The following is a 72,089-nucleotide window of genomic DNA, read 5'->3' on the forward strand; positions in this document are numbered from 1 at the left end:
CGATTTTATTTGGGACCACATCATATGCCAGTTCAGAATATCGGCCGAGATAGTGTACGGCAATGGGAAATAATTCATCGACAGTAAAGTGACCAAGTTTATCGAAGACCATAAGATTAAAAGGATTCTATCAACACCCTATCACCCTAGTGGGAACAGACAAGCAGAATCGACCAACAAAACCATACTCCAAAACCTCAAAAAGAGGTTAACCGACGCCTAAGGAAAATGGAAGGAAATCCTATCAGAAGTCCTATGTGCGTACCACACAACCTCAAAATCCAGAATCAGGGCGACCCCGTTCTCATTGGTTTACGATGCCGAAGCTCTAATATCGATCTAAGTCGGAGAATCAAGCCTCAAGTTCTGATATGAAACCAAAGAATAGAATGACGAGGCCATGAGTACAAGCCTGAAAATATTATATGGAAGTCGCGATGCTGCCCTAATCCAGTTGGCCACCCAAAAATAGCGAATTGAGTGATATTACAATCGGAGGACCAACCTTCAACACTTCAATGTTGGGGACTTGATGTTAAGAAGGGTCACACTAAGCACCAGGATTATGAATGAGGGGATGTTGGGGCCCAAACTGGAAGGGCCGTATCAAATTATCGAGATCACCGGAAAAGGATCGTACAAACTCGGGATAGTAAACGCTAAACGACTACCGAATAACTAGAATATAACTTACTTGAAGCAATACTACTAATAAGGTATGACACCATTGATTCCCTTTTACTTAATTTTGAACTAACATTTTTATGTAACGAACAACGAACGGGACTATTTTTAGGCCTAAAAGCACGCATTGCACTCTTTTTCCCTTGAACCAATTTTGTCACAAATGCATTTTTTGGTAAGGTTTTGAACGAGGCGACAGTGGATCGTGCTAACTTATAATCGAAGGCTGATCATAAATCCATGTCAAAGATCACATCAACAATATCTGAGGATTCTCTATGGTCAACATCGGGCACTATGGAGGGGTGGGGGGCATTACTCTCAAATAACAACTTTAGAAAGGACAGGTACTTTGTGATTGAACGATCTCAGCTCAATTGATAGGATTTATTGTAAGGTTCAAATGGTTAAATGAACCGTGCCCGCATATACTGCTCAAGCCCTGGCATAAAGCTTGTAAACATGTGTAACTATCGCGCACAAGATTAAAAAGATGTCTCTACCTTGCGGATAACTTTCTTGTCCCTTATTTTTTTTTTCTTTTTTAAATTCCTAAGGAATTTCCTACATCTGATCCCCTAAAGGTATCGAGCCCAAGGTCCATCTTAATCCAAGTTCAAACAATCACTCCTACCTGGGGACTACCGTCCAAAGATAAACACGGACGGCCCAAAGCCCGAGGGCACAAGACCTATTAGGCAATGCCCGAACTTTAATGGCTACGACTATACCCACTCGGGGACTGTTATCTTAGGCATGTACGGATAACTTGGGATAACGAGCCCACTGGGGAACACCCGAACTAAAAAGTCTATGGCCATATTAAAACGGCTTGGAGATGTCCGAGACTCGCAACAAAAACAATAAGGCCTTAAAATTTCTTAACCGGTTCTAAAGACTACCCTCGACAAACTATAATCTAAAAAATGTATAAGTACTTTAGGTAAAAAGTTTTGGTCACACATGAACCCAACGACGCCTTAAAACAAAATAATGTTGAAGGCAAGGCTTGTTCGAACCTCCGAACGTAATCTAACTATTTCATGCTAAGGCATTTCAATCTTTGCAAATATAAATAATAAAGCAAAGGAAAAATTCAGAAGTTTTGAAGGGATAAAGCCTTATATACATATCAAAAGATGTTTGACAAGGGCCAAACAGCCACGATGTAAATTTTTACAAAAGCCAAACGGCCTCAACAAAAATGTAATACAAAAGGCAAAAAAACAAAAACATCTGCAAAACGCCTAAGTGGTATAGTCTTCACCGGGGAACGCCTCATCACCTTCTAGATCTCATACACCCTTGGATCCGCTCAAACATTCGGAGTCTTCGTCATTCTCAGGATAAGCCAACTTATTGGCCTCAGCTTCGAGCTCCTTGGCACTCTCAATTTCAGTCGATAAGTCAAAGCCCCGAGCATGAATTTCCTCAAGGGCCTCCCTTCGGGATTACCGCTTCGCATGCTCGACAATATCCTTTTCTTGAATTTGGTCTGCCTCGGCATCGGCCTTATATTGGGCCACCATCTCATCGGCATCGACTTTAACTACCTTGGCCACCGACTTGGACATTTCAAACTCCTTGGTCAGATTTTCTCGTTCAAAGACAGCCAAACACAGCTGAGCCTAGAGCTCCTTAATCCGTTTGGCTGCACCCCGACCTTTTCCTTTGTCTCCTGAAGCTGGACCTCAGACGAAGCCAATTGCACCCGGGCAGTTTCCTTTTTCGATGCCAATCGGTCCATTTTACTTTTCCATTCATCGGCCTTGGCCTTTACCATGTCCATCTCTGCCCAAAATTGGTCGATCTGATCAAGATTGTGTTGGACATGTGGGTTCAAAGCATTAGTCACCGAGTCTAGCTCATCGTCACTAATCTCAAAGACTTTTACCTTTTCCACCAAGTCGACATGCTCTTTCTGAGCTGCCTCTAGCTTAGCTCGGTGAGCCCTCGAATCTCGGCCTTATAATAGTTTAGCTCTTTCCTATATCGGAGAAAAGTCTCGTGATGAAGTACCGAGACCTACAAATACAATGAAATTTTTTATAATCATCTATAAATTAATATAAGTGCAAATTATAGGTCATCAAGAGGTATCTTAAATTACCTAGTTTAATGCTTATTGTGCTTTTTTGAATAGGCACGGTGCTTCCACCTCGTTCATCTTGGCTTGGTCTTCCTCATTCACCAAGAACAGAAGGTAACTGGCCACCTCTATGGGGGTAGAGAGGACCAGGCATCCTCCGAAATAGAGATGATGGTTGATCGCTTCCGATCAGGATCCACGCTCAAAGCTGGGAACCAGATGATTAGCTTCGAACCTGAGGAAGGTCTGCTTATTCCCGACGATGGACTCTTCCTCGGAACCTCTAGGTCACCCAATCTAGTGACATCCTCCACGGTGGCAGAATCCACGCCATCAAAAAAGCCGTGGAGGGGGTCTTCTGCTACTTGGGCCCCCTTGTTGGGATGATCTTTCACCATTTAAGCATCATTTTACATGGACTCAGTAAATGAAGGTGACTCGGGGAAGTCTATCAAACTGAGTGCATCCTTCTTGGCATTGCCCATTGCAATGGAAGCCCCAGCCACGGCTTCCTCGTCGGCCTCCCTAACATGAGGCAAAATGGCCTTGCCTCTCCCTGGTTCACAAGCCTTGTCCACGGCCTTCTCATTGGCCTTCCTGGATTGAGGTAGATCGGCCTCACCTCTCTCTGGTTCGGAGGCCCCTTGTCCCTTGAACTGCGACCGCAAACGAGCTACCAGTTCAGTGCTTCTTCTTCTTCTTCTTCTTCGGATTCGTCACTCAGCTGGTGGAGAGAGCCCGATGATGGCGCTGGGGAACTGGTGCTTTCTTTAGATTTATGCACGAGCCTTCTCCTTGGTTTCTTCTCTTTCGACTTTGGAGAATTTGGAGCCCTTTTTATTTTCTTCTCATCACCCTGTCTTAGAGAGGGGACTCGGCTCTGATACCATTTTGAGGGGACTCAGCTTATTTTTCACTGTTTTGCGGGTTTGTACTATTGCTCTGATACCATTTTGCATTTTGGGGGGGGGGGTTGTTTGAGTTCATCTTATTTTTCATAGGATCTTTTTTATGTAGTTGTGGAATTAAATGCTTTTTCATGATTATCTGTAGCTAGCGAAATTAACCTTGAAATTTCTTTTATATTTTCAAGTGTGTATTCTAAGTATTTAATATCTTTAGTTTTTTGATATTCTTCTATATTTTTTTCTAATATTATTTTTGACATATTTATATGTTTTAGAATTTCTAACCAGTACTTAAAATATTTGTAACTATCAATTTTTGATTTGTTCATATTAATACTGAGATGTATACCTGTTGATACATATATCCATGGTTTCTATATTTCTCAGTGTTATTTCTTTTCTGTGTTGATAACTTTCAAGTTTATTTTCATAAAATTCAATTTCATTTTCTATAGTTAGTAAAGCTTTATTACGTAATTTATTATATCTAATAATATCTTTGCAGGTTTTAATATTGTATTTAACACAATCTATTTTTCTATTTATGTTACTGAGGTTTTTAAGAAGTTTCCATTTCTGGGTATTATAGAATCTTATATAATGAAAAGTGTTATGTTTCATTTATAAAAAGATTTTATTAACTTGATATGTGATCATTAGTCTGAATATAAATCTAGTTCATATAGATCTAATATATCTATTTCATGTGATACAATTAGTTCCGTAAATGCTTGTTCCATTACATATATTATTTCAAAAGTAACTAAAATATCGTAAATTTTTCTTTTAACATCGTTATTAAGTCTCTTAAAGATATATAACATAAGTATTTTGTAGTCAATATTTTCTTCTAATAAATACGTGTGGTTGTTCATTTAGATTTATTATTTATCCTTATCATGTGTTTACTAAACATATTCCCTCTAACCTCTTTGTTTATCATAGAGTTTATCATATTTTAATAAGTTATACTGAACAATCTTTTCTGGTCACTACCATGTTTTTCATGCTTCAATCATTTACCCTAACAGCGCCTCAACTCTGTGTACTCCCCTAAACGGCTTCCTTGCCTACTGGTTTCCACTTTAGGATGGCATAGTCTGGGCTTAACTACTCTCAGCATTATTAGACAGGCAAACTTTCTCAAGATGTTCTTTATAACAGTACTATAACATGATAAACAATTATGATATTTAAGAGATTATAAGGAATATAAGAGTTTAGTTAAACATGATTATAAATAAACTTACCTGGTTTTGTAACTCGTTTGAATGCTCCATAGCTGTTTTAGATACTTGTAAATAACTCAGATATTTCTTACAGAAGATAAGAGAGAGAAGGTGAGGATGAGGATGTCTGAGGATGTCCTCCTTCCTCAGATTTACATTCTATATAAAGAAAATTAAAACGACTCTTACTGTTTACAAATGACTCCTACTATTCATGAACGACCTTTACTGTTCATGATTATGACATATACTATTTACTTTATGACTCTTACTATTCATGAACGACCTTTACTGTTCATGATTATGACATATACTATTTACTTTATGACTCTTACTATTCATGAACGACCTTTACTGTTCATGAATGCGACTAGTACTATTTACTTTACATTATATGTTTCCAGTAGCTGTCTTCTTCTTTTGTCTTCTTGTTGATACCTTCATTCTAGTTGGACTTCTGGTACATAGTTATCATCTCCGTTGCACTTTGAACATATGTGGTCTGGATATTTGTGTCCTACTAGTTTGCAGTATCTTGTTAATAACTCGTTTGAAATAAATTCTTTTTTCAATGCTCTGGTAGTTGGTTGCATTTCTGGTTTTAATAATGATAAAATCCATTTCTGGACTTCATCCATATCTCCTTGGCGTAGTTCCTTCGAGTTGGCATATATCATCAATTGGTCTCTGGAATAGTAGCTCCAGATAGCATTTCCTTGTAGATAATTGTTAGCTAGTTCTTGAATAATAGTTGCTATACCAATTATTCTTTTATTAGCATAGAAACTTGGTATCTCCATTTTCTGTATCTCCGGTTGTTTCTCTATCTCTTCCGGTATTATCATATCTCGTGTTAGTCCTATTTTTATCACCTGTATTATGGGTTTTATTTCATCATATAGTATTTCCGCTGGTGCTGTATAGAATTTGATGAAGAATAGGTTGCCTTTTGTAATTCTCTTGAAGGTGACAAATGCTTTGTATAGCTCTGGTATTCCAATTATTTCTTCTCCGTCATGGGTATATACTGTGCTGAGTAGTCCGTAGTTGTAACATGTTTTTACTAGGTTTGCTTTTGTTTTTGGCTGGGCTATAAGCCTATTATATCCCTGTAGTTTTTGGGTTACATAATCTTGTGTTGGATCTGTAGTAGTTGTTGATCTAGGGTTTAGGTTCAGAAATGTCTGGATTTTATATATATTCTCAATATATGTTTGAGTAATATGGTTATATACCTTTTTGTTGTGGTGTAGGCTATTAGCATAGGTTGAAGTTTGTGGGGCTATAACTATTGCTTCTCTTGGCTTTTTTGATGTAAATGGCTTATCAAATACGGTATTTAGGTTTACATTGATATGTGGCTTTTTGCTAACTTGTTTGCTTGTACCTGCAGCTGTATATAAAGCAACTGTGTTATGGGTTTTTTGGAGTTTCCCAACGTCTCCTTCTACCTCTGGAAGTTTAGAGTCTTCCGATTGACTTAGCTCCGCATTTTTATAGTCATGCTGCTGACTTTCTAGCTGTTGTAATCTTTTTCCCATACTCTCCATCTGTAAGGATAGAGTAGTAAGGATTGTAAATATGTCTTTTGATTCTTGGCTTTCATCTGTTTGGGTACCTTTGTCTTGATAGGTAGTCTGCAATAACATTCTTGTCAGTCCGTATTACTTCAATTGTAAATGTAAAATTTTGTATATTTAATACAAGTCTCCTTATTTCCTTTGTAGTTACTGAATCCTGTACTTTCCGAGTTATCCACCATTTTACTTGTGTATTATCTGTTCTTACTATAAATTTGTTATAAACAATATATGGCTCAAATGCTAACAAACATTTATATAATCCAAATAGTTCTTTCCTATTTATTTCCCATTTTAATTGTGGTTCCGTGTATGATCCGGAATAATATCTACAATGGTGTTCAATTTTTTCATTATCATATTTATATTTTAGAACTCCTCCGTAGCTGTGATCACTAGAATCAGTTTCTACAATATATGTAAATTGTTTCTTTTCATCTGGAAAATATAGTTTTGGTAATTTTTTACACATATTTTTTATCTTCTGTATATGTATTTTATCTTTTTCGTCAAAATGATATTCTATGTCCTTTTTTAATTTTTTCTGTAATGGTTTTAAGTTTTCTGCTAATTTAGGAATATATTCTCTTACTTGGTTAACCAATCCTAAAAATGATTGTAACTTCTTTTTTGTATCAAGTGTTTCATTCAAGTTAATTATTTTTTGTACTACATGGGTTTGCATTTTTATTCCGTTTTTATCTATTTGTATACCTAAAAATTCTATTTGATTTTTCATTACTTCTGCTTTCTTTTTACTTAAACTTATTCCTGATATTTCTACAATGTGTATGAATTTTTCTAGTAGTTTTATATGTTCGTTCTCTGTTCTAGAATATAGCAATATATCATCTATATATATTATACAATTTTCTAATTGGTTGAAGTAATTATCCATAAAATGTTGATACCTACCTGGTGCATTTTTATATCCAAAAGGTAATACGTTCCATTCGTAAAATCCTTGTGGTACTGTGAATGCTGTTAACTTTTTAGATTCATCTTCTAGTTTTAAATGGTAAAATCCTGATTTACAGTCAAATTTACTAAAATAGTTATATCCTTGTATTTGTCTAATTTTTAGTATTTTATTTGGTATCGGATAATTATATGTTTTTGTTTTTGCATTTAAGTTTCTATAATCTATAACCATACGGCTTTTTCCTCTTTTTTGTTCACTATGCTTATTTACTATAAATGCTGGGCTAGTATGTTTACTATTACTTTCTTGTATGTAGTTATTATCTAATAATTCTTTTATATGCATTTTAAATTCTGTTAAATCATTAAAATTGTATTTTAAAGGTTTTTGTGTTATTATGCTATTTTCATCTATTAGTTCAATCTTTATTTTTGTTTGATGTTTTTCCCATCCTTGGAGTGGATTATCATTATATAGTAATTCTAGTTTATCTTGTAGTGGTTTTATCTTATTTATTGAGAAAATGATTATCTCTATATTATGGTTACTTTGTATTATATTTTCTAATTTTTGGGTAATCTTTTCACTTCCTTTAATCCAGGGTGTTGTTTTTCTTACTTTATTATTTACTCTTTTTGCTCCTAATTTTTGTTTACACGGGGTAGTAAACCACCAATGTGTTTTTGTTATAATATGTGGGTATAATTTATCTAAAAATGGCATTCCTAATAATATATCTTTATTTGTGAATTCGTAACTATATATTTCTTCTATGGTTAATATTTTATCCCATATTTGTATTTTTATATTTCTTGCTTTATATGTTATCATACTACCTTCATTATTAAATCCTGTTACTACTATGGGGTTTTTTAGCTTTTCCCATTTACTTTCTGGTAAACAATTATGTCTACACATATTAGCTTCTGCTCCTGTATCCACCATAGGTGTATAATATCTATTATAATATCCTTCTACTATTATTTTGGAAAGTATGTATATCTTTGGCATTATATCAAAGTTCTTTTTATTATTATTTTCTTATTTTCATAACTTATTGTTAATTGCCTATCTTCTAATTTATATGGTTTGACTTTTTCTAACCATTTTATCCCTAGTGTAATATTTTTATCTCCTTGATATATTTTAAAATTTATTAATATTGGTATTCCTCCAATAATTAATTCTTTTTCAGTTGTTTCTTCGTTTTTTCTTAACGCTTTTGGTAGTTCTGAATTTTGTTGTTCTATTGTTACTATCTCTTGTTCTGGTATTAGTTCTCTTATAACATAATTCTCTTCCTGCCCTGTATTTATTAGTATTAAATATTTTCTTTGGTCCATTATTCCTGTTATATAATAATGATGTGGGTTTATTTCTTCTATTTTTTGTTCTATTAATTTTTGTGGAGTGGTATAATTTATTCTTTTTGATGTACTTCTTGATGTACTTCTTGATGATGTTTCTGGCATTTCATTATTTATTCGTTTTGATGTGCTTAATCTTTCTTTTACTATTTCTAAATCTTCATCCATGTCTATTTCTGTATAACTGTAATCATTGTTGTCTATAACTGATACTATTCTTTCGAATGGATTTTCTATTTTTATTTTATTTATTTTATTTTTAGCTGTTATCTTATGTTTCGTTGTTAAGACATATAGATTTTTACATCTTGCTGTGAATATTTTACTTCCTGGTGCTAATTCTATTCCAGACATTTTCCAGTATAATACTAATGATTTATCTATATTTTTATCATCTACTGCTACTGAATAGTTAGCACTTACTATAAATTTAAATTTTTGGTATATTAAGTTACCTCTTACAGCACTTATTATACTCTTTTCTATAGGTTGTACAATCCTATCATCTGCCAAGTATATTTCTATAGGGGTATCTATTCCTTCCCTAAAACATGCTTTTATTAGGATCTCCGTTCCTCCTAAGTGTACATATTTTATTGGATTTTTTGCTTTTATATCTTGTATTTCTTTATTTAGTAGTCTTTTATTTAAAATTGGTATTTGTGCTTTACCTTTGATGTATTTACAATCTATTATATGTTCTCTTTGGCTTACTACATAGTATTCTTCTTTTTGTCTTTTAAACCAATTCTTTATTGTTGGTACTTCTAATATTTTGTCTATACTTAGATCCAATTCTTTTCCTTTTATTTGTTCAAATATATTAGCGTCAAATATTATTTTTTGTTCTGAAGATTGTTCATCTTGGTGTTCTTCTTGTTGTATAATTTGTATATCTTTTTCAGTCATAATTTTCTTCATCTGACTCTTCTATATCCTTGTTTATTTCATTTTCAGAGAACTCGTTTTCTGATATCTCATATATGCTGTCTTCACTGCTTAATTCATAATCTACATATTCTACTTGTGTATATTTATCATTATCTATCAATATTTCGGTAATTTGTTTCTTCTTTGGGTTTTTTGGTAATTTACAATCTTTGGCTAAGTGTCCTAGCTTTCCACAATTATAGCAAGTACATTCTGTTAGTTTTTTCTTTTTCCTATATGGTTTTTTATGTTTATAATTTTTTACATAATATCTTCTTCTTGGTTTCCTATATTTATACTTTGAATATTTTGATTTAAATTTCTTTTTCTTTCCTTCTTTTTTGTAATATTTATCTGTGCAGCCAAATTGGGGTGCTATTCTACTTTTGCAACATGCCAAATTTTTTACTAATATTTTTTCCATTTTCATGTTTTCTTTATATTTTTCACATAATTCTATAAACCAGTTTTGTAGAAATTTTATCCTTACTCCTAATGTATCTGCTAGTCCTGCTTCGTTCCAACTTTTTATTATTTTTGAGCTAAAGGGTTCTGGTAATTTTGTAAAATATAATTTTCTTATCTCTTTACTTTCATCTGGACTATATGTTCCTTTATAATAATAGTCTCTAAATGCACAAGTATATTCATCTATATAACACATATTACATATTGCTAATTTTGTCATTAAATTTCTATTTGTAATTTTTTCTTTATTTTGTTCTTCTACTTCTGTTGTCATACTACTAAATTCATTTCTTATTGCTATTTCATATTTATTTAATATATCTGTAACTGTTGTTGTAGTTGTACCGTCAAGTTTTTTATTACTCCTTAATGTGTCTAAGCTTTCACTTGATAAATTTTGTAACCATAATTTTACAGTTCCTATTAATGTTCTTTCTATATATCCTGGTGTTTCCGTTATTGTTATTTTATTATCTATTAGTTGTTTTGAGATATATCCTATCCATAATTGTATTGTTTTATTTATATCTGCTACACAATCTAGATCTAAAAAATTATATTGTTCAGTTATCTGTCTTGGTGCCCATTTCTTATTTAACCTTTTATCCCATAATGTTTTGTTTCTGTCATATGCATCATAACTTACTCTGTAATAGGTTGGGTTTAATTGTTTTGGATTTTTTATTCCTGATATGCTTGGTTTATCTTCGTTCATATCTCCTGTATTTATTTCTGGGTTTATTTTTATCTTTTCTGTTTTTTCTATAAGTTCTGTGTATGTTTCACTTGTTTCTGAATAGTTTTCTCCTAGTTCTGTGTCTTTATCACTTTGGTCATTTATTTCGTTTATACTTATTTTTGATGGACTCTCCTGTACTTCTTCTAACTGTAATTTGAATCTTTCTATCTCATTTGTTAGTTTTAGTTCTTCTTCTTCTTCTTTACGTTTTTCCTTTTCTTTTAGTTTATTTGCATACATCTGTTTTAGCATCTCTAATTCTTTTTCTAATTCTGTTATTTTAGTGTTTTTTACTTCCTCTATCTGTTGTATTTTTTCTTTAGCTTGCTGTTGTATTTCTTTAATCTCTCGTTTTCTATCTATTTCTTCGTTTTCTTTTGTTATTCTAACCATGGCGGTTAAACTATCCTCTAGTTTTACAGTTTCTTTTTCTAACATTAAGTTTAGGTTATTTCCTATTTTTTTATATCTTCTTCCTAAGTTAGAAAATATTATTGTTATTTTTAATCCTTCTGGATTCTCATATGTTTTCTCTTCTAATGCGAATTCTTCTTTATTCATCTTTTATCCTTTAGATAACAAATATATTTATATTCTGTTTTAGATATTATATCGATTAATTTGGACAGCCTAGCTTTGTTTATTTTTGTGATACTTAAGTATTCATATTCTATATATAGTTTCTTTAGTTTCTTCCTAATTTTCTGCGATTTCTTAGTTATTTTGATTGTTTCACTGTTTTGCGGGTTTGTACTATTAATGTCAGTGTTATTTTTCATGATTTGCTTCTTAATATAAATGTTTATTTTTCATAGCTCTGATACCATTTTGGGGGGGGGTTGTTTGAGTTCATCTTATTTTTCATAGGATCTTTTTTATGTAGTTGTGGAATTAAATGCTTTTTCATGATTATCTGTAGCTAGCGAAATTAACCTTGAAATTTCTTTTATATTTTCAAGTGTGTATTCTAAGTATTTAATATCTTTAGTTTTTTGATATTCTTCTATATTTTTTTCTAATATTATTTTTGACATATTTATATGTTTTAGAATTTCTAACCAGTACTTAAAATATTTGTAACTATCAATTTTTGATTTGTTCATATTAATACTGAGATGTATACCTGTTGATACATATATCCATGGTTTCTATATTTCTCAGTGTTATTTCTTTTCTGTGTTGATAACTTTCAAGTTTATTTTCATAAAATTCAATTTCATTTTCTATAGTTAGTAAAGCTTTATTACGTAATTTATTATATCTAATAATATCTTTGCAGGTTTTAATATTGTATTTAACACAATCTATTTTTCTATTTATGTTACTGAGGTTTTTAAGAAGTTTCCATTTCTGGGTATTATAGAATCTTATATAATGAAAAGTGTTATGTTTCATTTATAAAAAGATTTTATTAACTTGATATGTGATCATTAGTCTGAATATAAATCTAGTTCATATAGATCTAATATATCTATTTAAAGAAATACAAGATATAAAAGCAAAAAATCCAATAAAATATGTACACTTAGGAGGAACGGAGATCCTAATAAAAGCATGTTTTAGGGAAGGAATAGATACCCCTATAGAAATATACTTGGCAGATGATAGGATTGTACAACCTATAGAAAAGAGTATAATAAGTGCTGTAAGAGGTAACTTAATATACCAAAAATTTAAATTTATAGTAAGTGCTAACTATTCAGTAGCAGTAGATGATAAAAATATAGATAAATCATTAGTATTATACTGGAAAATGTCTGGAATAGAATTAGCACCAGGAAGTAAAATATTCACAGCAAGATGTAAAAATCTATATGTCTTAACAACAAAACATAAGATAACAGCTAAAAATAAAATAAATAAAATAAAAATAGAAAATCCATTCGAAAGAATAGTATCAGTTATAGACAACAATGATTACAGTTATACAGAAATAGACATGGATGAAGATTTAGAAATAGTAAAAGAAAGATTAAGCACATCAAAACGAATAAATAATGAAATGCCAGAAACATCATCAAGAAGTACATCAAGAAGTACATCAAAAAGAATAAATTATACCACTCCACAAAAATTAATAGAACAAAAAATAGAAGAAATAAACCCACATCATTATTATATAACAGGAATAATGGACCAAAGAAAATATTTAATACTAATAAATACAGGGCAGGAAGAGAATTATGTTATAAGAGAACTAATACCAGAACAAGAGATAGTAACAATAGAACAACAAAATTCAGAACTACCAAAAGCGTTAAGAAAAAACGAAGAAACAACTGAAAAAGAATTAATTATTGGAGGAATACCAATATTAATAAATTTTAAAATATATCAAGGAGATAAAAATATTACACTAGGGATAAAATGGTTAGAAAAAGTCAAACCATATAAATTAGAAGATAGGCAATTAACAATAAGTTATGAAAATAAGAAAATAATAATAAAAAGAACTTTGATATAATGCCAAAGATATACATACTTTCCAAAATAATAGTAGAAGGATATTATAATAGATATTATACACCTATGGTGGATACAGGAGCAGAAGCTAATATGTGTAGACATAATTGTTTACCAGAAAGTAAATGGGAAAAGCTAAAAAACCCCATAGTAGTAACAGGATTTAATAATGAAGGTAGTATGATAACATATAAAGCAAGAAATATAAAAATACAAATATGGGATAAAATATTAACCATAGAAGAAATATATAGTTACGAATTCACAAATAAAGATATATTATTAGGAATGCCATTTTTAGATAAATTATACCCACATATTATAACAAAAACACATTGGTGGTTTACTACCCCGTGTAAACAAAAATTAGGAGCAAAAAGAGTAAATAATAAAGTAAGAAAAACAACACCCTGGATTAAAGGAAGTGAAAAGATTACCCAAAAATTAGAAAATATAATACAAAGTAACCATAATATAGAGATAATCATTTTCTCAATAAATAAGATAAAACCACTACAAGATAAACTAGAATTACTATATAATGATAATCCACTCCAAGGATGGGAAAAACATCAAACAAAAATAAAGATTGAACTAATAGATGAAAATAGCATAATAACACAAAAACCGGACTACTCAGCACAGTATATACCCATGACGGAGAAGAAATAATTGGAATACCAGAGCTATACAAAGCATTTGTCACCTTCAAGAGAATTACAAAAGGCAACCTATTCTTCATCAAATTCTATACAGCACCAGCGGAAATACTATATGATGAAATAAAACCCATAATACAGGTGATAAAAATAGGACTAACACGAGATATGATAATACCGGAAGAGATAGAGAAACAACCGGAGATACAGAAAATGGAGATACCAAGTTTCTATGCTAATAAAAGAATAATTGGTATAGCAACTATTATTCAAGAACTAGCTAACAATTATCTACAAGGAAATGCTATCTGGAGCTACTATTCCAGAGACCAATTGATGATATATGCCAACTCGAAGGAACTACGCCAAGGAGATATGGATGAAGTCCAGAAATGGATTTTATCATTATTAAAACCAGAAATGCAACCAACTACCAGAGCATTGAAAAAAGAATTTATTTCAAACGAGTTATTAACAAGATACTGCAAACTAGTAGGACACAAATATCCAGACCACATATGTTCAAAGTGCAACGGAGATGATAACTATGTACCAGAAGTCCAACTAGAATGAAGGTATCAACAAGAAGACAAAAGAAGAAGACAGCTACTGGAAACATATAATGTAAAGTAAATAGTACTAGTCGCATTCATGAACAGTAAAGGTCGTTCATGAATAGTAAGAGTCATAAAGTAAATAGTATATGTCATAATCATGAACAGTAAAGGTCGTTCATGAATAGTAAGAGTCATAAAGTAAATAGTATATGTCATAATCATGAACAGTAAAGGTCGTTCATGAATAGTAGGAGTCATTTGTAAACAGTAAGAGTCGTTTTAATTTTCTTTATATAGAATGTAAATCTGAGGAAGGAGGACATCCTCAGACATCCTCATCCTCACCTTCTCTCTCTTATCTTCTCTAAGAAATATCTGAGTTATTTACAAGTATCTAAAACAGCTATGGAGCATTCAAACGAGTTACAAAACCAGGTAAGTTTATTTATAATCATGTTTAACTAAACTCTTATATTCCTTATAATCTCTTAAATATCATAATTGTTTATCATGTTATAGTACTGTTATAAAGAACATCTTGAGAAAGTTTGCCTGTCTAATAATGCTGAGAGTAGTTAAGCCCAGACTATGCCATCCTAAAGTGGAAACCAGTAGGCAAGGAAGCCGTTTAGGGGAGTACACAGAGTTGAGGCGCTGTTAGGGTAAATGATTGAAGCATGAAAAACATGGTAGTGACCAGAAAAGATTGTTCAGTATAACTTATTAAAATATGATAAACTCTATGATAAACAAAGAGGTTAGAGGGAATATGTTTAGTAAACACATGATAAGGATAAATAATAAATCTAAATGAACAACCACACGTATTTATTAGAAGAAAATATTGACTACAAAATACTTATGTTATATATCTTTAAGAGACTTAATAACGATGTTAAAAGAAAAATTTACGATATTTTAGTTACTTTTGAAATAATATATGTAATGGAACAAGCATTTACGGAACTAATTGTATCACATGAAATAGATATATTAGATCTATATGAACTAGATTTATATTCAGACTAATGATCACATATCAAGTTAATAAAATCTTTTTATAAATGAAACATAACACTTTTCATTATATAAGATTCTATAATACCCAGAAATGGAAACTTCTTAAAAACCTCAGTAACATAAATAGAAAAATAGATTGTGTTAAATACAATATTAAAACCTGCAAAGATATTATTAGATATAATAAATTACGTAATAAAGCTTTACTAACTATAGAAAATGAAATTGAATTTTATGAAAATAAACTTAGACAGCCTAGCTTTGTTTATTTTTGTGATACTTAAGTATTCATATTCTATATATAGTTTCTTTAGTTTCTTCCTAATTTTCTGCGATTTCTTAGTTATTTTGATTGTTTCACTGTTTTGCGGGTTTGTACTATTAATGTCAGTGTTATTTTTCATGATTTGCTTCTTAATATAAATGTTTATTTTTCATAGCTCTGATACCATTTTGGGGGGGGGGGGGTTGTTTGAGTTCATCTTATTTTTCATAGGATCTTTTTTATGTAGTTGTGGAATTAAATGCTTTTTCATGATTATCTGTAGCTAGCGAAATTAACTTTGAAATTTCTTTTATATTTTCAAGTGTGTATTCTAAGTATTTAATATCTTTAGTTTTTTGATATTCTTCTATATTTTTTTCTAATATTATTTTGGGGGGGGGGGGTTGTTTGAGTTCATCTTATTTTTCATAGGATCTTTTTTATGTAGTTGTGGAATTAAATGCTTTTTCATGATTATCTGTAGCTAGCGAAATTAACCTTGAAATTTCTTTTATATTTTCAAGTGTGTATTCTAAGTATTTAATATCTTTAGTTTTTTGATATTCTTCTATATTTTTTTCTAATATTATTTTTGACATATTTATATGTTTTAGAATTTCTAACCAGTACTTAAAATATTTGTAACTATCAATTTTTGATTTGTTCATATTAATACTGAGATGTATACCTGTTGATACATATATCCATGGTTTCTATATTTCTCAGTGTTATTTCTTTTCTGTGTTGATAACTTTCAAGTTTATTTTCATAAAATTCAATTTCATTTTCTATAGTTAGTAAAGCTTTATTACTGGCTTATCAAATACGGTATTTAGGTTTACATTGATATGTGGCTTTTTGCTAACTTGTTTGCTTGTACCTGCAGCTGTATATAAAGCAACTGTGTTATGGGTTTTTTGGAGTTTCCCAACGTCTCCTTCTACCTCTGGAAGTTTAGAGTCTTCCGATTGACTTAGCTCCGCATTTTTATAGTCATGCTGCTGACTTTCTAGCTGTTGTAATCTTTTTCCCATACTCTCCATCTGTAAGGATAGAGTAGTAAGGATTGTAAATATGTCTTTTGATTCTTGGCTTTCATCTGTTTGGGTACCTTTGTCTTGATAGGTAGTCTGCAATAACATTCTTGTCAGTCCGTATTACTTCAATTGTAAATGTAAAATTTTGTATATTTAATACAAGTCTCCTTATTTCCTTTGTAGTTACTGAATCCTGTACTTTCCGAGTTATCCACCATTTTACTTGTGTATTATCTGTTCTTACTATAAATTTGTTATAAACAATATATGGCTCAAATGCTAACAAACATTTATATAATCCAAATAGTTCTTTCCTATTTATTTCCCATTTTAATTGTGGTTCCGTGTATGATCCGGAATAATATCTACAATGGTGTTCAATTTTTTCATTATCATATTTATATTTTAGAACTCCTCCGTAGCTGTGATCACTAGAATCAGTTTCTACAATATATGTAAATTGTTTCTTTTCATCTGGAAAATATAGTTTTGGTAATTTTTTACACATATTTTTTATCTTCTGTATATGTATTTTATCTTTTTCGTCAAAATGATATTCTATGTCCTTTTTTAATTTTTTCTGTAATGGTTTTAAGTTTTCTGCTAATTTAGGAATATATTCTCTTACTTGGTTAACCAATCCTAAAAATGATTGTAACTTCTTTTTTGTATCAAGTGTTTCATTCAAGTTAATTATTTTTTGTACTACATGGGTTTGCATTTTTATTCCGTTTTTATCTATTTGTATACCTAAAAATTCTATTTGATTTTTCATTACTTCTGCTTTCTTTTTACTTAAACTTATTCCTGATATTTCTACAATGTGTATGAATTTTTCTAGTAGTTTTATATGTTCGTTCTCTGTTCTAGAATATAGCAATATATCATCTATATATATTATACAATTTTCTAATTGGTTGAAGTAATTATCCATAAAATGTTGATACCTACCTGGTGCATTTTTATATCCAAAAGGTAATACGTTCCATTCGTAAAATCCTTGTGGTACTGTGAATGCTGTTAACTTTTTAGATTCATCTTCTAGTTTTAAATGGTAAAATCCTGATTTACAGTCAAATTTACTAAAATAGTTATATCCTTGTATTTGTCTAATTTTTAGTATTTTATTTGGTATCGGATAATTATATGTTTTTGTTTTTGCATTTAAGTTTCTATAATCTATAACCATACGGCTTTTTCCTCTTTTTTGTTCACTATGCTTATTTACTATAAATGCTGGGCTAGTATGTTTACTATTACTTTCTTGTATGTAGTTATTATCTAATAATTCTTTTATATGCATTTTAAATTCTGTTAAATCATTAAAATTGTATTTTAAAGGTTGTTGTGTTATTATGCATTCCTAATAATATATCTTTATTTGTGAATTCGTAACTATATATTTCTTCTATGGTTAATATTTTATCCCATATTTGTATTTTTATATTTCTTGCTTTATATGTTATCATACTACCTTCATTATTAAATCCTGTTACTACTATGGGGTTTTTTAGCTTTTCCCATTTACTTTCTGGTAAACAATTATGTCTACACATATTAGCTTCTGCTCCTGTATCCACCATAGGTGTATAATATCTATTATAATATCCTTCTACTATTATTTTGGAAAGTATGTATATCTTTGGCATTATATCAAAGTTCTTTTTATTATTATTTTCTTATTTTCATAACTTATTGTTAATTGCCTATCTTCTAATTTATATGGTTTGACTTTTTCTAACCATTTTATCCCTAGTGTAATATTTTTATCTCCTTGATATATTTTAAAATTTATTAATATTGGTATTCCTCCAATAATTAATTCTTTTTCAGTTGTTTCTTCGTTTTTTCTTAACGCTTTTGGTAGTTCTGAATTTTGTTGTTCTATTGTTACTATCTCTTGTTCTGGTATTAGTTCTCTTATAACATAATTCTCTTCCTGCCCTGTATTTATTAGTATTAAATATTTTCTTTGGTCCATTATTCCTGTTATATAATAATGATGTGGGTTTATTTCTTCTATTTTTTGTTCTATTAATTTTTGTGGAGTGGTATAATTTATTCTTTTTGATGTACTTCTTGATGTACTTCTTGATGATGTTTCTGGCATTTCATTATTTATTCGTTTTGATGTGCTTAATCTTTCTTTTACTATTTCTAAATCTTCATCCATGTCTATTTCTGTATAACTGTAATCATTGTTGTCTATAACTGATACTATTCTTTCGAATGGATTTTCTATTTTTATTTTATTTATTTTATTTTTAGCTGTTATCTTATGTTTCGTTGTTAAGACATATAGATTTTTACATCTTGCTGTGAATATTTTACTTCCTGGTGCTAATTCTATTCCAGACATTTTCCAGTATAATACTAATGATATACATTGCCACTGGGGCTTACATTTTATCGGGAATATCTGAAGTGACTTGCCTAATCCACTTAGGGGCGATACTATACTTTAATAACCGTATTTCATAGCATCATAACGTGATTCATCTTATGGGTGGGGATATTCTAATCCCATGCCATCCTTGAAACCCTTTTTATTTTTCCTTCAAATTATTACTCAATCGAAGGCCCAAAAGTCATCATTTATCTATCACAATTATACCCTTATTCTACTATCAGGGCAGCATTCCATCTCTACTAAATGTTATTAGTCTTAGACTCCTTCGAGTTCATTTAGGCTATACTGAACTTTCTACAACTTAGAGAAACCATTAGCTCTCTTGTTTCCATGGGCATAATCCCGAGGACTTATCTATTATCGTCACCTTCTAAATCGCCCTTTCTCATCCTTACTCTTGTAATAGAACTTTATCGCTTTACTATAATTTAGCTTGTGTCCTATACGTATCCATTTATATTATTCGCAACCTTCCTTCAATTTGCTTGCACCATAGATTTCCTTGTATTATTCTGGAATATTAAGCGAGACATCACATCATCTCTAACTCTTCTTTGCTCTCTTGACTAGATCTCTCGGTACTTAGAAACCATAGGCTGGAAGGTATACCACTAATTACACCGCTATTCTTCCTGGATACTGAATCCCCGCGCTTCTAGACTTCTATCTAAAGTATGGACTATTCACAATCTTCTGTATCTAAGTTCCTCATACGTTGTTCACCTTTACCTTACTTACCTTAAAATCAAGCATTATATCTTCTATCTCTTTCATGACCTCCCTTCCCCATATAGGTATAATTCACATCCACAACTTGTAGCTCTATTATAATACTTGCACCTCTGGTGCACACACATACTCCAGTGGGAGCTTCATACAGACTTCTTATGAGGATTGTACTTTTCTAACTAGATTTTTCGTAGAGCCATTATAAAATATGGTTGTTGTATATATTTCTTGTACCTATGATATTAAGAGTGATCTTGTATTGTTCTCAATCACGATTTCTATAATTTGTTGGGTCCAATAATCAGACTCCTGATTTACTTGGTTGATGTAATTCTTTAGTTTCCTCTTCCTTCTGATCAGCCTTCATTTAGGCTTAAGCTATCTTCCGATCTGTGGCTCATGGTATTAGTTATTACTTTAGACTTTCATGGGTGCAATAGAATATCCATGATACCTTCATCTAATAATTCAATCCTTTCTCTATGACTGGGACTCAATTCTTTCTTTTAATTTATACCAGAGTCTTCTACAGCTATATGATTGTTAACATATATGCTGCATGGATAATTCTAAAAAATCTTAAGTGGGTTCGTAACATAACTAACTCTGGATCATTTATCAAATAGTTCCTTTCATTCCTTCTCAGCTTTCTACCCCCTTGTTGGGTACATACTTAGCATATCTTACTTCCCATACATGCTAGAATTTTCGTACAACTCATATGATCTCGAATATTACTTTTGATTTTTTTTCTTCTTCCTGTTCATTAGCCATGATAGGTGCCACTTTCTTACGGAGTGCATACAATGTTGCTGTGAGATTGTTGTTACAAGACCATTTCCTCTTTAGGTTACTGTGCTTAGGTTGAAGCCTTCTTCCTTATTTCCTCAGCTAGTCTTTCATTGTAGTATTTAGGCAGGACCCTCTGACTCTTGTAAAGCTGCGAGCTTATTACATCGTATAGTCGACGGAATTTTTGATGTCCTTTCTCGCCTATAATTATCCGTAGTTACTTACCTCCATGCCTTTGTACTTGTAGGGTTGCTTCTGAGCTGGTATTTCGATTGTCTTCCCAGTGACCCTCCCTTTTATCTCCATAATACTCATACGATACCTTTAACTACCCTAACTCTTATCTGCGAGACTGAATTCCCCATGTTGGGGTTCATGATGTTTATCTTGCATGACCTCTTGATTTGTCTGTATCCTCTTATCTAGCCATAACTCGGCACTTCTTGAATAAACTACTTACTACTTGTTGGCTTTCTCACATAAATATTCTGTGTAATCCTTCTTGGGTTATTTCCTTTGTCTTAACTTATGTCTCATACTAGCTCCTTATCTATCAATAACATCTCGGGCATGAACCCTTACTTACTCTCCTTGACATTGTACTTGCATAATATTATGTAATCGTATCATATCCGTGTGATGACCCAAAAGGTCATCACTCTTTTCGAAAAGAAAATTCTGTTTTTCAAGGCCTTAAAAACTCCTTTTGATTTGGGCGCGCAGTCCGGGCACGTTTCCGGAAAGCTTTTATGTGAAAACTAAGTAAAATATGGAAATTGACTTTTAAAATTTAATAAAGTTGACTTTGGTAAATATTCTTGGTAAACAAACCCAGACCCATGATCTGACGGTCTCGTAGGGTTCATAGTAAAATTTGAGACTTGGGCATATGCCCGGAATCGAATTCCGAGGTCCCAACCCTGAGAAATGAATTTTTAAAGAAAATTGTTTTTTTTGGAAAATATAAAGGTTTTTAGAAGTGAATTGATGTATTTTCTTGATGGTATCGGGCCCGTATCTTGGTTCCGGATTCCGGGAGAGGTTTTAAATAATAATTAAGTTGAATCTGTAAAATTTGGTAAAGATCGGTATTGGTTTGGCATATAACGGACCTATAGTTGAGAAATAGAAAATTTTGATGTTATTGAGTGATTTCATGAATTTGAGGTTTAATTCATAGTTGTTGATGTTATTTTGATAATTTTATTGCACGAGCAAGTCCGTATGATGTTTTTGGACTTGTTTGCACGTTTAGTTTGGAGCCCCGAGGGCTCGGGTGTGTTTTGGATAGGCCACGAAGTGAATTTAGACTCGGGGAAATGGCTGTTGCAGGTTCAGCTGTGTTGCAGGCTCTGATCTCGCAATTGTGAGGTCAGGCTTTGCAATTGCGAGGCCAACATGCTTGGCAATTGCGAGGGTTTGATCGCATTTGCGAAGAAAGCCTTGCCTGCTAATGTCTGTTATTGCGAACCACCCTTCGCAAATGCGAAGTCATCAGAAAATGCCCAGAATCGCAATTGCGACTATTTGTTTGCAATTGTGAAGCTCCTGTCACAATTGTGACATGTGCGACCAGTGAATTGGGACTTAGACGCATTTTTCTTCATTTTTCAAACTCCCTCAAACCCTAAGCAATCTTGGGCAATTTTCTAAAGAAAAGTTGTTCTCCAAATCGATTGTAAGTCATTTCCAACTCATTTTCTTCAATATATAACATCTTTTCACATGATTTCAACTCAAAATCAAGGGTTTTCATGGGGGAAATTGGGCGTTTTGGGTAGAACTTAGGATTTTCGATTTTTGAGAATTTGGACCTCGATTTTAGGTCCAATTTCAAAACAAATTATATACTTGAGTTTGTGGGTGAATGGATAATCGGATTTTGGTTCGAACCTCGAGTTTTGATCATGTGGGTCCGGGATCAATTTTTGACTTTTTGGGAAAAACTTTTGAAAATCCACTTTCATGCATTAGAATTGATTCATTTAGCATTTATTGATATCGTTAAGTAAATTGTGGTTAGATACAAGTGAATTGGCGGTGGAAACAACAGGTAAAGCTGTAGTTGATGCCATGTCGCACGATGTACAATGTTGTACCATGATATGAGTGATAACGCACGAAGGATAATTTTTACTTTTGCTGATAATTGAACTATGACTTCCTTTACATTCTTCTATTGGTTTTCTATTATTACCTTATATTCCCCGCAGCACATATTCCCCCTCCGATCTTTAACTATAAATTTCTGCTTTTTTTTGTTGTATATGATTTGACTGCATATGTTTATTTGGTAGTCTTGTACTAGCCTCGTTACTACTTCGCCGAGGTTAGTCTAGGCACTTACCAGCACATGAGGTCGGTTCTGTTGATACTACACTCTGCACTGTGTGCAGATCCTAGTGTTGCAACTTTTGGTCCATAGTGAGATTGCTACCTTCAGTCCATCAGACGACTCGAGGTAGTCCTGCAAGCGTCCGCAGGACTTGACGTCTCCTTCTATCTTTCCATACTATTTCTTTTATGTATTTCAGAAACAATGTTGTATTTATCTTTCAGACCCCTATTTGTAGTATTCTTAGGCAGTCTATGAAATTGTGACACCAGTTTTGGGTAGCTTTTCTTTATGGATTTGTATTGATTTTATTTCAAATTGTTACATTTCATTCTTCCGCTTTATTATTTCCATGCTTTATATAATGTAATTCACACCTATTAAAGGATTAAAAATGAAAAAGGTAAAATATTTGGAATGATTGGCTTGCCCATCTCTCACTAGTAGGCACCATCACGACTCCCGAGGGTGGGAAATTCGGGTCATGACAAGTTTGTATCAGAACTCTACATTGCTTAGGTTTCACAATTCACGGATAAGCTTAGTATAGTCTAAGGATCAGTGTAGAGACGTCTGTATTTATCCCTAGAGGCTACAGTGTTAGGAAATACTTCACATCTATTCTTTCCTATTGTGCGACTTGATTTCTCAATTCTAATTGAACTCCCACTCTGTTCTTTTGCAGATGGTGAGAACACGTACCGCTTCATTAGATGACCAGAAGCCTAAGCCCCCAGTAGCAGCTCCTGCGAGAGGCAAAGGTCGAGGCCGTGCCAGGGCCCGAGTCAAAGGTAGGGCTCATCCCAGAGCTCGAGCAGCAGCACCAGCGGCAAAGCCTCAAGTTGAGTTTGATGATGAGGTTCTAGCCTAGACTGTTCCAGCAGGACCAACTCCGATCCCAGAGGGGTTCATCACCAATACAAGTATATATTGTGCGTAAATTTAAACATGATGTAAATTCTCATTGGACCATGAATGTTGTCTTCAAACGGTTAGGAATGGCGTCCTCAGACCATGATGTCCTGGTCCATGGGTTGTTTGATGCAGGATTTGTAGGCCATGAAATGATGTTCTCGGGCTGTGAGGATGGTGCCTCTGAACCATGATGCCTTTGAATAATGATATGCAAAATATTGAAAGAGATCCTCATGCCATGACATGGTGTTCTCGGGCTATGAAGATGGTGGCTCCGAACGATGATGTCTTTGGATGAGTTGGCGATATTTCAGCGCATGAAAGATATTGTAGTATGATGCGAACAAGACAGAGCTCAGTCTTGCGAACTGAAAGGCAGAGCTGAGCCCGTAAGAGAAGCGAGATAAATAGTGCTTGGTATAGAGCTTAGTTTCGAAGAAAATTGAAGGCAAAGCTTAGCCTCGGAAGGCAGAATGGTAGCCTTATGCAGATTGGAAGGTAAACTAGTAGCCTTATGCAATGCAGATGCAGTTGGAGACAACGTTTTAGTCTCGGAAGGCAGAATGGTAGCCTTATGTAGATTGGAAGGTATAATAGTAGCCTTATGCAATGCAGATACAAATGGAGGTACAACTTAACCTAGGAAGGCAGAATGGTAGCCTTATGCAGATTGGAAGGCATAATAGTAGCCTTATGCAATGCAGATACAAATGGAGGTAGAGCTTACCTTCGGAAGGCAGAATGGTAGCCTTATGCAGATTGAAAGGTAGAATAGTAGCCTTATGCAATGGAGATACAGGTGGAAGCAGCGTTTAGTCTCGGAATGCAGAATGGTAGCCTTATGCAGATTGGAAGGAAGAATAGTAGCCTTATGAAATGCAAATGTAGATGGAGATAGAGCTTAACCTCGGAAGGCAGAATGGTAGCCTTATGCAGATTGGAAGGCAGAATAATAGCCTATGCAATGCAGATGCAGATAGAGGTAGAGCTTAACCTCGGAAGGAAGAATGGTAGCCTTATGCAAGAAATAAGATAACAACTGACAGTAGAATTTTCTTAGCTGATAGCAAATTGCAGCGCTGTGATTACTGGGAGCATTCTGACATATGGAACATCACTGGTGCGTGCTAATAACAAATGTTGGCAAGTGCAACAGTTCTGAGAATCGTATTCTTGAACAATGTGTGTCCAATCGGCGTACAATATGTTTAATGATTTCGCAATCCTAGTGCCTGCATCCAAAGAAAAATCGTGAGTTTTGTAAGGGGAAGGTTAGTTCGCATCCCTGTTGGCTTCGCTTGACTCGTTTGACTTTGATCTGGTGATATTGTTTGTACTATTGGGGTAGCGTTTCTAAAAAGAGCAGTTTCAATAATAATCATGCATGATTTTGTAAAAGTATGACATAAATTAAAAATAGGTTTTAGATGAACCAACGATTGTGAGGTATTTCAAGACATTGCAACCTCTACTGCTACGGAATTTTGAGGGTTCTCCTCAAAATTCTGCCCCAGTTTGATGGGTTGACATTTCTGACTGTTGCTCATATGGAGATCAGTTGAAATTACTTCGGAATTTTGAGGGTCCTCCTCAAAATTCTGCCCCAGTTTACAATTGCAGGGGGGAAATAAAATTTTTATTGAATTGTGACCGAACCCATAGGGCTGCCTACGTATCCCCTCTTAAATAGGAATCAAGTCAGGCGTAGTTCAATTTACATCATATAAGTAAAGTATAAAGATTACACATAGTAACGCTTGACTGCATCTGAATTGATCGGCTTTGGCCAGACTTCTCCATCTATTTCTGCAAGTATGAGGGTTCCTCTTGTCAAAACCCGGTGAACTATGTATGGGCCCTGCCAGTTGGGAGAGAACTTCCGTTTGGCTTCATCTTGATGCAGAAAAATTTTCTTCAACACCAGCTGTCCCGGTGTGAACTGTCTTGGCTTGACTCTTCCTCTCTGTCTCATCATGCTGCCCCAGAATGTAGCCGAAAGCTCCATCTAACACTGCAAGGTAGAGTAATAAGGGTCTACCTAGCTCGGGCGGGACTAAGACTGGTGGTGTTGACAAATACTCCTTGATTTTGTCGAAGACCTTCTGGCAGTCATCGGTCCATTTCGTGGTGGCATTCTTCTTTAATATTTTAAAGATTGGCTCACAGATAACTGTAGACTTTGCTATGAATTGGCTGATGTAGTTAAGTCTTTTCAATAAACTCATCATATCCTTCTTGTTCCTTGGCGGTGGTAGTTCTTGAATGGATTTAACTTTCGATGGATCTAGTTCTATTCCTCGGCGGCTCACAATAAACCCAAGCAATTTCCCAACAGGAACGCCAAATACGCACTTTGCGGGGTTTAATTTCAGATTGTATCTCTGCAGTCTATTGAAGAACTTCCTTAGATCTTCTAAGTGGTCAGTGGCCTTCTTGGATTTGATAATAACATCATCCACATATACCTCTATCTCCTTATGTATCATATCATGGAAAATGGTAGTCATGGCCCTCATGTAGGTGGCCCCTGCATTTTTCAAGCCGAATGGCATCATCTTGTAACAGTACACTCCCCACGGCGTAATGAAAGCCATTTTCTCAGTATCTTCCTCATCCATCCAGATCTGATGATAACCAGCAAAGTAATCTACGAATGATTGTAGCACATGTTTGGCGCAATTGTCAATTAGGATGTGTATATGTTGATACCCAATTTTTCCTGTATATTATTCATATACAAAATACCTTTTCAGATAGCATATGTATGGATATATAAGTATGCCCAAGAGTTTTCTTATTTTTCATTAATTTTTTAAGATTTTTAAATCAATTTGTTGCCATATTTTATCAAGAAACCCCCAATAATTATTCCCAAAATTGTCATTTTGGCAATTCAATTATTATATTCTCATATTTATACTAAAATATAGCTAACATAATTTTTGCATATTTTTACAAATTTAATTAATATTTTTTAAGCTAAATTGCATATAATTGAAATATTAGCCTATTTTAAGATTTAATTGTGTTTATAATTATAAAATTGACTCCACTATTTTTATTTTCATAATTATATATTATTAATCATTTTAGTCCCTCTAATTTACTCCCAAAAATTATTTTACTATTTTTTATAAATTAAACAAGGGAAAAAGTGGCTATTTAAATGTTAGCCCATTTCATTTAAATTCTGGCCGGATCTGGCACCCCAATTAAACCCAATTTCAGATCTCATTACCCAGCCTAATTCCTAAAATTACCCGACCCACGACCCTTTAAAATAATCCACCCGGCCCCCCTTTTAATCCCAACTGTTCATCTAACGCTCACACTCTTTCTTTCCTTTTTAATTCCCCAATACCCCCCAAACCCTATTCATTTCTCACCGGTAGCCGCCCCTGGATTCCCCCTCTCCCAAATTTTCTCTCAGAAACCCTAACCGCCTCCCTCTATTTCCACCCTAAAACCACCGGAATCTATGGCTTCCAAGGCAACTGAAGTCTTATACCGACCTCCTATAACTCCTACACGCCGGGTTATTGAAGATTCAAGGCCTGACTGCGAAGAAGCTTGGTCCAAACTTCGATTCAAGTTCTATTGCCATCTTCGGCCTTGCTCCTGCAAGCCATGGCTGTTCGAACCTGGTCTCGACTTCTCCTGCTTAGATCAATGACTTTCCAAGCCTTTCTCACCATTTGCGTTCCTCTAAAACCCTAGCTTTTGAGGTTCTTCTTATTTCTTTAGATCCGTTCCAGATTCGTGTTTTCCCTGAGCTTTTAAACGGTTTCTTGAGATTTCTTTCAAAAACTATGCTTTCAAACCTTTATCTTTCCGACATAGGGTTTTGTCGATATGCTTCTCTGATTTTCGCTAAGTTTCTTGTGTGTTTCTTCTACTATTAGTTTCTTCTACTGTATTTCTCTACTAATTTGTTCTTACGAGTTCTGCTACTGAGTTTCCTATCTGTTTCTTCTACCATGTTCTTATGAGTTCTTCTACTGTGTTTTGCATGTTGTTCTTTTACTATGTTTCTCATGAGTTTCTATTACTGAAAGATGCATGTTAAAGGTCTCAGTTCCTTTCTGAGATTTCTAAACTTATTTCATTAGTATTTCTGCCTGATTTACTTGTTTTCATCTCTACACTTGATTAATGGTAAAACCCCTAGAATTTGGGGGTTCATCCGAGTTTTGAGATCATTGGCTATGTGATTTGCTTATTCTTAATCTCTGAACTTGTTTGATTTCAAAAACACTGACTTTCTTTGGACTTATTTCGAGTTTCCAAAGATTGTTTCATCTATTGCTCAACTGAGTCTTTAAATCTTTGTTTAAACCTTGGTTTCTTTGTATGATTCTGATTCCCTGCTAAACTTTTCTAAGGTCCTTCTACTGGACCCTTTGTATGCTATTTGATATCTCTCTTCTCCATTGCTGAGTTACCCTGTGATTATCATGCTCCTATAATCTACTACTTACTGATTGTGCAATTGTGTGAGACTTTTTCTTCGTCCTAAGTTCAGCCTCGCATTCCTAATACTTCTGTACTCTTTATATGTGCTGAACTTCCCCTCTAAATGGCTTTTAATTTTTTTGAATTATTTCAGACTTCCTTTTCGTGTAAGTCTGATTGATTTCTTTCCTTGTTTGCTAATTGTCTTATTACTTGGTTTGAGTCGAAAGCTTTCCTTAGCCTTTCTGACTTGGTTTATTCATGGACTAGTAGTTACAAATCTCTGATTCCTTGATTTACTGTGTACTAATTGATTCTTACCTTATTTATTTTAACCGTGTATTTCAAAACTCTACCCTTAATCAAACTCCTATGTATTTACCCCTAATTGCCTACTTTGCACAAGGTGCTTAATTGATTTCTTTCCTTAAATAACTTTTGCTAATTACCGTTTAAGTCTGAATTCATTAATTAAAGGAAACCTTATACTGATTGTTTTAATTGACACCCAGTTCCATAATTATTTTTCTTACCTTATTTCTACCTGTTTTTCACACTATAAATACATGACTCTTTCATTAACACAACATCCAACACTCGTAATTTTCTGAACTCATACTCACACTTAAAGGTATTCTCTCTTGTTACTTGTGGCCTATTTGCAAATCTTGCTGCCTGCTTCTCTCTCTATTTGCTTTCTTTGAACTGGTATGTTCTAATTAAGATTCAACACCACAACAATGTGTTTGTTTAACATTTTTTTCTCCTGTCTGCCTATTGCCTGTGTTTAGTTCAATACTTATTTAGCATCCTCCTTTTGCCTATTCTGCCTCTATTGTGTATTCTAAGCGTGTTTGACAATGATGGTTGTTTGAGGCATGACAACATTAAAACATTGCTGTCTATGACTCAAACTTGATCCCCTTGGATCGTAACCTCTTGCTACCATTGTATGTTGTATATTCTGTCGGCATAACAGCATTCCCCATTGCTGCGTATGCCCAGAATCAATTAATGCCTAGGCACAAGGGCCCTCTGCAATCAGTTCCCAACCCCTGAATCCCTTTTGTGTGAAGTTATTATTTCTGTAGCACCTCTTTCCCTTTTCCTTTACTCCCCTAGTTCTTCAAGTTCTGTTTCTGCACTTGAACTCTCTCTTAGCCTTTAAGTTCTGCCCCCCTCTTGTGACCCTTGCCTTGGGACCCATTGAGCTCCCTCTGAACTTGGACACTTGAGGGCTGGCCTTTCCACACTACACTGACCCCCATTTTGATAATGCAATTTAGGTGTGAGCATTGCCCGGAGTCCCATTGAGGCTCTTAGGGAACTTTGACACACTCAAATGGGAGAAAGGCTTTGGATCATGGTCTCTTTGAGTTGGTCTATCTCATAACTTAGAGAGGAAGTCAAGAATCAGGCTTTCTCTGGTTGTATTTTCCCTTATAGTTTGTGATGTATTTTTATCTATTCCGGGCTGTAATAATTTGTAATAAACATTTGGGGATGGTTAAAGGAAAATGGTGAGTAACTATGTATGCGAAGGGTAGATACCATGTCTCTATGTACCTTGAATTTTGCATACTCAAATGCATATAGAAATCATGCCTATAGGTCATTTTGAATTCTGCATATCCCAATCTCACATAGATACCATGTCTATAGGTATCTTGAATTCTGCATACTCAAATGCATATAGAAATTATGCCTACAGGTCATTTTGAATTCTGCATATCCCAATCTCACATAGATACCGTTTCTATAGGTATTTTGAATTCTGCATATTCAAATGCATAGAGAAATCATGCCTATAGGTCATTTTGAATTCTGCAAATCTAAATCACACATAGATACCATGTCTATAGGTATTTTGAATTTTGCATATTCAAATACGCGTAGAAAGCATGCCTATAGGAACTCCTAATCGAATCTGAGTCGTTTTACGTATTGATCCAAAATTGGTAATAATGGGTACTGTTAGTTGCAGAACTTGTAACCAATTCATTAAGACTTGCCTCTCTTTTAACAATTTGATTACCCTTATTTAGCGAGTTTAACTAGTATGTTTTAGACCCTACTATTTCATTGCTTTTCTGAATCCAGTAGATATTATGCCTATAGGATCTTCGTCCAACACTTAGGCAAGCCTTAAGGTAATAATCATAAACTGAATCCGCTTCTGTTAATAATTACTGCCAGCAGACAGGCCTGATTCAGACTTCTTATCTGAGTTATGTAATAAACTAAAATCTCCTCAGTAACCGTCCTTCTTCATCTATAATAATCAGACCTAAACAGTTTGTGTAAGTCATGCTGATTACGTGCTTCTTTGTTCAAGGCGGTATATCTGAGCCTCTGCTTGTTATGTGCTTTCCCCAACTTGCAATACGTGTTTTGTATGTCGCCTTAGATTTTTTACCTTTGAAACTACAAATAAGCCCAATGTCCCTCCCTTTTAGGATTAGTAGTCCTAAATGCCTCCGGGACTGATAGGATTGGGACAGGTAATAGCATGCAATAAGTAAACGAGATCAACCCGCACTTTAAATACCTTAATGGGGTGGGAAGGTTAGATATTGATATAATGACCACGCGATAACGTCACGTGTAGCCCCTCATTTAGGAGTGATTACCGGATGTTGTGTGGGGTGATCCATAATTTTAGCAAACCTAGGACCCCCTTTTCCTTTATTCTTATTTCTTTAACATTTTCATTCAAGAATCCGCTTCCTCAAATTGCTCTTTTAAACTTTGTCTATTTTCGAACCTTTATATGTGAAGTCCCCTCCTATTTGAGCTTTATTTGTCTATATGTTAATTGTACCCTAAACTCACAATGATTGTCTGGCCGGGAACCACACTAGTGGATTCTGAGGGTACCTAACACCTTCCAATTGGAATAATTTCAAGCCCTTACCCAATCTCAGGTTACTCAAATCAGACCCTCTTGGTGTCCTAATGCACCCTAATCATTAGGTGGCGACTCTTCAAATCAAACCCGATTCCCAAAAGGAATGAGTTGTCTCTCCAAATGTCATAAACCCGATTCCGCGAAGGAAAAAGGGGCGCTACAACGTGGCGACTCTGCTGGGGATTTCTTTTCATCTTTTACCATTTCAGACTATTATTGTGAATTTATGCTTATTTATGCGCAATTATCTGTTTATTTCTTTCAACCATTCAATTTTCTTTTCGATTTCAAAACGGACTTGTCTTTTGTTTCTTTCCTTTATTACTTTCCTTTACTGCTTTCCTTTACTACCGATTTAAATTATGAAAAACTGTTGTATTTGCTGCTTTCCTAATATGCAAATACATGACAACCTGCTTTAATTGTTGCATAATCATGCTCAACATCATATTCCACTCATGCCAAACAAAATACTATAGCAACGCTTATAATGAGTGGTTGCGCTCTTCTGATATTATCACACCCTAAATCCAAAAAAGGCGTATTTGCGGTAAAACCAATCGATCAACGGTGTAGTTGATGGTTCCATGCCTTTCCCCCTTGAGTTGTCCGCTCAAGGGTACCAGTCTAAAACCCCATAGAAACCTTACTTTGTTTAACTGTGCATGCATTATGGTCAAACCTAGCCGAGTCAGTTATGTTGTCCGAATGCAATACCTGGTATGACACTCCTCAAAGAGAGGCTACACATGGTATTAATGCACCGATCATCATATCCATATCTACCTTTTCCCGCCCCGTGAAGCTAATTAAAGAGAGATTTGGTCTCGACCCCTATTGCACGTTGTTACCCCTCCCTTCCTATAAGTCCCATTGCAATTTAGGACTCCTATCCTATAAGAAGGGGGTTCTAGGTAGACCCTCAAGTTTAAAGGAAAAATACTAAGGCGACATATAATAAACAAGTAGGAATTCAATTAAGGGGAGCATGGAAGACAAATGAAAGGCTCAGATACCTCCACACACAGTACACATAAATAGCATGACTCATACACAATTAAGGTCTGAATTCAGATTCTAAGCATGGTATCTAGGTGATAACGACAGAGTCATATTTATAAAATAACTCAAATAGGAAGTCCTAATCAAGCTTGACTACTGATTTAACATGCTGATAGTCAAATATTATTCACGAAGACGGTTCTGGTTTTTATTTAAGTTTATTACCTAAGGCTTGCCTAGGCGTAAAATAATATGTAGTAGTTACCAGAATTATTGAAACAGTTATTTCACTTGAAGCATGATGTTCTAAATGTTTCAAAGACATGTAGGATTGTGACCAGTTTCACTTAAATAGGATAATCAAACGTGAGGCTATTTTGTGTCCTTTTTCATGCATCAGTAGTTTAACTAGGTGTAACTGAGCGAGATCCTAAACATGGCATCTAACGTGCACATATGAAAAATGCAGAATGATTGCAAAATATGCAAAATTCCTAGAATATGGTTTCTAAATGCTCAAACAGTTACAACATGATTTCAAGATATGCAGGAGCAACAGTTTCATGTTGATGCTGTTATTTAGCCTAAAGCAGGATTTTTAAGTGATAAAGTGATGTCAAATGAGATGTTGAAACAGTAACGTAAGAACATGGCATCTAATGCATGACATGCTTTGAATATGTTGGTCTTACACATGGATTCTAATGCACATATAAGAAATGTAAACCTAAGAAATGGTTTCTACTTATTGATGTTGATAGCATATAACTACCCTCCTCTTTTCACTAGACAGCCCCAATACTTTTTTACAACAGATTATTACAGACCAATACTAAAATCAATTACATAAGAAAAATAAAGTTACACTATAGAGAGCCTGAAAACTGGCCTAGATTTCCAGGACCTGATTAAGACTTCCTCTCTGAGTTATGTAATAAATCACCTCAAGTGCCAAGATTGTTCATAGGTTTTCTCATATCAGGGTGTGTCAGAGTTCCCTAAGGACCTCAAAGGATCCTGGGCAGTGCTCACACTCATATTTTATAGCCAAGACAAAGTAAGTGCAGTGTGGAAAGGCCAACTTTCATGTATCCAAGTTAAGAGGGAGCTCAAGGGTCCCAAGGCAAGGCTCACACAAAAGGGGAAGAACTTAATGGTCTAAGAGTAAGGTGAGAGTGCTAGACATAGTGATGAAAGACTTAGTAAAGCAGTTTAGAAGTGAAAAGGTTCAGAAATAGTTTTTAAAAGTACTAGGAGTTATCAGTTTTGAAATCAATCTTTGAGAAAAGCATACCCAGAAAACAACCCAATTAACCATAGAATACCCAGATATACTTGACAAGCAGACTTACAAATAGGGGTGAAGGGATTGGGAACATATAGGTTTGAAAGCACATAAATAGGGAAATATTTGACACAACAAACATACAGAACAACTGTGAGTCTACTGAACAAATCAGTCATGGTAACAGACATTTAAAACATAGGGAAGAATGCAGCATGATCATGTTGAAGACAAGAGTTTTGTTGAACAAAATTTGGCATACCATTAGGGCCAATAGAATGCACTAGAAGACTAAGTAACTACATGGTCATACCAGTTAAGGGAGGGGGTAAGGGAACTAAGTGAACATGCTTGACAAGTATCAAAGAACTAAGTAAAGTCTGATATGATGATTACACATAAGGGCAGAATCTAGACATGCTTAATAACAACAAACCTAGAAACAAATTGAAGAACTAGTAAAGTAACAAGCATGGATGTATAGGCATGGAACACATAAAGTTGAGTTTCAAATTTAAACTAGAGACATACCAGTTAAAGCAAGTAGAGTTCCACAGTCTAGCCTTGGCTTTCAGCCTGCTAGACAAGCAGTTAGCACAAGTAGTAAAGAAGAATTTTTTTTATGTGTGCGTGCATTTTTTGAAATAATTTTTCGTGAGTTAAGATTGTAGAAGAGAGTCATATATATAGTAGTTTGAAAACTGGTTAAAAATAAGGCAAGAATCAATTCTTCAGTATTATAGAGTTCAGTATAAAAAATTGGTTCAAATCTCCCTTTAATTAAGGGAGTCAGTGTAAACGGTAAAGAGCATGTGGCAAGTAAGGAAAGAAACCATACACGGCTGGAGTATAACAAATAAGGAAATATTTCAAAATAGTACCAGTATAGAGTAGGTAATTAAGGCTAGGTTCAGAAAATTCTTAAACTAAGGAAACAATCAGTAAGAATTAAGTAGCAATGCAGATAAGGCAAGGGAAAATTAATTAAGGAAGCAACTAATAAAATTAAGTGAAAAGGTAGGAGCCGAGATTCAGTATCATAAAGTAGTTGATTAGGACCAAATTCATAAAGTCTTCATTAAGGACACAACTCAGTAGAAATATGATTATAGCAAATATGGTAAGGAAATTAGTTAGCTTAACAGACGGGGCAAAGCTTTTAGGGGTCGTTTGTTAGGGTGCATAAGAATAATGCTGAATAAGGTGTATTATTAATGCTGGTATTAGTTATGCTTGCATTAGTTATGCTGGTATTAGTTATTGTCACGACCCTAACCCCGAACTCGGTCGTGATGGCGCCTCTCGTGAAGACAAGGCCAACAAATTTACACAATTCACCCTTTTAAACAGTTAAATAATATAAAGATACTTCAAACATGATTCAATAGCAATATTTAGCGAAAATAGAGATGACAAAACGGAAACCCAACCCGACACAGCCCTAACCGGGGTGTCACAAGTCACGAGCATCTATTAGAGTATAAATACAACTACAAGGTCTGAAATATACAACAATAGGACTGATGAGCAAAAAAGGAGAGAAAACGGTGCTGCGAATGCTGGCAGCCACCTTGCTAAACTCCGATAACTCTGCCACCGATTAGCCAAAACCCACTACCGGGTATATAAATACCTACATCTGTACACAAGGTGCAGGGAGTAAAGTGAGTACTCCAACTCAGTGAGTAATAAAGGTAAATAACAAATGAGCAGTAAGAAATCACGTAAGGCAACCCAACATGCGGTATAGAAGCAGTGTAAAACCTTTGAGAAAAACAATGAAGCTGTAAAATCTTTAGAAACATCTTAGCTCAGTTTAAAACCTCTTTCGAAAATGACTTTTTTAATAGTTACGCAAATAAATGCAAAACAGTTAGTTCCGATAAGCACAGAACATCCGCCCCTCGAGCACAAATACCACAGTATAACAGGTAAATTTCCAAGTAAATATGAAAGATGAAAACATAAAGGTTTGCCCCTCGGGCTCACTCTTAGAACAATATCAGCCCCTCGGGCTCATTCTCAGATCATGATGGGTACCCACGCTCACTGTGGGTGTGCAGACTCCGGAGGGGCCCCTTACAGCCCAAGCGCTATATCGAGCCACCCCGTGGCATCATCTCTCGGCACTCGACCTCACATTACTCGACACTCAGCCTCACATCACTCAAGTCACCTCGTGGCGTATAAAAGTATCTCAGGCCCTCGGCCTCATATCACTTAGCATATACTCACATATGTCCCTCGGCCTCACTCAGTCCGAAAATCATCATAAGCCCCTCGGGCATTAGTAAAACAATAGTTCTCAGCCCAAAATATCATTTAGAAATATCATTTAAGTTTCAAATATGAGTAACAGTGGCTGAGTTTGTAAACCAGTAAATATCAACAGGATTGAGTTCAAGTAATAAGTCAAAACAGTAAGGAAATAGTGATAAAAGTCCCCGGAGGGTTCAAATAGTTAGCACGAAACCCAAATATGGCAATCAGCCCAAATCATGATGCTAACAAACAGGTTTCAGTCAAATACGCAGTAAAATCATCAATCGGGACGGACCAAGTCACAATCCCTAATAGTAAACAACCCCAAGCTCATTATCAGCGCGTGTCTTACCTCAATATAGCACTATGATGTGCAATTCGGGGTTTCAAACCCTCAGAGTATCATTTACAATTACTACTCACCTCAAACAGGCGAAATCTCTAGCTCGCGACACTTTTGCCCCTCAAATCCGCGTCGAATCTATCCAAAATCAGAACGAATACATCACAATATGCTAAGGAAGCAAAGCCCAAGCGAAAACAATCGAAAAATATCAAAAATCCCTAAACTAGCAAAACCCGAGCCCCGGGCCCACTTTTTGAAACTAAGAAATTTTCACATCAATAGATTCATTATCACCCCACGAGTTCATACATACAAAAATTTCTCAATTCCGACCTCAAATGGTCCTTCAAATCCTAATTCAAAAGTTCAAAATTCCAATCCCTAGTTCTTCCATTTTTAGCTTAGTTTCCATGAATTTCTAGGTGGATTTCACAATAGATTCGAGTTTTAGGTTCAAAAATCTTACCTCCAAATGTTTCTCCTTGAACCCCTCTTCGGTTTCCTTCAAAAAGCTCTCAAAAAGGACCAACTATGGAGGAAAAATGACCCAAAATTGCAGATGAAATAACTTAAAACATTTTGCCCAGGGGTTTTCGCATCTACAACCCCACCACCGCCCCTGCGGTCATTTTCTCCGCATCTGCGGAATCCACTTGATGAGCCAAAACAGCATCTATGTTACACTGCCGCATCTGCGGGTCCGCAGGTGCGGTTCCTATTCCGCATCTACGGTTTCTGACCTCTTTCCTCAAATCCGCATCTGCGAAAATTTCTTTGCACTTACGATGCCTCACCTGCGGTCCCCAAACCGCAGGTGCGGAAATACCAGAAGCAACAATCTTCTGAAATCTCTTAAGTCCAAAATCTTACCGTTAACCATCCGAATTCACCCGAGGCCCCCAGGACCTCAACCAAAAGCACCAACATGACCCAATACCTTATTCAAACTTGTTCCAATCATCAAAGCACCTCAAACAACATCAAATTACTCAAAACACATCGGATTCAAGCCTAATTTTTTAGAAATCTTCCGAAATACGTTTTCGATCAAAAACCCAACCAAAACATGTTTGAATGACCTGAAATTTTGCACACTCATCCCAAATGACCTAACAAAGCTACTACAACTCTCGGAATTCCATTACGACCCCCGGATCAAAATCCCGCCTATCAACCGGAAATCGCCAAAATATCAACTTCGCCAATTCAAGCCTAATTCTACTCCGGACCTCCAAAACCCATTCGAATCACACTCGTAAGTCACAAATCACCTCCCGAAGCTAACCGAACCATCGTAACTCACATCCGAGCCCTATAACACAATAGTCAACATCCAGTTGACTTTTCCAAATCAAACCTTCTTAAAAGAGACTAAATGTCTCATTCCTTACCAAATCCTCTCCGAACACATACTAATCAACTTGATCACATATAACACGGATAACGGAGCATAAAGAAGTATAAATGGGGGAAAACGGAGCGGTAACTCATGAGACGATTGGCTAGGTCGTCACATCCTCACCAACTTAAACAAACGTTCGTCCTCGAACGTGCCCAGAGTCGTTCTAAAAGCTAACCAAGCGCTGAATAACCATATCATGCATATACCCGGGGGTGATCCTATGTCACTCTACCTCATATAGGCCCCATAACACAATGAAACTGCATTTTCCACATTCCAACCTATCACATAAGCCTTATAACCACATTTCCACTTCTGAAATCATTCATAAGATCAGAATCTCACACCTATTTTTCAAAATAAGCCCGAACAAGCTGTAATCACCCGAACAAGCCCACAAAACCGAATACTGGTAGAAAACCTCTTATCAACTAAAGTGTCATTCCAACACTTTCATATACTACCAACGATAAATGAAACGCAACAAACCATAACCATTTCTCAGATCAACTATTCATAAAGCCACTTTTCCTTTGGCAAATACCATAGCAAATTTCCAAGCCAGACCTCGATATTATCCTTCCAACATGCTGAAATCGAATCTGTTCGTATTCATTAATGATCCTAACGATCTCTTCTAGTCCAACACACCACTCTGGCGACACGACACATCAATACAGGCTTAAGCCACAACTTGTGCAATTCGTGCACCACAATCCGAACTTACTCAACTCATGAAGTAACTAAAGTGGAAGAGTTGTACCTCAAGCTCACCAGTACCACCACAACACAAGGCTGAGAACCTGTCTCACATCATAGAATAGAACACACGAATCTAACCCGCAAGGTCATATCCGATACGTCATTCACCGAGTAACACCCAATTACTCTTCCCACTCGACTTCGACTATGAACCCCAATAGAATCGCACCATATGTGCCCATAACCAACAAATCATACATCTCGCAACATAGAAAGGTAATTCATAGACCTCCCCAAATTACTAATAAGCTCAATAATAGTCGAATCGACACATCCCTCAACAATGCAATTCGGAGCCAACCAAGCCGACTCAAGTTAGAACATGCATCCACATCGGCCTACCAATGAACCCTTTATCAAGGAAATCCTGAAGTTGTTCCTTCTACTACTATAACTCTTGTCGGTGCCATACGATACGGTTCCCGACCCTAAACCAATACCGTAATCAACAACCTTGACTGGCACCATACCCGACCATAAGAAACACATCCGAAAAGTCCCTCACCGCTGGAACTGAATCAACATAAGAAGCCTCAGCACTGACACTCGTCACAAGAGCCCAAATAAGAAAGACAAATCCTTCACAGTCGTCCGCTGGGTCTTCGGCATGTAAAAAAAATTCCTCCAACGGGACATAATCCGCCGAACATTGCCGCTCAATCCGTACCCTTTTCTGGCATAGTCAACAGCGCCGCCTTAGCGCAATAGTCCATAATGACATAAGACAGAGACAAGTAGTCTGAATCCAATATCACTTCCAAATCGAACACACCAAGCAACAAAAGATTCGCTCGGGTCTCCAAACCCCGATAGTCACTACATAGTACCGACACACGTGACTCACGACCGCAACATAGCCTGAACATGAGGACTCCAGTCTCCAACTCCATATAGCACACGAATCATCATACCTGATCCCAATTTAGCCATCCGAACACATACCACACCTCAAATACCAAATCACTCTACGGGAGATATTCAAATATTCCCCTGTGCCCCCAAGCAAACTCGAATGTCAACAGTCGATCTAGCTAGAAAGTGTCGCAATACTACCGAAGTGCCATAAACTTAATCACATTGCCTTTCCTGAAACATATATTCTCGTTAAATCACTTCTGATTGGCAATACCATTTCCTTAATCATCTAAGGCTACCCGCTGCCTAAGAGTTTCATGAAATTCCTTTCAGAATTGAACCATAACCTTACACACGCAAATCTCGGTCTGCACAACATACCGCATATACCATACCATCCTAGGATGACATGAGAACTTCATCTCCCTTCCGAGCCACAGACATCTACGCACTCAGCTAGTCAAGAACTTTCCATCGGTCCCATCTAGAAGAAAAAATCACTATACATCCCCTGCTCCGCATGCCCATAGAAAATATACATCTCCAAACTGCGGTAAAAACCATCAAGAACTCTCCGAGTCCCCTTTGCACAAATCAGGCATGCCAGGAGTGAATCCTTCTAACTCGACTAAGCTAAGCAAGCCATCAAAACTTAGGAGCATTGCTGCAAAATAACCGTAATGACCCATTACCTCGAACACACACACGGAATTAATCATATCCTTACCTTACCGGTCCGGTCTACTATCAAGCTACTCCATCTATCAAAATTTCCTTCTGATTCATCTTCAACTGGATATTCCCTCTTGCTATATCACCACAATGCCTCAACCCAGGCTTACCATACGAGAACCAAGCATAAAACCACACTGTCTAAGACCCATAAGCAGCTGAATAGTCTCTCAAATACTCTCAGAAACACCACATCCCATAATACTTTACTCCGAAGAGCTTCCTACGAATCTAACTCCGTTACCTTTACTTTCCTGATACTGATACATAGAATCCCATAAGTAACATAGAAATACCACAAGTCTTGACCTTTTCCAATGAAAACTCAGTTTCTAACCGCATATACAACTCTAAAATACCCGATTGCTCCCTGTAGAATCTTGAACACATTTGAACCATTCTCGAGAGTCATTCACTCTTATTCAAACTGCAATTTACTTAACCCAACAAATAGAACCACCCATGCCTCATTGGCACTCTGACACCGCAAAATGAACTCCTCATCCCAATACAACCAAGCATTTTCCTGCTCTATGCACCGAGCATTCTTTACCAACCACAACTTAAGACATCCCGTGGTTTTCTTACCGTATGAAGCATAATATAACCTTTGTCAAAAATAAATTCCTTTACTCGAGCCATCCTTGGTCTCAATTTTTGCAAGCCATTAATGATTCACCCGCACGCCTCAAATTGGAATCAACATAGCACCTAACCGTGCAATAAACCACTCACAGCAAACTCCCCCACTTGGATCGAAGTCATGGATCAAAATACACTTAATAACTCATAACACTTATACTCTATTGATGCCACAATACCATAGTGAGATTAAACTCAGATCCTTTGCAAGCTTGTGAAAACACAGATCATCTAGTACATTAAATCTTTGGCAAATCTCGCACTCATTCTCGCAATAGTTAATCCCCCATCTCTCAAGCAACCCAAAATTCAAATTTCAACACTTACATTCCACTTGCACATAAGATCTTCTAACAGTCACATATGGGTCACACAACCCCAGAATTCTTCGCAGGAGATAACCCACCTGCTTTGCCTTCAATTAACATTTCTGTATACCTTCCACTATCACAAACCGTACGCAGTTACTTAGTCATCTTGAGTCTGAACTCATACCGCAATATGAAATCTACTTCACTGTCAAATGGGAAACATTGAAAGATCCTTCATACGCCCATAACTCGGGGCTCCACCTTGAATCACGATGATAATCAAGCACCTAATAGTTCTTCTATCCTCCAGCAGTCTTTCCTCGTCACTTCCAAGTCATATAGATACATCTCGCAGTACTAACATACTCATCACATAGTTATCCAACTGTCACTTCCACTAATAGGGACGATACCGAACATATAAGTTCAAAAAACATGCTCACACAATCAACACCTCGGTGCTCAAGCCATAGACAAGGATCCGGCCTCAAGTCATCCAGACCGGCCTCACATCAAACTCACAGAGATCACATCTCGCCCCTTGATCAGGGGATCACAAGCCATCAAGGCACATCTGATACTGAGCATTCATGCGCGCATGCGAACGCGTGGAAGGAATTTCAAGAGTTACTTTTCAAGCTGGATCAAGGACGCACGATAAGAATTCAAAAATGTGAAGTTTTTCCTAAAGGTTCTGTAGCCTCTCGAGGATAAATATAGACGTCTCCGTACCGATCCGCGAGACTCTACTAAACTTGCCCATGACTCGTGAGACCTATGTAACCTAGGCTCTGATACCAACTTGTCACGACCCTAACCCCAAACTCGGTCGTGATGGCGCCTCTCGTGAAGACAAGGCCAACCAATTTACACAATTCACTCTTTTAAACCGTTAAATAACATAAAGATACTTCAAACATGATTCAATAGCAATATTTAGCTGAAATAGAGATGACAAAACGGAAACCCAACCCGACACAGCCCTAACCGGGGTGTCACAAGTCACGAGCATCTATTAGAGTATAAATACAATTGCAAGGTGTGAAATATACAAAAATAGGACTGATGAGCAAAAAAGGGAGAGAAAACAGTGTTGCGAACGCTGGCAGCCACCTTGATAAACTCCGATAACTCTGCCACCAATTAGCCAAAACCCACTATCGGGTGTATAAATACCTGCATCTGCACAAAAGGTACAGGGAATAAAGTGAGTACTCCAACTAAGTGAGTAATAAAGGTAAATAACAAATGAGCAGTAAGAAATCACGTAAGGCAACCTAACATGCTTTATAGAAGCAGTGTAAAACCTTTGAGAAAAACAATGAAGCTGTGAAATCTTTACAAACATCTTAGCTCAGTTTAAAACCTCTTTCGAAAATGACTTTTTCAACAGTTACGCAAATAAATGCAAAACGGTTAGTGTCGATAAGCACAGAACATCCGCCCCTCAGGCACACATACCACAGTATAACAGGTAAAATGCCAAGTAAATATGAAAGATGAACACATAAAGGTTTGCCCCTCGGGAAATCTCTCAGAACAGTACCAGTCCCTCGGGCTCACTCTCAGATCATGATGGGTGCTCGCGCTCACTGTTTGTGTGTAGACTTCGGAGGGGCCCCTTATGGACCAAGCGCTATATCAAGCCACCTCGTGGCATCATCTCTCGGCATTCAGCCTCACATTACTCGGCACTCAGCCTCACATCACTCAAGCCACCTCGTGGCGTATAAAAGTATCTCAGGCCCTCGGCCTCATATTACTCAGCATATACTCATATATGGTCCTTGGCCTCACTTAGTCCGAAAATCGTCACAAGCCCCTCAGGCATTAGTAAAACAGTAGTTCTCAGCCCAAAACATCATTTAGAAATATCATTTAAGTTTCAAATATGAGTAACAGTGGCTGAGTTTGTAAAACAGTAAATATCAACAGGACTGAGTTCAAGTAATAAGTCAAAACAGTGAGGAAATAGTGATAAAAATCCCCGAAGGGTTCAAATAGTTAGCACGAAGCCCAAATATGGCAATCAGCCCAAATCATGATGCTAACAAACAGGTTTCAGTCAAATACGCAGTAAAATCATCAATCGGGACAGACCTAGTCACAATCCCCAATAGTAAACAACCCCACTCTAATTATCAGTGTGTGTCTCACCATAATATAGCACTACGATGTGCAATCTAGGGTTTCAAACCCTCGGAGTATCATTTACAATTATTACTCACCTCGAACCAGCGAAATCTCTAGCTCGCGACGCCTTTGCCCCTCAAATCAGCGTCGAATATATCCTAAATCAGAACGAATACATCACAATATGCTAAAAAGCAAAGTCCAAGCGAAAACAATCGAAAAATATCGAAAATCCCAAAATTAGCAAAACCCGAGCCTCGGGCCCACTTTTCGAAACTCAAAAATGTTCACATCATTAAATACCTTATCACCCCACGAGTTCATGCATACCAAAAGTTCTCAATTCCGACCTCAAATGGTCCTTCAAATCCCAATCAAAAGTTCAAAAATCCCGAGCCTTAGTTCTTCCATTTTTAGCTTAGTTTCCATGAATTTCTAGGTGGATTTCATAATAGATTCGAGTTTTAGGTTCAAAAATCTTACCTCCAAACGTTTCTCCTTGAACCCCTCTTCGGTTTCCTTCAAAAAGCTCTCAAAAAGGACCAACTATGGAGGAAAAATGACCCAAAATTGCGGATGAAATAACTTAAAACATTTTGCCCAGGGGTTTTCGCATTTGCGAACCCACCACCGCCCCTACGGTACCACTTCTACAGTTATTTTCTCCGTATCTACGGAATCCACTTGACGAGCCAAAACCGCATCTGCAGTACACTGCAGCATCTGCGGGTCCGCAGGTGCGGTTCCTATTCCGCATCTGCGGGTCCGCAGGTGCGGTTCCTATTCCGCATCTGCGGTTTCTGACCTCTCTCCTCAAATCCGCATCTGTGGAAATTCCTTCACACATGCGATGCCGCACCTACGGTCCCTAAACTGTAGGTGCGGAAATACTAGAAGCAGCAATCTTCCGAAATCTCTTAAGTCCAAAATCTTCCCGTTAACCATCTGAATTCACCCCGAGGCCCCCGAGACCTCAACCAAAAGCACCAATATGACCCAATACCTTATTCAAACTTGTTCCAATCATCAAAGCACCACAAACAACATCAAATTACTCAAAACACATCGGATTCAAGCCTAATTTTGAGAAATCTTCCAAAATACGTTTTCGATCATAAACCTAACCAAAACATGTCCAAATGACCTAAAATTTTGCACACACATCACAAATGACATGACGAAGCTACTACAACTCTAGGAATTCCATTCCGGCACCCGGATCAAAATCTCACCTATCAACCGGAAATCGCCAAAATATCAACTTCACCAATTCAAGCCTAATTCTACTCCGGACCTCCAAAATCCATTCTGATCACACTCCTAAGTCACAAATCACCTCCCGAAGCTAACCGAACCATCAAAACTCACATCTGAGCCCTCTAACACAATAGTCAACATCCAGTTGACTTTTCCAAATCAAACCTTCTTAAAAAGAACTAAGTGTCTCTTTCCTTACCAAATCCTCTCCGAACACAGGCTAATCAACTTGATCACATAAAACACAGATAACAGAGCATAAAGAAGCAAAAATGGGGAAAACCGGAGCGGTAACTCATGACATATTTCTTATCCATTGTTTGGTTTAATGTATTAAAGCATTGTGCAATTTCTAAAAGAATTGTTTATTTACAAAAATGCCTCAAAACCAGTCCATCACTTTAACTTTCTAAATGAAACATATGTTGAGATTTTTTTTTATATGAAAATGTTTTAAAAAATTATTTAATTTATCTACCTATATTGTAAAATAGAACTAAATATTTATTTATAAAAAAAGAAGTATGCTAAGTATTTATTTATTTACTAGGGCTATAATATTATTTCTCACTATTTGGATTATTCTAAATTTCCATCAATATAATAACTAGCATATTTTAATCAAGCATAAATGTTGAAGGACAATTTTGTCTTTAACTAAGCTAATCCATGCATTAAAACCCATTACATTGCTAATACCATTGTTTTCTATGCATTAGTTATGCATAGGATAATACCAAATAGGATCTATAACTAATGCTTGCATAACTAATGCATAGGTTCAAAGTGTGTACCAAACAATGTATTATTAATACACAAAGATAATGCGTGCATTATTTTATCTAATGCGTCCCACCAAAAGACCCCTTAGGGTTTTGAAAGAAAATTTTCAATCACCATCAATTAAAGAAACCAGAATCGATCAAAAGGGAGTCATGACTCTGCACTTTCAACATATAAATAGAGGAGGTCCACAGACGTAGCAAGAAAACATATTCGAAGCATAGTCACAGAAAGAAGCAAGAGATTAACAAACAAAGTGAGCATAGTCACACAGAAGTGACATAAGTAGGCTAGGGATTCAGGAAAACATATTCGAAGCAAGGTAATCACAGGACTTCAAGCAAGTAGGCTAACACATAGAAACGAAGCAAAGAAAGCATGCTAACCCTCATAGAAGCAAAGTATGTAAAATCATGCTAACATTCATAGAAACAAAGTAAAGAAAATCTTTAAAAAAAAAATAGGGCTTTTAACAGAGTCAAGTTAAAAGCAGTAAGAGCACAAAATCGGTCAAAACAAACAAGGGAAAATGTTTAATCATAACTATATCAGTAAGAACATGCGTAAAAGAACTCCGAGAAACCCTAGTTTTAGAAAAGAATGACTAAAATCGAAATAGTTAGTTAAAATGGGAGATTTTTAAAGGAAAACACCTAGTAATACTCGAAACACCTCAGATCTATAAAGATCTAAGAAGAATCGAATAGTAGCGAACTAGGGTTTTCAGAAAATAGTAGAGATGAAGAGAATCGCTTAAAAACTCATGGATTCAAACGAAAAAACAAAAGGAAATCCTTTCTTACAAATGAAAATGGTCGGGGACAGGCCAGTAAACGAGTTTCAAACTGGAACAGGTTAGATTTCCTTGAGATCTTCTCAAGGACTCATGAAGTGGAAGAGCTATGGAGTATAGGAGACCAGAGGTGGTCGGAGATGGTACGAAAACACCATAGGACTCATGAAGATGAGAGAGTTTGAGGGCGGTTGTCTCTGAATTATGAGACTAGGGTTAGGGGTCGGGTGAAATTAAAAAGGAAAGGATGCGTTTGGACCATTGATCTGGGAGATCAACGGTCGAAATTAAAAAGGGTATGTGGGTTCTGGGTTTGGGTAAGGGTAAATAGGGTATGGGTCGGGTGATTCAGGTGTGAAATTGGGCTAGAAAGGGGTCCAATTTTTGCAATAATTGAAAGTCAAATTTGGCTATTATTTAAATAGCCAACTTTCCCCCATTTAATTTATAAAAAATAATAGGTAAGTTATGGAAAATAAATTAAGGTGACAAAATGATTTAAAATACATAATTAACAATTTATAAATACAGGGTCCAATTTAATGCATATAGAACATAGTTAAATCTTAAATGGGCTAATATTGTAATTATGTGCAATTTAACTTTAAAAATACTAAATGTAATTATAAAATATATAAAAACTAATTTTGCCATATTTTGGCATAAATATAGAAATCCAATAGATGAATTATCAAAACAATAATTTTAGAAATAATTATTGGGGATTTTATGGATAAAAAGGGAGAAAATAAATCAATTTAAAACCTTAAAATTATGGGAAAAAATAATAAAAACCTTGCACATGCTTATATATGCATATATATGCTATTTTGAAGGTATTTTTCATATTCAAAATATATAGAGAAAAATTGGGTATCAACAGACATGGCTTATAGACTCCCTAGGCCGGAACTGCTCTGATACCTCTTTTGTCACGACCCAAACTGATGGGCCGCGACGGGCACCCAGTACCTTACTCAATTGGATACCTACGTAACGTATATTTCGTATCATGCTATCATGGGTAAATGATCCAGAGAGGCTATCGTGATTTAAGTGGAATAAAACATGGAGAGATACTCGACATTGGACGATCCAACATGTAATCCAAACTTATACATAGGCCGACAAGGCCATACAAGAATCCGTATACATGACATCTGTCTACAAGCCTCTAAGAATACATAACATTATAAAGGTTGGGACAAAACCCCGCCAAACCAATCAATGCATATACTAATCATACTGACCAAACAAGCAACTCCGAAGCAAATAGAGCGCACCAACATCTTCTACTGAGCTTAAAGCCTACTTGGAGGGCTCTCAACCTGTCTATCGGGACCTGCGGACATGAAATGCAGTACCCCCAGGCAAAACGGACGTCAGTACGAATAATGTACCGAGTATATAAGACACATAAATAAGTACATAACAGACATGGAGGAAATATAGAGTAAATAACTCAACCTATAAGTCTAAAAAACTTTGTAAATCATGAAATACTGATAGTGTCATGCATATGCGTATGAATGTCATGTCGTATATAGGTACATGTTTCATAACATCATCAGCCTCTGAGGGCATCCCATCATATCATCTCGGCCACTTTGGGAGAAATCATCAACGTATACCAGCTGATCAGGTGGTGGTGCATATATAACGCCGTAACATTTTCCATATTCTATATACATATAATATACATATATACGCGTATATAACACCATTTGGTCATGGGTCAATATACATGAATGCAATGCATGAGAAGTACGTTAATAAAATCTTTCGGAATGTCATAAGACCATTATGTCTTTGAGTAATATCATGAAGTAAACTTTTTCAACTTACGTATTTTATGAGACCCATGAATAGAGGATAAAATAATAGGACACATGGGAATTCAAGAACGTAGGCATTTTTAATACTTTAATGAATAGAGTCATTTGTGGAAGTTGTGCATTTGCTCATTTGGTTTGTGTCGTATGGATCATGCCAAATGAAAGAAGGGATAGCCTTAACATACCTCTGTTGCTTGGCTAGCAGTAGCCCACGAGTTCCTGTACGCTCTACGGATGATAATTTACAACAACAACAACAACCCAGTATAATCCCACTTAGTGGACTCTGGGGAGGGTAGTATGTACGCAGACCTTACCCCTATCCTGGGGTAGAGAGGCTATTTCCAAATAGACCCCCGACATCCTTCCCTCCAAGAACTTCCCACCTTGCTCTTGGGGAGACTCGAACTCACAACCTCTTGGTTGGAAGTGGAGGTTGCTTACCATTAGAGCAATCCCTCTTGTCTCGTCGATGATAATCTACATTGTATAAATGATTTGGATCACAATCGAATCAATAAACCAAGAATTGGATTAACGACGACATTTTATCGAACACTTAGGGTGCGTAAGCTTCATTTCATCCTACAAATGGCAATTTAACAGTACTTGCTATTCTCCTCTACTCACAACACAACCATAATCACAAACAACTATACATCACAATTTTCAGCCATAGGATACCTTAAGGAACTACTCAAAATCATTCAACAACTACAACACTTCATCAATAACCAAACTATGATACAAATGACCTCAAAAACATGGAGAAGAGTATGATATTACCTTGACCAGAAAGAATATCAACACATATAACTATTTATAACTATATTTCAATCCCTTCAACACAACCAAATCCTCCTAAAAAACACTGTAAGAACCTTTATTTCTATATCAATAAGATTTTAAAGTGAATTTCTCCAAGTTGAAGACAAACTTATCTAGAAGGATTATTGAATTCTTAGCTTAATTATTTGAAGAAAATGGATAATATGAACTGGAGATAAGCCTTTCCCAACACCTTTACCCACAAAACTTCCCAAACCAAGAGGAAAATTGCAAAAGAATTGCCTTAGAGGGAGCTGCCCATAAGGTGAAATTGTAAATGGCTCCTAATTGTTTGAGATGGGGTTTATATGAATTGTATGATGTGCAACAACTCCTAAATGACCTCCTTAAATATAAAGATTGGATATACATAAATTTGTAATGACTAAGGTCCTTGGAGGTGAAGAGGCAACATTTGTCTTTACTTGGCAATAGATATTTTACAAAGAAAACATATATACTCATAAGCACCTCAACATTTCTCTACTAATTGTAGGACCCATATTATGCTAATCATGTGTATTATACATAAATACATGCTAGCATATGTTATTTTAACATCATAATCAATCCTCATTTTACTACGGGGTATAACATCCACGTAATACTTCGGAGTGTAACAGAATGAGAGCAAGATCTTTTGTGTGTGTGTGTGGGTGCTTCTTTATGAGTGTTCGTCTAAGTGTGAGTCTGTGTTGAAAATCAGAATAAGAAGGTTTTTATAGCATGCAATAAGATAGGCCACATAAGGTAATGAATCAATCACACATACATAAAGTATGAAAAGTCAATTAGCAATCAGTCAGGAATCAATTAAGAGGATAAAATCAAATAAGTGCCACTTAATTTAAGGAAAAATCTACCACAGAATCAATTCGTAATTAAGAGCAAGGTTAATATGGTAAGAAACAGTTTCCGGAATCAATTAGGAATCAAGACACACAATCAAGCCAATAATAAGGTAGGAACAAGTAAAACTTTAAATAAGGAAATATGGGTACTAAATTCAAACCCTAGTTTAGGTAAGTAAATCAATTAATCAACTTAATTGACAAAGTTAAAGGGAACGGGAAAAAGACAACAAGATAAATAGTCAGAGAATCAAAACCTTTGAATATGTCAAAGGCATAGAGATGAAACTCAAAAGAATCGGTCGAAATAGTAAAGAAGAAAAACATAGTTGAAAGCATTTAAATGTCTAAGCATTTTCATAGAAAACCCGTTAGAGATCAAAACCCTAGGGTAAAAAACATAGTCATGAGAATTAGTCGAACAAACAAAGAAATTAGGGTTAAACACTTAAAACATTTAATATTTTTCAGAAACCTAAAGGGTGAAACCATAGTTTTAGAGAAGACAAAAAAAATCGGTTAATAATAAGAAACATTGAAAGGTTTTTAAGAGAAATAACAAAATAAACTTTAAACTATCTCAAATCTATAAGGATCTGAACGGATTCGAGCAGCAAGAGACTAGGGTTTTAAGAGAGTGACAGAGATGAAAGAAAATCTGGTTTGGAACCAGAGATTCGAGCCATAAACACAAGATGATAGTACTCACAAACAGAGATGACCGTAGGTAGATTCACAAACAATTTTGAACAAATCTGAGTTGGATCTCTTCAAGATTCTTTCATAAAACAACAAAATCGAACAACTAGAAGAGGTAAGAGGCCGGTCGGGGCCTGAAATCACAGAGGAACCCCATGGAACGGGTAAGAATCGAAGGGGTTTTGGGAAATTTTGGGGTGACGGCGGCTAGGGTTAAGGATAGTTTTAGAGAGAATGGAGAAGAAGAGGGAAACATGGGCGGCGGTGGAGGGGGGGTCGTTGGATTAAAAAGGAAAGGGAAAACGTTATCGTTGATCTCAAAGATCAACGACCACGATTAGAGGAGGTTCTGTGTTGGGTAAGACAGGGAATTGGGCTGGGGCGGATTGTTTAATTTGAATTGGGCTGGGCTGGGGGTCCGAATTTAAACATAATTAAAGGAGTTATTTGTTAAATACCCAATTAATTAATATAATAATTTATATAAATATCTAATTAAATGATAAAAATAATTTTTATACATGAAGGTGATTTAAAAAAATTACTTAGCATTATAAAAATATAAAACATTATTTTCGTTATAAATAATATAATTATGCATATGTATGGGCTATTATTGCAAAATATGCAATTATAGTATTAAAAATGCAAATGTATTTGTAAAAAATATAATTAAAGTATTTGAACACTTATATGATCATAATGATGAATTTAGATGATTAAATCATTATAAATTAATATGAGGAATAATTATTGAATATTTATATAATTAAAAATGCAGAAATAAATTGATTTAAGGTCTTTAACAATTATAGAAAAATTGTAAAAATACTTGTGCATAATTATAAATGCATGTACAATATTTTAAAAGTATGTATGCATATTTAAAAATATATAAGGAAAAAATTGGGTATCAACAAAATCACAAATCATCGATCAAGATCAATCTCTTAAGTTCACGAACTTCAAACTTCGAACCAAACATCTGATTCAAGCCTAACCAATCTAGAATGAACCCAAATTTTGCATACAAGTTCCAAATGACATAGAAAACCTATTCTAACTCCCAGAACAATAATTTGAACACGATATCATCAAAGTCAACTCTCGATCAAACTTATGAACATTCCAAACCTTCAAATTTCCAACTTTCGCCAATTAGTGCCGAAATCTTCTAGAAATATTTAAATGCAAATCTGGGCATACGCCCAAGTTCAAAAGCACCATCGAGGACTAACAGAACCATCAAAACACCGCTCTGAGGTTAAAAACTAAAAATTCAAATCACCCGAACACCAAAACTGGCGATACACACAAGTCATAATACATCATACATAGATACTCATGCCCTCAAACCATTGAGCAAAGTGAAAATGCTCAAAATTATCGGTCGGGTCATTACACACACGTAATTCATACATGCAAATAGTTCATACGACCTACGAGCATAAAGAGCTATAAAATTCCAAACCTATTAAGGTTGTCTGAGATCTCCACGTAGAAATCCAATCACATACGAAAATGATTCACCACTATCATGAGGATCTTATTACTCGCAATACCCCTGACATCATCTGCTACTCCAACAGCTAGTTATATGATGTCTCATCCTCGAAAGATATGAAGTCGAGTTCATATTTAACATTATGTCCATAATTACACTTGATACCTCCATGGTAAGTGTAATGGTCGACCTATGAATACATTACTAAATTATTAGTTGTCTTCCCTTTCTTCTCGAATCTTTCCATTCCAAATCAATTTCTTTCCTAGACATGCATTGCATTTCTGAGTCACTCATGACTATTCGTGACATGCTAAAGTAGCAACATCAATTGGCACTGGAAGAAACATCAAAAGGTTAAAAGGTATTCTAGTAAAATTTAATATCAGTTTTTCGGGATCTCACATAATAATGAAGCAGGGATTCATTCTCCCATTATCCACCTGGTCGCTAGCACACGTGATATGAAACAATGTCACGGTGTTCTCACCTTATATTGGTGCGTGTGTCTCATTCTTTTAATCACTTAACGCCATACAAATATTGTTCTAGACACATTTAAAAGTATAACACGAATTTTTCGTTTCAATAATCCTCAAATCCATCTTCTTGGAGAAACTTGCATCTAGCTTACAAAACAAGTCATAATCGAATGGTTAAAGTCATAAGTCTGACTTATTGTTAAGACTGACAAATATGACCTTGTACTAACCATATTTTATAAGGTCTCATATCTTTATGTTTCTCAACGTAAGAGGGGATTGTTTGTGGGAGAGAGACAATCTCACGACTTGTTTGACACACTTTATCAATAAAAATATCATCACATGCATACAAGATATGAATATAAATTCAAGAGTCAAATATTGATGAGCATATTATAATTATAAAATTACTTTGAGATATATAAACATGGTCATATCGTTCGAAACAAGAGCCATAACATATTTCTCGAACAGGTCTTTAGATATCGTCTTTGTAAAAGGATCAACTATTATACTTTGCATATGAATTTACTGTAAATTTATGTCACGGCCCAAAATCCTAAACTATCATGATGTCACCTAACATGGTACTAGGCAAGCCGGCATTTCCAAAATATTCCAACATTTAGCAGAAAATGAATCAAAGTAGTTTTAAATAACATAAATTTTCACAAACAGGGTAGAAACCCAAAATATAATGCAGAAAATCTCAAACATCAGGGTCTCATTTAGTACATGAGCATCTAAATGTCACAAATCTAGAATACATTGTGCAAATAGTACGAAATTACATAAAATAAAAAGCAAAGATAGGGAAGGAGAAACAAGGTCTGCAAAACGCTGGGCATATACCTTGTAATCTCCTAGAAGATCGACTGCATGATGAAATTAACACCCTCCATATCTGGAAACACCTGGATCTGCACATGAAGTGCAGGGTATAGCGTGAGTACAACCAACTCAGCAAGTAACAATACTAAATAAAGAACTGAAATTAGTGATGAGCTCTGCAATTATAGTTCAATTTTAGTAATTTCAACATAGCAAAATAGGCATGCTTTCAAGTTTGGCAATTTAGGCCAAATCAGTTACCTCATATCGAATTCAAATAAAACAGTATATAACATCCTTCAGAAAACATTCAAACAGTAATATGTGGCTTCAAACAGTGATATATGGCATCTAAGTACAACAATAATGAAATCAAGAGCATCCTCGCAGAGCAATAATCACTCAATCATTCTCAATAGCACAACACTCGGCACTCCGCACTCGACACTCAACACTCATACTCAATAGGTACCTGCGCTCACTGGGGTGTGTACAGACTCCGGAGGGAATCCTTCATCCCAAGCGCTATATCTTTGCGGCGTGTAAGTCGATCCGATAAATAAATATATATATATATATATATATATATATATATATATATATATATATATATATATATATATATATATATAGCCACAAGGCTCGTTGCAACGTGCAACCTGATCCACATATACAACCCTAAGGCTCGTTGCGGCGTGCAGCCCGATCTACATATATACATATCCCTCACAGCTCAACACTCAGGCCCTAACTCAATCACCAACCTCTCCGGTCTCTCAGGTTCTAAAAAATCTTAAAAATCGGCCCAAATAGAATTTATATAATGTATCAACCAGAAACAAGAAGAGACTGAGATATGATATATAATTAAAACTGTGACTGAGTACAAGACAACAATTAGCATATAATTCAATAAGTGCACGACCTCTACGGGTCCCAACAGTACCAACACATAGCCTAAACATGATTTCTAACATGATTTGCAGTCAAAATCTATAACACATGGAGAGGATGTAGCTAACAACAAGTTATTCAACTTAGCAGGAATGGATCAAGTGACAATTCCTACGGTGTACAGCCACACGTCCGTCAACTAGCATGTGTATCACCTCTAAACTAATCACATAACACAAAAATCTGGGGTTTCATACCCTCAGAACTAGATTTAGAATTGTTACTTACCTCAAGTCCGAGCAAAACTCTACTCTAATATGCATTTCCCTTGCAAATCGGCCTCCAAATATCCCGAATCTAGCCACAAGCAGTACAATACAATCAATACAGCCTAAAGGAATCAATTCCACAAGAAAATATGAGATTATTAATCAACAAACCGAAATCAGCTTCAAGACGGCCCCCCCGGCCCACGTCTTGCAATCCAACAAAAGTCACAAAACCTAGAAGCACATTCAACCTCGAGCCTAGCCATACAAACTTCATCGAAATCCGATACCAAATCGCCACTCAAATCCCTAATATCAACTCTTCAAGTCCCAAGCCTCAAACCCCCAAATTACACCTCAAAAATACAAATACTAGGTGGGAACATCAATGGGGATACAAGATTATTGATAAAAAACGAGCCCAAGGGACTTACCTCAAGAATCCCTTTGAAAACCCTCTCCAAAATCGCCTTAGATCAAGCTCAAAATATTTGAAAATGAAGAAAATCGCGAACCCTGTGTTCTTAATTCTACCCAGCTAAACTGCTTCTGCGGTTCATTTAACCTTATCTGCGGCTTCTTATGCTTCTGCAGTGTCCAGTCCTCTTCTGCAGACACGCTTCGGTGAGGAGTTGTCCGCTTCTGCGAAGATTCCTCACCAAGCGCCCTTATGCTTCTACGATCAAACACCCGCAGGTGCGGGCCCGCTTCTGCGACTACCTGTCACTTCTGCGATCACAGCCCCAGCCATGCCTGCCCACATCTGGGATGAATTGCTCGATTCTGCAAGCTCGCACATGCGGTTCTCACTCTGCATGTGGGATTACACTAGCAGCTGCAAATCTTTAGTAATTCCTTAAGTTCAAAACTTTATCTCATAACCACCCAAAATCCACCCGAGGCCCCCGAGACCTCAACCAAACATACTAACAAGTCCTATTACAGAATACGAACTTCGTCGCACCCTCAAATCACCTTAAACAACATCAAAAACACAAATCGTACATTGATCCAGCTCTAATAAACTTTGAAACTTCTAATTTCTACAACGGATGCCTAAACCTATCAAATCACGTCCGATTCACCCCAAATTTTTCATACAAGCCAAATGACATCACAGACCTACTCCAACTTCCGAAATTTGAATCCGACGCAGATATAAAAAAGTCCATTCCTGGTCAAAGTTTTCCAAAATTTCAACTTTCGCCATTTCAAGTCTAATTCCACTACGGACCTCCAAATCACATTCCAGACATGCTCCTAAGTCCAGATCACCCAACGGAGCTAACAGAACTATCAAAACTCCATTACGGAGTCGTTTATACGTAAGTCAACATCCAGTCAACCATTTCAACTTAAGTTTTCCATTATGAGACTAAATGTCTCAATTCACCCCATAATCTTTCCGGACCCAAACTGACTAACATGGCAAGTCACATAAAAAATATAAAGTACAAAAGTAGTAAATGGGGGAACGAGGCTACAACTCTCGAAACGACCGGTCGAATCATTACATCCTCCCCCTATTAAACAAATATTCGTCCTCGAACGAGTGTAGAAACATACCTGGAGTCTCAAATAGGCATGGATATCTACTCTGCATCTCCCGCTCAATCTCCCAAGTAGCCTCCTCAATGGGCTGAAATCTCCACTGTACCTTCACTGAAGTCATATCCTTTAAATGTTGTGCTCAACTCAACGTGGGTGCCCAACTCTCGCTGCATGACTCTCCAAAACTGCAATGTAAATTGCATGCACCGATCTAAAATGATGGAAACTGGCACACCTTGAAGACGTACAATCTCTCAGATGTAAATCTCAACCAACCACTCTGAAGAATAAGTAGTACCAACTGGAATGAAGTGCATGGACTTGTTCAGCCGATCCACAATCACCCAAATAGCATCGAACTTCCTCGAAGTCCATGGGAGACCAATTACAAAATCCATAGTGATCCACTCCCATTTCCACTCTAGAATCTCTATCCTCTAAAGCAATCCACCCAGTCTCTGGTGCTCATACTTTATCTGCTGACAGTTTAGACACCGAGCTACAAATACCACTATATCTTTCTTCATCCTCCTCCACCAATAATGCTGCCTCAAGTGCTGGTACATCTTAGCAGCACCCGAATGAATGAAATACTGCGAGCTGTGGGCCTCCTCAAGAATCAACTCACGTAGCCCATCTACATTTGGCATACATATCAGATCGTGCATCCTCAACACCTCATCATCTCCAATAGTCACATCTCTGGCATCACTGTGATAAACCGTGTACTTGAGGACAAGCAAATAAGGATCATCATCTTGGCGCCCTCTGATGCGATCAAATAAGGAAGACCAAGAAAGCACACAAACTAGAACCCGACTGGGCTCCGAAACATCTAATCTCACAAAAAGGTTGGCCAAGGCTTGAACATCAACTGCAAGAGGTCTTTCTCCAATAGGAATGAATGCAAGGCTACCCATAGTCATTGCCTTTCTACTCAAGGCATCGGCCACCATATTGGCCTTCCTAGGATGATACAGAATAGAAATATCATAATACTTTAGTAGTTCCAACCATGTCCGCTGCCTCAAATTTAGATCCTTCTGTTTGAACAAGTGCTAGAGCTCGGATGATCCGTAAATACCTCACAAGACACACTATAAAGATAGTGCCTCCAAATCCTCAATACAGGAACAATGACATCCAACTCCAAATCATGAACAGGGTAGTCATTCTCATGAGGCTTCAACTGGCGTGAATCATAAGCAATCACTCTATCCTCCTGCATCAAGACACACCCAATACCAATCCGAGAAGCATCAAAATACATTGTATAAGAACCAAAATCTGAAGGTAGAACTAGAACTGGAGCTGTGGTGAAGGCAGTCTTGAGCTTCTGAAAGTACTCCTCACACTCATCCGACCACCTGAAAAGAGCACCTTTTTGGATCAATTTGGTCAAGGGTGATGCAATAGGCGAGAAACCATGCACGGAGCGATGGTAATAACCAGCCAACCTAAGAAAGATCCAAATCTCTGTAGCTGAGGACGGTCTGAGCCAACTCTGAACCGTCTCTATCTTTTTCGGATCTATCTGAATCCCCTCACTGGACACCATGCCCCATGAACGCCACTAAACTGAGCCAAAACTGACACTTGGAGAACTTGGCATAAAGCTTCGCTCTCTCAACCGCTGCAACATAACCCTCAAATGTTGAGCATGCTCCTCCTAGCTACGAGAGTACACCAGGATATCATCAATGAACACTATGAAAAACGGGTTGAGGTAAGGCTCAGATACACAGTTCATCAGATGCATGAATGTTGCTGGGGCGTTGATCAGCCCAAAAGACATTATAAGGAACTCATAATTACTGTAACGGGTCCTGAAGGCTGCCTCTAGAATATCCAAGTCCCAAATCTTCAACTAGTGATACCAGACCTCAAATCAATATTGAAGAACGCCCTCGCTCCCTAAAGTTGGTCAAACATATCATCTATGTACGGCAAAGGCTACTTGTTCTTGATTGTACCTTTGTTCAACTGCCTATAATCAATGTACATTCTTATAGTACCATCCTTCTTCTTCACAAACAGAGTCGGTGCACCCCAAGGTGACACATTAGGCTTAACAAACCCCTTATCAAGGAGTTCCTAAAGCTGCTCCTTCAACTCAGCTACTTCCATATGATACAAAGGAATAGAAATGGGCTAAGTGCCTACCACCAAGTCATTATCCCTATAGGTGGCATGCCCGATTGGTCTGCAAGAAACATATCCGAAAAATCTTGCACCAGCGGAACAGAATCAATTGTAGGGTATCAACACCAACATCCTCAAAAAGGCTAAATAAAATAAACAACCCTTCCCAACCATCCGCTGGGCCTTCAAGTATGAAATCACTCTACTGGGAATATAGTCTAGAGAACCTCGCCACTCAATCCGTGGAAACCCCGGCATCGCCATCATCACGATCTTAGCGTGATAATCCAGGATAGCATAACATGGAGACAACCAATCCATACCAAGATCACGTCAAAATCAACCATATTAAGCAGAAAGAGATCAACTCTAGTCTCCAATCCCCTAGTAGTCACTACATATGACCGATATACAAGGTCCATAAAAATAGTATGACCAATTGTGACGACCCGGCCGGTCATCTTAAGAATTAATGCCCTGATCCCCTATTAACTGTTTTCCCCGTGTTTATTTCTGCTATTTTGATTTGGCAGGACATTCGATTTTGAGTTTCGGAGAGTTCTGGGACACTTAGTCCCTATATGAGAGCTTAAGTGTTGGAAATTTGACCATAGATGGAATAGTGTGAAGACGTCCTCGGAATGGAATTCCGATGATTTCGTTAGATTCGTTTGGTGATTTTGGGTTTGGGAGCATGTTTTGATGGTTTTTTGGAGGTCCGTATGTAATTTAGGCTTGAAATGCTAAAAGTCAAATTTTGAAGTTTCCGATTCGATAGTGATATTTTAATCCGAGGGTAGGAATTGAATTCCGGAAGTTGGAGTATCTCTGTAGTTTGAATGTGACATGTGTGCAAAATTTTAGGTCGTTCGGACAAGGTTTGATAGACATTTTGATCAAAATTGTATTTTTAGAGTTTTGGAGTTCTTAGGCTTGAATCTGTGGTTGATTCGTCGATTCGATGTTGTTTTAGGTATTTTATGGATTGGTATAAGTTTGGACAGTGGTATTAGACTTGTTTGTGCTTTTGGTTGAGGTCCTGGGGACCTCGGGATGATTTCGGATGGTTGTCGGAAGAATCGAAAGTGGTTTGAAGTAGCTAAAGCTACTGATATCTGTCATAACCGCACGTGCGGTTGGGTCCCGTAGGTGGAGAGTCGCAGAAGCGGCAGAGAAATCTCAGAAGTGGAATTAGAGTCGCAGATGCGAGAAGGGCATCACACTTGTAGTGGGCTTGAGGGGAATTTTGGTCATTTTACGTAATTTCGCATATTAGCTTAGAATTTCTTTGTAGAATGAGTTACTTAAAGTGTTATTTACATTTTGAAATTGAATTGAATAGATCTGAGCCATGTGGAGTCGAGTTTTCTTGGCAAGAGCATGGTTCAGATTGATTTGAGTTGGTTCGAGGTAAGTGACTTGCTTAACCTTTTGTGGGGGACCTTCCCCTTAGGATTTGGTATTACTGTTAATTGAAATGCCTTGTACGTGAGGTGATGAGTGCGCACTTGTGCTAATTGTTGAAAATCCTATTTTCATTAAGTAAATACTAGTATGTTTCTTTTCCTGTTTATATTACCTGCATATAAAGCCTGTTGCTAGCTTAGGAAAGCATGTCTAAGTGTTTTAATTGCCTTATTCGCTCAAACTGCTTTACCTTAATTCCGTGCAGCATGCTATTCTAGAATTACTTATTTGCCTTTATATGAGATTGACATTTCTAAATATTTTCCTGATGCTGTTGTGTAATTACATTTGGGACTAAGGATGTGGGATTCCGGTAGCTCCTCCTTGTCTGTTTATTTGGGACTATGGATGTGGGATTCCGGTAGCTCCCCCTTGTCTTTTTATTTGGGACTACATATGTGGGATTTTGGTAGATCCCCTTGCACAGTTATATGGAACTACATGACTGCACCCAGTAGATTCCCCCAGTACTGGGTATTTACATTTGGGACTATGGAACGGGATTCCGGTAGATCCCCACGCACTATGAGTTGGGCTACGGGACGGGATCCCGGGAGATCCATTGGATATGTATAATTGGAACTACAGGACGGTATCCTGGAGATCCCTGATTGTTATTTTGGTGCTGAGCCTTATTTCTTTCTGTGTTTACCTTGCCTCTATAATAGTTGTTGTTGCTCTTTTATATCTTGTGTTACTTTTACTGTTGTACTTATTTGTACTGATCTATTCTACACTGTCGAACTTTATATTTTATTTAACCTTAGTAGGGCCCTAACCTTCCTGTTCACTACCCGACCGATGTTAGGCTTGGCACTTATTGTGTACCGCTATGGTGTACTCATGCCCTTTCTGCGCATATTTTTCATGTGCAGATCCAGGTACTTTGACTCAGTCCTATCACCCTTGAGGCGAGGCGACTGTTCCAGAGACTTCGAGGTATATCTTTCATGTCTGCAGACCAATGAGTCCCTTTCTACTCTCCCTATTATATTAGCCATTCTGTATTTTCTTTTCTTTGTTAGATATTCTGGAGTTAGACACTGGTAGACATTCCAAGGCTTGTAGTTTCTTAAGATTCCGAGTTTTAGAAAATGTTGTTAGTTTTCGAGAAGTTTTATTGTATATGCCGAGCGTCATTTTAAATACTTTTTCATTCGCTTATTTGGCTTTTAATTATTTCTTCCACAAGTTTTGTTATTTTCCGCATTTCTCAGGCTTACCTACTTGTAGAGACTAGGTGTCGTCATGATGGTTCACGGAGGGCGAACCGGGGTCGTGACACCCACTCGCATAGATACATGAACAGATGAAACTAAGGACTCACGAGATATATCTAGATAATGAGAAAAATACGATGAGACATACGAATAAGTGGAACTAGGGTCAAATAATATAGAAGCATCCCTGTGGCATACTGAGACAATACTTGTGATTACTATGTCTGAAGCGATAGAATCTCGTCTAGCAGAAAGATCATAGAATCGGGTCTAGCCACCACCTGATCAGACTCCCCCCCAGGGCGACTCCTAGCTGCCTAAGCCCCACCCCGAGCTGGCTGAGTTAGTGGTGAAGTAACTGGTGCTGAAGTCGTAGGCTGACTCCTCTACTGAGCTGGACCTCCCAAGAGGCGGGAAAACTGTCTCTTAATATGACGAAGCTCCCCACACTCATAGAAACCCCGATTTGACAATGGTGGAGGGAACTAAAGGGAGCCCCGAGCACTAGGATAACTTCTAGAAATACCCGAGATAAACAAAACCTGAACTGGAGGAGCACGGGACGAACTCTAAGCTGGAAGGGCACTAAGGGATGACTGACCCTGATGAGAATTATATGTACCGTGGCTGGATGATGCACCATGGTGAACTAGATGAGCTGTCTGAGCATGCATGTAAGGACAACCCCTGCCGTGGCAGAACTGGTGCCTAAAAGGAACACTGCTGAAACATCCCGATCCACAAGGCCTCTTGGCCTCCCTCTCACCCCGCTCCTGATAGTGGACCATCTCTATCTGCCGAGCAATATCAACAACCTTATTGAAAGTAGCACCAAATAACCTCTCCCGAGTCACAACCGCAACTGATATGTGAGGCCATCAATGAACCTCCTAATCCTCTCCCTATCAGTGAAAACTAACCAAACTGCATGACGGGCCAACTCAGAAAACCTTATCTCGTACTACGTCATAAACATGTCATCTTGACAGCCATGTAAATGGTGTTGCACCGACCGACCCGCACCACTCATAAGCCTTTCACCATCTAAAGGCAGTCCCAGTAAACTGAAAATCAATGAGCGAGATCCCACTGGTCTCTAGAATACCTGCTGTACAAAGAATCTTCTGACACTTATCCAAGAAACCCTAGACATACTCCGACTTTGCCCCACTGAAAGATGGATGTTGGAGCCTCTCAAACCTCTCCAATCTCCTATGCTCATCATCATCCATAATAGGGACTACATGGGCCTGAGCAGCTGCAACCGGCTGGGCTGGTAGTGCCCCCGGTGTCTGGAGTCCCTATATCACATGCTCTATTGTGCGGGTGGTGGGAGTCTGAGTACCTCTCCCGGCATGAGAAGTGGCTGGTGCAGCTAGAACAGAGACCGCCTGAGCAAGAGTGGTGCACACTGTTAGAATCTGAGCTAAGGCCCCCTGAATGCCTAGAATCACAATGGCCATAGTGGTGTCTGAGCTGGCCCCATTGGCTCATCCATAACTGGAACCTGCTCCTGAACTGGGGCAACTGGTGGATCTGCAGGTGTTGCCCTAGCTGTTGTGCGAGCTGCACCCCTGCCCCTACCGCGACCTTGGCCTATCGCAGCCATAATTGGTGGTAGTGGTGGTTGTCCATCCTGTCCGGTAGTACGTGTCCTCACCATTTGTGAGAGAATAGAATAACAAAAGTTTAGACACTGGAATCAACAAATATGCACGCCAAGAATATAAGAATGTGAGGTTTACTAAGGGTTCGGCAACCTCTCGAAGATAAGTACAAGCGTCTTCGGAAGACTCTACTAAGCCTGCTCATGACTCATGAGGCCTATGCAACCTAGGCTCTGATGCCAACTTGTCCCGACCCAAAATCCTAACCTGTCGTGATGGAACCTAACATGGTTACTAGGAAAGCGACATTTGCAAAATATTCCCAACATTTAACAAAAAATGAATCAAAGTAATTTTAAATAACATAAATTTTCACAAATGGGGTAGAAACCCAAAATATAACTCGGAAACCCCCAAACATCAGGGTGTCACTGAGTACATGACCATCTAAATGTCACAAGTCTGGAATACACTATCTTAATAGTTTGAAACTACATAAAATAAAAAGTGAAAGATAGGGAAGGAGAAACAAGGTCTGCGAAGTGTTGGGCAACTACCTTGGAATCTCCGAGAAGATCGACTGCACAATGAAATCAACACCTACCGTGTTCGTAAACACATGGATTTGCACACGAAGTGTAGGGTGTAGTGTGATTAAAACTAACTCAGTAAGTAACAATACTAAATAAAGTACGGAATGTAGTGACAAGCTCTGAAATTATAGTTCAATTTCTGTAATTTCAACCTAGGAAAATAGGCATGATTTCAAGTTCGACAATTTAGGCCAAATCAGTTACTTATATCGAATTCAAGTAAAATAGAATATAACATCCTTTAGAAAAATTTCAGACAGTGATATATTGCAGCGAAGTGCAACAATACTGAAATCAAGAGCATCCTCTCGGAGCAACAATCATTCAATCTTTCTCAATAGCTCAGCACTTACCTGTGCTCACTGGGGGTGTGTACAGACTTCGAAGGGGATCCTATAGCCCAAGCGCTATATCGCTGGAGCGTGCAGCCCAATTTCATAAATATATATATAGCCATAAGGTTCATTGCAGCATGCAGTCCGACTCACATATACAACCCTAAGGCTCGTTGCGGTGTGCAACCCAATCCACATAAGTCAACATCCGGACAACCATTTCAACTTAAGCTCTCCATTATGAGACTATGTGTCTCAATTCACCCGGAAATCCTTTCGAGCCCGAGCTGACTAATCCTGCAAGTTTCATAACAGCTATAAAGCACAAAAGAAGAAGTAAATGGGGGAATGGGGCTACAAATCTTGAAACGACCAGTCGGGTCGTTACAATTTATTTCGCCAGTTGCCACTATGTCTCTCACAAAGCTATATTAGATGTCAATGTTTTTGGTTTTGTTATGATACTTAGGATCCTTTGTGTATGAAATAATTGCTTGAATATCAAAATATAGAGTCATGAGATCCTGAAAGTTCATTGTAATATCCAAATACTCAAAGAATCTTTTCAATCAAACAACTTCTTGTACTGCAGATGCACAAGCCACAAACTCAGTTCCTATCGTCAAAATGGCTGTACAAGTTTGTTTCTTAATTTTTCATGAAATAGTACCTCCATTAAGTAATAAAGCATAACCAAATGATGATTTTCTATTATTTCGATCACCAGTCCATTTAGTATTTGTATAGCCTCTCAAGTTTAAATCATTTTCACAATAACATACTGAATAATATGTAGTTCCCTTTAGGTATTTAAAAATTCTCTTCCGAACTTTTCAATGATCTTTACCAGAATGGATTGCTACCTACTAACAGACCTTTGACATAACAAATGTCTGGATGAATACATACGATAACATATATCAAGCTCCTGACAATAATTGAGTATGGTACTCGAGACATGTCTTTCTTTTCATTTTCAGTCCTTGGACACATTTGAAGGCTTAAAGATTTACCTCTCTCTCATAGAATATCCTTGGATTTGCAATTATTCATGCGAAAGCGCTCCAAAATCTTCTTTATTTAAGTTTCTTGAGATACACTCAATAACTTCTTGGAACTGTTTCTTTTGGTCTTAACTCCAAGGTTATAGACTGTATCACTCATATGTTACTTGTCAAATGACTTTTAAAGCCATGATTTGATAGTTTTAAAATATTCCAAATTATTTTCGGTCAATAAAGTATCATCTACGTAAAGAGAAAGATTACAAAAAATCCCATTGGATTTCTTCACATAAATGCAATAGTCTTTATTGATATATTTCTTATAAATATATATTTCTTGCCTTTTGGATCTAATTTTTTAAAATTACTAATAGAATCTTTTACATATACATCATAACCACAAGGTCGTAAATCATTCAAGGTTGGTTTATGATTGATCTAAAGCTCATAAGGAGTGGAAGAAACTGATTTCGAAGATACTTTATTCAATATGTTGGCTGCATTCTCTAACACATCTCCCCAAAAGGAGATAGATAAATTTACATGTGACATCATGGACCTTGTCATGTCCAATAGTGTTATATTCCTTCTCTCTACTACACTATTTTCATTACACAATTCTTCAAATTGTGTTGATAGATATTCACGACCTCTATCAGCTCATAAATGTCACGACCCAAAATCCACTATAGGTCGTGATGGTGCCGAACGCCGCCGTCAGGCAAGCTAATGGTGATTATCAATTTAATTACTCATTTTGTTACTTTCGAAATCATAAATTTTAATAAGAAAGGAAAGTTACACTTTTAAACCCGCGGGAATGTACAAAATTTATAGTTTATAAGAGAAATGAAAGGTGATGATAATATACAAAACGTAAGCACCAACTAGTATATTCCCAAAACCCGTTGTCACAAGTGCATGAGTATTTACTAAGGAGTACAATAATAATACAACATCTGTCTAGAATGTAAATAAGACAGGATAAAATAAATAGTACGATAGAGACTTTGTGTACTGCGATGCGTAGCCTGGGATACAACTCACACGAAGTCTCCTCAACAGTTTCGCCTACGCGCCAAGATGATCATCAAATGAACCTGTCAGATCATGTACATTTAGTGCAGAAGTGCAGCATAAGTACGTAAATCAATGTGTACCTAGTAAGTATCTAGCCTAAACCCGAAGAAGTAGTGACGAGAGGTCGATATCGACACTTAGTCAAATAAAGCAATATGGTAGATCATAGACAAATAAGAAGTATAACAGTAGTAGTGAGGTAAATCTATAACTAACACAATCTTCCAAAATTTATTTAAACGATTTCAATTTCTCCCATCATATTCTAAATCATTAGCTCAGAAAATACCCATTGCCAATATATATATATATAAATATATATTTGATAAATTGATTTCAATTATAAAATTTAATTAATTAAGCCAGCAGAATGAGTTCAAATAATTCAATTAATACATGTTAAGTTCCTAAGTCTACCTAAACATAAACATTCTTTAGCTATGTATGGACGCTTGTCACGTCGTACGTACGTAGCACCCACAACTAGTTGCACAAACAATTATGTCACCTAGGGGTAGTTTCCCCGTCACAAGGTTAAAAAGGAGACTTACCTTGCTCCGAAGTCCCATAACCGGCTCCAAAGCCTCTCTAACATCTCGAACTAATGGCTGTCCATCCAAAACTTGTCAAGAAACGTGTAAATCAATCAAAATATACTTTAATACCCATAATTAATCAATCTATAAAAATTCCCAACTCCGCTAGAAAAATCTATAAAATCAACCCTGGGCCCACGTGCTCAGATTTCAAATTATTTTGAAGATAAACATTACCCATAACATTACGAACTAAAATATATGATTTATTCTCAATTCCACATCCAATTTCGTGGTCAAAAATCCAAAAACCAAATTCTAGGTTTTCTACCAAAACCTCAAATTCTACTAATTTTCATGTTTCAATCCATGCATAATTCATGTATTTAACTCACAATGAGAAGATATCACTTACCCCATAATAGATGATGAAGGTAGCACTCCAAAATTGCTCCAAGGTCGGCTCCCTTGGAAGAAAATGAGATGAAAAATGAACCAAATCCAGCTTCTAAAAGAACACCTTTGCTCAGATGACTTTCCACTTCTGCGATCAGCTTGGCCACTTCTGCGGTGTCGCTTTTGCGACCACAAATGTGCATCACGACCCTAACCCTGAACTCGGTCGTGATGGCGCCTCTCGTGAAGACAAGGCCAACCAATTAAACCCAATTCAACTTTTAAAGCAGTTAATCAACATAAAAATAGTCTAAACATAATTTAACAATACCGAATAGCGGAAATATTAATAATAATGCGAAAAGAAAATCCAACCCGACACAACCCTAACCGGCATGTCACAAATCACGAGCATCTATAGACTAATGACTCAATAGAGAGAGAAGCAATGCTGCAAACGTCGACAACTACATTGCTAAACTCTGATGACTCTGCCTCCGATCAGCCAAAACCCGCTACCGGGTGTACAAATACCTGAATCTGTACACAAGGTACAGGAAGTAAAGTAAGTAATAAATATAAATAATGGTTGAAAGCAAGAAAACACGTAAAAGCACAAATCATTCTATACCAAAGCAGAAAAATCACTTAAAATAGTAAATCAGTGAAGAAGTCAAGTAAAATTCCTTTTTAACAAGTAAAACAGGTAATTGACAGGTAAATACCAAGTAGAAATTCCCCCCTCAGGCAAAGTATTAAACACTCGGAACAGTACCAGCCCCTCGAGCTCACTCTCAGATCAATTTCAGCCTTTCGGGCTCATTCTCAAAACAATATCAGCCCCTCGGGCTCACTATCAGATCAGAATGGGTACCCGCGCTAACTGGGAGAGTGCAGACTCCGGATGGGCCCCTTACGGCCCAAGCGCAATATCAAGCCATCTCGTGGCATCATCTCTCGGCTCTCGGCCTCACATCACTCAAGCCACCTCGTGGCATATAAATGTATCTGAGGCTCTCGGCCTCATATCACTCAATATATCCTCACATCTGGCTCTCGACCGCACTCAGTCAGAAAATCATCACAAGCCCCTCGGGCATTTGTAAAACAGCAGTGCTCAGCCCAAAACATCGTTTAGAAAATATCATTTAAGTGTCAAAACTGAGTAAAAGTGGCTGAGTTGTAATACAGTGGAAAACAACAGGACTGAGTTCAAGTAATGAATCAATACAGTTAGAAAACAGTGATGAAAATCCTTGGAGGATTCAAATAGTTGGCACGAAGCCCAAATATGGAAATCAGCCCAAACCATGATGATAACAAACAAGTTTCACTCAAATGCGCAGTAAAATCATCAATCGCAATGGACCAAGTCATAATCCCCAATAGTAAATGACCCCACGCTCATCATAAAACGCGTGTCTCACCTCAATATAGCACTACGATGTGCAATCCGGGGTTTCAAACCCTCAGGACATCATTTACAATCATTACTCACCTCGAACCGGCTAATTCTCTAGCTCGCGATACCTTTGCCTATTAAATTAGCCTCCACAAGCGTCGAATCTATCCAAACTCAGAACGAATACGTCACAATATTCTAAGGGAACAAAGCCCAAGCAAAAACAATCGAATTACCACGAAATTCCAGAAATTGGTCAAACCCGACCCCCGGGCTCAAATCTCGGAATTTGAAAAAATTCACAAAACTAGAATCCTTATACTTTCCCGGGTCTAAGCATACGAAAATTATCCAATTCCGATACCATTTGGTCTTTCAAATCATCATTTTACATTTTTGAAAGATTTCACAATTTTCTTCCAAAATTCCATCCCAAATCATGAATTAAATGATGAATTCAATGATAGATTCATATACTCAAGCCAAATCTGAGTTAGAATCACTTACCCCGATAAATTTCTTGAAAAACCTTCGAAATATCGCCAAAATCCGAGCTCTCTATGTCAAAATATCAAATAAAACCCAAAACCTCGTATTTATAGAGTACCCAACTAATGTCCACCTCTGCGGATCGTACAAAATCGACCGCGGTGCGCACAAAACCAGTGCGGTCCACACAAAAATGACCGCGGCCGCACAAGCTTTCCTCTGCAATGACAGGCTTTAGTATTTTGGCCATAACGTTTACTACAGATGTCCGAATTGCAATATATTTACCTTTCTGGAAACTAGACACGAAGGGATACAACTTTTTTGTTTGAATCATCTCAAAATTTCTTGTAGATCAAATGATATGAGCTTCCGAAATAGGACCAGTGGAATGTTCTTCACCGCGACCGCATATCATTTTGTGTGGTCCGCACAACACCTACCGTGGCCGCACACCATTTTGTGCGGTCTGCACAGCACTCACCGCGGACGCACTTCATTTTGTACGGAATGAACGGGTGAGTTCCGAGGCCTGCAACATCCTAGAACCTACCCGGAACTCCAAACCAATTGTACCAACACATCCCATGACATCGTTCAAACTTTTTCAAAACTTCGGAACGCTCACAACAACATCAAATCACCAATTTAACATAGGATTCAAGCCTAAGAACTCCAACAACTCTTAAATTATGCTTTCGATCAAAAAGTCTATCAAATCTCGTCCGAATGACCTGAAAATTTGCACACACATCCCAAATGACACAATGAAGCTAATGAAACTCTCGGAATTCCATTCTGAACCCTATATAAATTATCTCGCGTATCAACCGGAAAACGACGAAATCTCAATTTCGCCAATTCAAGCCTAAATCTTCTCTACAACTCCAAAACCCATTCCGATTGCGCTCCTAAGTCACAAATCACCTAACAAAGCTAACCAAACCATAAAAGTTCCGATCCGAGATCATATACAAACAAGTCAAATCTTGGTCAAACCTTTCAAATTTCAAGCTTCAACTGAGAACTGTTTTCTTCCAAATTCGTCCCGATTACTCTGAAAACCAAAACCAACGATTTACATAAGTCAAAACACATCACACAGGGCAAATAATGCCCGAGAACTGGCGAGCAAAGTGCAAAAGCTCAAAACGACCGGTCGGGCTGTTACATCCTCCCCCACCTAAATATATGTTCGTCCTCGAACGTGCCTAGAGTTGTTCCAAAAGCCAATCAATTGCTGAATAACCTCACCATGCACATACTCGTGGGTGATCCCACGTCACCCTATCTCACGTAGGTTCGATAACACAATATAACTGAAATTTCACAATCCATCCTAGTCTATAAACCATAGAACCACATTTCCTCTTCTAAAATCATAAACACGATCAGAATCTCACATTTATGCTGTGAATAAGTTCGAACAAGCTGTAACAAACCATATATGCTATCTCCGGTGCAATCACATGATATACCACATAACTCAACACTTGTAATGATAACTTCTAACCACAGCAGTTGCACACAACATCCGCATACCGATAGAAAAACTCTTATCAACTAAAGTCTCATCCCAACACTTTCATATACTACCAATGATCACTAAGACACGCGGTAAGCCATAACCATTTCCCAGATCAACCATTCATGAAGCTACTCCTTCCTTGGCAAATACCATAGCAAATTTTCGAACCGAAGCTCGATACTATACTTCCAACATGCTGAAATCGCATCCGTTCATATTTATTAATGATCCCCAAAGATCTCTTCTAATCAAACACATTACTCTGGTAACATGACACATCCATGCAGACCTAAGCCACAACTTGCACAATGCACACATCAATACGCAACAGTCCGAACATACTCAAATTATGAAAATGACTCAAGTGAAAGAGTTGAACCTCAAGTTCACTAGTACCACCACAACACAAGACTAACCCATCTCACATCATAGGAATAGAACACACGAATCTAACCTGCAAGGTCATACCTACACATAACTTCGCTGCGAGGTGCGATCCTATCCAACACTGCTCCACATGAGACACCTTAGTCACATTGCTCGAAATCGACAACCACACACAATTCGATGTATAGAACCAAAGCAAATCATCATACCCACTGTGAAGCAATTGACATACATTACACATACCAGAAAGGACATAACCAACAAGCCATCCACTGAGCGATACCAAGTACATTTCCCGCTCGAACTCCACTATGAAACCCCAATGGAACCGCACCACATGTGCCTATAACCAACAAATCATAACATCTTGCAACACAGAAAGGTAACTCATGGATCTCCCCAATTTACTAATAATCTCATTAACAATCGAATAGACACTCCCCTCAACAGTACAATTCGGAGCCAACCAAGCCGGCTCAAATTAGAACACGCATACACATTGGCCTCCCAACGAGCTCGTTATCACAAAAATCCTGGAGTGCTGTTCAACTCTTTTAACTCTGCCGGTGCCATAAGATACAGTGCCCGACATCAAATCAATACTGAAATCAACAAAATTGCCCGACGACATGCCCGGCTACAAGAAACATATCCGAAAAGTCCCTCACCACCAGAACTAAATCAATGGTAGGATCCTCTACACTGACATCTATCACAAAAACCCAACTAAGAAAACCAATTCTTCCCCGCCGTCCGTTGGGTCTTCAAAATATAAAACCACGTCAATAGGACATAATCCGTTGAACCTCGCCACTCAAGTTGTGGCATTTCTGGCATAGCCAACAACGTCGTCTTAGTGCAATAGTTCAAAATGACACAACATGGAGACAACCAGTATGAACCCAATATCACATCCAAAATCTATCATACCAAGCAACGAAAGATCCGCTCGGGTCACCAAACCCCCAATAATCACTAAACAGTGTCAATACACACGTCTCACAATTAAAATATAGCCTAAATGTGAGAAATTCACTGACTCTAAGTCCATATGGCACATGACTCAACACACCTGATCCCAATTCCGCTGTCCGAATGCATACCACACCTCGAATACCCAATCATTCCACGAAAGATACTCTAAAATTCCCCTGTATCACCTAGCAAACTCGAATATCAGCAGTCGATCTAACAAGAAAGCGCCGCAATTCCACCGAAGTAACATAAACTTAATCACATTGCCTTTTCTGAAACATATACCCTCATCAAATCACTCCCATTTAGCAATACCATTTCCTTAATCACCTGGAGATCCCCCTAATCATTTGAAGTTCATTTCTCTAATCATATGAAACTACCCGTGCTACCTAAGAATTTTATGACTTTCCTTTCAAAACTGAACCGTAACCTTACACACACAAATCTCAATCCTACGCAACATACCTCATATACTATACCATCCTAGGATAACATGAGAACATCATCTACCTTCCGAGCCACAAACATCTACGTACTCAACTAGTCAAGAACTTTCCATTGATCCCATCTAGAAGAAAATTACTATGCGTCCCATGCTCCTCATGCCCATGGAAAATATACATCTCCAATCGAAGTAGAAACCATCAAGAACTCTTCGAGTCCCTCTTGCACAAGCCAGACCTGCCAGGACTGAATCCTTCTAACTCGACCAAGTTATGCAAGCCATCAAAACCTAAGAGCATTGCCGCGAAATACCTGTAGGAACCTATTACCCCGTACACATCCAAGGAACTAATCATATCCTTACCATACTGATCCGGCCTACTACCCAGCTATCCCATCTATCCGAATTTCCTTCAGATTTATCTTCAACTTGATATCCCCTCATGCTGTAGCACCACAATTCCTCAACCCAGACTTACCACACGAAACCCAAGCATAAAACCACACTGTCTAAGGCTCATAAGCTGCTGAGTACTCTCTTAAATGTTTCCAAAAGCACCACGTTCAAAATGCCTACCCCAAAGGGACTTACTGTGAATATGGAACCACTACCTTCCTAATACTGATATGTAGAATCCCATAGTTAATGTAGAAAGTACCACAAGTCTTGACATCTTCCAAATGAAAACTCAGTTTCTAGCCATAAGTACA

At 36.9% G+C, this 72,089-nt stretch overlaps 1 protein-coding gene across 1 annotated transcript; it reads right to left on the reverse strand.

Moving 5' to 3' along the window:
• Positions 1-3,183: 3,183 nt before the first annotated feature.
• On the reverse strand, positions 3,184-57,328 carry LOC138873295 (uncharacterized). The gene is made up of 3 exons (XM_070151745.1): positions 56,883-57,328; positions 56,280-56,736; positions 3,184-3,429 (listed from the first exon to the last, which is right to left on the reverse strand). Exons 1-3 carry the CDS (start codon positions 57,326-57,328, stop codon positions 3,184-3,186), a joined length of 1,149 nt encoding a protein of 382 aa, XP_070007846.1.
• Between the last annotated feature and the right edge of the window lie 14,761 nt (positions 57,329-72,089).

This window comes from Nicotiana sylvestris, chromosome 7, assembly GCF_000393655.2.
Source record: "Nicotiana sylvestris chromosome 7, ASM39365v2, whole genome shotgun sequence".
Taxonomy (NCBI): domain Eukaryota; kingdom Viridiplantae; phylum Streptophyta; class Magnoliopsida; order Solanales; family Solanaceae; genus Nicotiana; species Nicotiana sylvestris.

Excerpts from the sequence above, each read along its gene's own strand:
- LOC138873295 (XM_070151745.1), bottom strand. The coding sequence starts at position 57,328 with ATGGTGTCCAGTGAGGGGATTCAGATAGATCCGAAAAAGATAGAGACG. Across the intron at positions 56,737-56,882 it reads CCTGTATTGAGGATTTGGAG|GAAGGCCAATATGGTGGCCG; the intron begins GCACTATCTTTA and ends GTATCATCCTAG. Across the intron at positions 3,430-56,279 it reads GGATGAAGAAAGATATAGTG|TTCAAGGGACAAGGGGCCTC; the intron begins GTATTTGTAGCT and ends TTGCGGTCGCAG.